Source organism: Wolffia australiana, chromosome 4 (genome assembly GCF_029677425.1).
Source record: "Wolffia australiana isolate 7733 chromosome 4, ASM2967742v1".
NCBI classification, from domain to species: domain Eukaryota; kingdom Viridiplantae; phylum Streptophyta; class Magnoliopsida; order Alismatales; family Araceae; genus Wolffia; species Wolffia australiana.
This window is the reverse complement of record NC_135838.1, coordinates 17,823,247-17,894,970: the sequence shown is the minus strand read 5'-3', so window position 1 is coordinate 17,894,970 and position 71,724 is coordinate 17,823,247. Positions and strand designations below refer to the sequence as shown.

Below are 71,724 nucleotides of genomic sequence, written 5' to 3'. Positions count from 1 at the left end.
TTGATAGTTTTGTGGTTGCATCTACTGAAAGGCAAAACCACACGCTTCCTGCATTTTTACAAAGAAAATTGCTAACAAATTAAGGGACTCAGAGACCCATTTGATCAATTGACATAGTGAAACTCTATTTATTTAGCTTGATGTACTATCATCAGAGAACTTCACCGTTTTGACTATCGTTTTAATCTGTTTTATTGGAAGACATATTTCATTGATGGGTTATAGTAACGATCAATGGATTACTGTCACTCTTTTTGTTCGGTCCCTTGATAATGTAATGAGCGTTGGTGATGGGTGCAGATAATTTGATTGAAGATCTTCCTCACACACTCTGCCTTCTTGGTCGTCTTAAGTCTCTTTCCTTGGACAATAACGGTTTAAACAAGGTGTGACTTATCATTCATAAATAAACATGCATTCGATTTTCTTGATTGCTCATCCTCACCTTTTTTTTCCAGGTTTCATAGGTTGGTCTTGAAAGTTCATGCGTTAATCATGTTTTTTTTTAATTTTTGACTGATGAGAATATTATACCTTATTGGTTTGCAGCTGCCTCCGATGCTGCTGAAGGAATGTCGAGCTTTACAGAAAATCTCTCTTTATGGGAATTCGATTTCAATGGCAGAGTTTCAGCAAGCATGTTCTTTATTAAAAACTTAAAGATCTTTTTTTCATGTTTGTGGTTTCGTCTCTTTTCTTATTCCATCTTGTCCTTTTTATCAGATGGAAGGATATCATGAATTTGAAACCCGAAGAAAGAATAGATTTGACAAGGTGATTGGGTCGAACGTGATGATCAATTGTCGAGGCCTGGACGAGGGTATCAGCTTTTAATAGTCTTCACTTTCCATCCGTCAATGTATCTGACGTTATGATGTGGCTTGTGTATTGTGTAGAAAATTAAATAAAATTTGTAATCCTTGATGTTAAGAAATAAATATGGTGTCTTTTATTGTCAATGAGGGGAATGCAATGACTATACTATTATTGCAAAATCTGCCGAAAGATTTCTTGTCACTTCTTTGTCTGTTTAGTCATAAATGTAAAATCTATACTGAATGAAAAAAAAAGTGGGCAGTAACTTCTTTTTTAAGAGATACCATGGGAAATTGTTTGGGTAGAGAGATTTTCCGGGACATAGAGGGAACCAAGCAGATTATGAAGATAGGAGAGGAGCAGAGAGAGAGAGACAGATTGATTCAGAGAGATTAGAAACTATTCACTGGCTTACCGAAATAAAATTTGCTATGACCTTTAGTTTCTCTTCATGGTTGGAGATAGAACCCTGAGTTATATGGAGGAAACATTTCCAAATATTGATGAATATGTAATAGAGATATTGGGATGGGGTATAGATCAGAAGGGGTAGGGATTGATAATGGGGGAGCTGGCAGTAGGTACGATGAGATGATAACTAGACGGCAAGGGATCATGAGGGGGGAGAGAGGGATATAACCAAAACCTTTCTAGTGATACTTCTTTCTATCCCTTCAAAGGGAAGGGTTACATCTATTAGAGTATTAATAACCTAATAACCAAATTACCAAAATTCCCCTGGAAGTCTTGAGTGTTGAAGATACCCTTGGGGTGTAGGATTGTATCAGTTGACCTAATACTTGAGACCATATTGGTGAACAGAACCCTTGACACCTTAGTTATTCAAACACATGGTCTTGTGGAATTTCAATTTTCAATCTGGAACATAAATATTCTTCTTTTCTCGAATACTCTTAAAAACCATTGTTCTGTAAATGAATTTGATGAAATATTAGGTTTTGTAGAATGATGAGAAGACTATACAATTATTTGTTTAAAACTAATTTAATAATAACCAAATATATTTGAAACTAACAAGGATCATATTTGCATACCTCAGAACAAATCCCAGAGAACCAGGCTGTCTTTACAGGCTCAGTCTGAGAGTTTTTCTTCTCTCTCTCTGTTCAACTAACAATTATCTATCTTCCTCTCTCTCTCTCCCTCTCTCTCTCCCTCTCCCTCCCTCCCTCCCTAGCCCTCTCCCTCTCTCTCACTCACTCTCTCTCTTCTAGTTTTTCCCTCTCTCCTTCATTTTTCATCTTTTCATCTCTCATTTCCCTATTTTTAACTCCTCATTTCTGTCTGGTCAGTTCCAAGTCCATTGTATCTTGATTTCGTGTTTTGGAAGAGGAGATAATGAAAATATGATATGATCCTTGTTGTATCTAAGACTTTTTTTATTTCAGCCCAATAGCGGCATTTAAGTCATTTAAATGATGTGTATTTTCTTTGAAATAGGGCCCCCTCCTTAGAGTAGAGTGGAAAAGGCAGTATAATCAAGTTGGTTTCTCTCAGTCTCCTCCATGCATTGTCCAAATTCTGTGCAGATCCTTGAGCGAATTCCATTCTGCCAGGGCCTCTCTTCCCCTCTTGCCGAAGTCCATCTCGGCATCCCTCCGTCCACCGACAATCATTTTGGTATCTTCTCCCTCCTACCTCATCCTCGCTTCGGCAGGAGCTCACAGGTTCTTATTAAGATCCCATCAATATCCTTCCAACGTAGATGCCCACATGGAATTTAGGATAATTTCATATGATATAGTTTTATGAAATTTTGGATGGTTTTTCTATCTGAAATTCAATCTATGACATATAATGTCAGTGTCCGTCATTATTTTATACTTTAAATTACATCTACGATAGAATATTCTAGGAGTGTTAAAGAGAGCATCCTTGTCCATTAGTAGCATAATGTCACCTATTACTAGTCGAGCTTCCACTAGGAGAGATGAAGACAATGATTTTTCAAAATGGCATTAGCGGGTAGGGGCATCCACCCGCCAAGAGGTGTATCAGCCCTTTATTGCACCTAGTTAAACTTTCCATCATATCTCCATGGAGATATTAAGCCAGTGTTGATAACAAGTATATGATAAACCTGAAATTTTGATTATAAATGTTGTTTTAAGGCTATGATGTATGCAACAATATTTATAAATTTTCATTCCTTAGTTCAGAGTATGTAAGGGTCAAATCCATTGGGAGCAGGTAATGAAAACCAAAATTATTTGTTCAAAAATATTTTCTTAGATTTTTATGTGTGTTTGTATTTTTTGATTTTTGATAACCTTTTTGGTTTTAATTTCAATAAAACAAACACATACTATTTAAAAATAATTAAAAATAGAATAAAATTATTATTTTGAATAATTTCTCCTAAATTAATTTATTTTAACAATTTTTTCTTGGAATATTTGGATATTTTTTTAGAGTGAAAAACAATTCTCCTGAATTCGGTTTGGTTTGAACCAATATGTTTGGGCATTTGGTTAGAACCTGAAGTTTTGATCCAAAAAATTGATTTGGACATTTGGTTCAGTTGAACCAATTGGTTTATTTGAATCAATCATTAAAGTAATTGGTTTGGTTTGAATCAGTTGGTTTAGTTTGACCGAATCAGATTGGCAGTTTTACTGAGTGCAACAGATCTGTTATGCCAATGACCGTGTTGGCTGCTGCCTATGGGCATCGGATGCAGTGACAGGGAACGAGTAGGGATTGTCCAACTGATATCCATCCGATATCCGGTATTGGGCAACCGATATCCGATATCCAAACAAAAAACCAGACTGTCTGATATCAGATATCGGATATCAGACGATATCCGTCCTTTAGGTGTAGACGGATATCGAAGATGGATATCGGATGGGTAAGGATGAGAAAGGTCTCAGATGTCGAATATCGGATATCAATACTTGGATATCGAAACAGATATCCGGATATCGATATCCGATATCCAGATATTTTTTTCCAGACCCCTATAATCCCATACGGATGAATTTTAAAATTTTGAAAAATATATATCTTGTCCAGTCATTTTTCATATCTGGCCCTGTTTTAAGTTGCGCGCACAAATGGATGCAGCCGATGAAATTATTGGAGAAATGCCCCTCCACCTCTATTCTCCGAATTTCCCTACGAAAACTATAGGAAAATCAATTTATTTGGATTTTTACTCCTGCAATGTGTAACCAAGAGTTGTTTTTAGGGGCATATTTCTAAGGAATAGTTAAAATTTTTTCAAAAACTTTAGAACTAATCTAAAAGCCTATTTTTATTATAATTTTATCATGTTTCTAGTGAAGAACTGAAGATCTCAACTTATCCACAAATAAATCTCCAAAAAAAACTAAGAAATTTATAGAAAAATCTTGAAACTTCTGTAATTAATCCCACAATGTGTTGACCTGGATTTAATTTTGAGAACATGAATTAAATTTTAATCATAGTAATTTGTGGCCCCAATGAATTCCATAAAATACATACAATAACAAAACAAATTAAATAGAACCCGCATTCAATTGGAATAATGATTTACATATAAATATTTGGCGACACACCTATTTTAAGCTCTTTAAATAGTTAAAAATGTGCTATTAGTTGAATTAAACACATTATGATAATAGAGATTGAGTATCTCATATCTTAATTTAAACTGAAACTAAGATGTAATTGTAGTGGTTGCAAGACTATTATTCACTAGCTGTAATATTCATAAAAATTGAATTCCATAAAATTCATTTATTAACAGGGAAAATTAAATAAAATCCTAATTCACTTGGAATAATGACTTACGCATAAATATTTGATGATGCACAAACTCTTTAAATGGATGGAAATGTGCTTTTTAGTTGACTTAAACACATTATGATTGATAAGCCTAAATCGATGTGTAAATACTTCGCTGTTGGGGCTTTTAGACTTATGCAATTAAATTTATAATAACCCTTAATCACTAAATACTGTGTATAGATCAAGCAAGGGGTCAAACCACAGGGAGGCACTAAGCAAGAATTTTTATCTGATTTTAAATAATTTAATTCAAGAATGAATTAATTTTGCACTTCATAGACTTTAATTATGTTTATAATTAATCAAAATTAAGTAGAAACTTAATTTTGATTTTAGTATTTTTGGTCAAGACACTCAAGATAGGATAATTTTAATTATAAGATCAGATTAATTCAGATTACTAATTCCCCAATTTTTAAGACAATTTTAATGTATTAAAATTGGGAATTATAATCAAGAACGGGATTTTGAAATTGGACTTCAAGATGGACGAATTTTTGGATGAAAATTTATTTTTAGTTTTTTAATATATTGAATTAAATTTCCAAATAATCAATTTCCAAATCTAGGGAGATAAAGTGGACAAATTAACCTAGAGAGAGAAAGTTGAAGAATTTGGGGAAAAAGTGATATTCGACCCTAATCTCAAAATCTAAATTTTCAGAATTTATCCAAATCTATGTAGAAGTAAAGATTAAAAATCAGATCTCGATTCAAAATCAAAATGCAATGCTAATTTTATTTCAAAACAACTTCAAGGGCATGTACATTTCAAGAAGAAGTTCAAAAATCGTTCAAGAAGTTTAAACGCCATGCCTTGGCATTTAGAATCGTTCAAGAAGAAGTTTAAAAATCAAATTAGAAACTTACAATTTTCAATGATGAACCAAGATCTGTCGACTTCCAAAGCAACTTCTGTGTCCTTCCTTGCCTTCTTCCCAACCTCTATTTAAAAATCCAACTATATGGATTATAGAGAGGGAAAAGATAAACATGCCCTTAAAATTTCAGCTCAATCGGACGGCTAGATCTCAAGATATCACAGATTTACTGGAATTTAATCATGGCCGTTGGATCATTTTATCTCTCTTAAAAAATGTCATTTTTCTATCGGCTGATTTTTTTTTTCTCATTTTCCCCATCCTCAGATTGCGTTCTGACATGTCTTTGTGAGCTTCACCAGTTTGCAATCATCGCGGCATGATTGCTGCGTTTGAATGGAGGAGAATGTGCCACGTCATCTTTTTTATAAAAAAAATCATAAAAGACAAAAACAACTTTTCATTAGAAGTTAGTACACGCGCTTTTCGACTGCCACGTGCATTTAATGCACGCGGCGAATCAATGTCGCGTGTGTTAAATACATGTGATTTTCTGTTCTTTATTTTCTCTAGTTTTTAAAACGCACGTGTGTCGGTTGCCGCGTTGGTGCCTTTTAAGACCATCATTTGCTGATTATGGCATCGCGCATTGCGATGCCATAATGAGCCAATAATGCTCTCTCTCTCTCACTCTCTTATTATTATTTTAAAAAATCGCATCCACTTATTCTCTCAATTTTGGGCGAATGATGTGGATGCCACGAAAATTTAAAGAAAAAATATTTTAAATACTAAATAAATCATTAAAAAATAATCTTACAATTCTAAAATTCATTTCCTGGCTGAATAATGGTCAGAAAATTATAAAAAAATATAGAAAAATTCCATAAAATTAGTAAAACCCTTATCAACTTTCAGCCAAGTATTTTGAGCACTGTAAAAATATTTATTCAATGCAAAGAGGTTAAATACCATGTAAAAATACTAAAAAATTATAAACAATAATAAAATCAAAGTGTAAGTGATTTATCTCCATTTATATATGATAACATGCAAATATGGCCATTAAAACATATAAATATAATGTAATATTCATCAATTAAACATGATAATTTGCAACTTATCAATGATATGTAGATTGCATATCTCATATCTTAATTTAAAGTGAAATTAAGATATATTTGTAGAGGTTGCAAGACTGTTATTCAATACCTGTAAAATTCATAAAAATATTTAATTACATCAAAGCCATACATTTATAGAAAAAATTAAATGAAACCCAATTTCACTTGGAATAATGAATTACGTATAAATAGTTGACGACACGCCTATTTTAAGCTCTTCAAATGTAAGAGAAGATAAGAAGAAAAAGTAAGAAGAGAAGAGAAGAAGAAAAAGTGAGAAGAGAATAGAAGAAGAGGAAGACGAGAAGAGAATAGAAGAAGAGGAAGACGAGAAGAGAAGAAGATAAAATAATGAGGAGTGGAAAGCAGAGAAAAAGGGGAGAAGAGGAGAAGAAAAAGAAATAGGAGAAGAAAAGTCAAATTGAAGATCTTAACAGTCAAATTTAACATTAAAAATAATATAATTTGATAAATTAAAACACAACATAAAACTTTTTCATAGATGTGTGTTACATGAATTTTATGAGTTATATAGTGTGTTACATGAGTTATAGAAATTTGCCAATTCCCAAATGCATTGAAAACAATAAATAAATAATCAACACAAAATTAAATATATAATGGATCAAAAGATCAAATTAAAAATAAAAATTTAAACTTACAAGACTAGAACGCAAAAGCTGAATCCCGCGAAGAATATAAATAAATTATCATTACAGATACTGTTATTTGAAATGGAATTCTTGAAAAACATGCAATCAGGATGGAAATTTCAACATTTTACTTAAAAAGAACTGAACCCACATGAATTACAACAAGGAATAATAAGTAGAAGATGAGAATTAGCGGAAGAAGAAGAAGAATAAGAAGAGAGAATTCCGTGAAGAAGGGAAGAACGGGAAGAATGGGAAGAAGATGAAGAGGGGGAAGAAGGGGAATATGGGAAAGAACGGGAAGAACACGAAGATGAAGAGGATGACGAAGGAGGAAGAGGAGAATTGACCACTGGTTACACTGATCCCCGATGCCGCCATCGCTGCCGTGCCGTTGCCCGCTGTCCGCCATATGCCGATGCAGCACTGTCCTCTGTCTGCCAAGGTGTCAAAATATTGAAAAATAAAATTATGCAATTAGGTTATAGATGTTGGATATCAAATTCGATATCGAACATTGATATCCAATATCATCATCCTCCCCCTATGATGGAGGCGGATGACAACATCAAGACGGATATAGATATCGGATAACGTTACTGTAGCAACCAGTATCCAATATCGATATTCGATATCCGGATATCAGAAAAATACGGATACCTGAAATGTTCATTTTGGTATCCGATACAGCATCCGTCCCGATACAGTAATCCGATACCGGTATTGGGACGGGCGATCCCTTGCGGCGAGTAGAGAGCGGCGGTGATGTGTGGTACTGATGATGAAAAACTTGGAATATTAAATGTGGGGGTTAATGTCACTGCTAGAAAATAATATTTATAGAACTTTAATTTTACTTAATTCACATCTAACGTAGAGCAAGGTAGTGTCATTAGGGATTGTTATTTAGATATAGAATTAATCAAAGAGTCAGACAAGTACAACAATATAAATTAATATAGTAATATCAGTGAAGGATTTTGATTATATTTATTACTTAGATGCTATATAAGGAAAATGTAGGAAGATATATGTTTAGATGGATAGGGATGGGGTAGAAAAATAGTTTGAGAGAAGAAGAATTGACACAAGAGAGAAAACAATTAAAAAGTCAATTACATGAACATATCACAATAAATGTTTGTAAAAATGCTTAAATGTGGGAAATAGTCTTTATTTTTATTTTTAAATGGGACTTGATTCTTTATATTTAATTAGAAGCTGAAAAATTTTATGATGAGAGGATTCCTAGATTACAAAATTAGGTAGCTTTTCTATTTTTCATTGAATGATGATAATAAATAGCAGAAAACAATTTTAAACAAAGATGAGCATCAAGTGCCTGAAGGCCAACTAATTCTTTCATGCAAATGTCTTTCTTTGATGAAATTTGTTTTTGTCTTATGATTGTTTAGGATCATATATTTGAGGTTATGAAATACATTGGCTTATCAGAATCCTTTGCTTGTTGGAGGGCTGCTGGCAACTTCAGACTTTCTTGCGGCAACGTCTTCCTCCAGGTTACCTCTGGTTTCTCTTTTCTACTACCATTCAATATCATGATTTCCTCAGGCCCATGATTGCTACTAATTTTGACTCAAATACTCAAAGAGTGATAAAAATAAAGAAGATGACCTTCCTCCATTCACAATTCAGAGTAGTTTTTTATTACAGTTAGAAAGATGGTTGAAAAATGATAAAGTTCAATTTTTATTGGGAAATAACTATGTAGGACTGTATAAAATCATTTTGGGATTACTTCACAGCCATTTCCAGCATATCCTCATGGCAGATTTAAGCCTTCCCATCACAAGAAATTTCTTGTTGGGAACAAAGGACGAATGCTAGTGGAAGAAATGGACAAGATTGCCTCTGGCCATACAATCCCTATTCTAGAGGGTTCAGCGGCTGCAATTAAATAGCAGACATGGACTGTAATATGTGAGAATGGTCTTCCTTTCAGATCAGCACTATTTAGTCAGTTTCTCCTTGCCAATTGTTGTTTTTGAATTCATCTTCTTCAATAGCCTCAATTGCTGATTTGTCACCAGTAAGAAGAAGAAGCCTTATTATAGAGGGAATCAATCTGGGTCATCCAATAATTTTAAAAGACTGACCACTATTAGATTGATTCTTTCAAAAGAGCTTACTTTGAGATGAGCTTCAGGCTGGATTTTCTTGAATCCCGCGTATTGTTTCTCTTCTTTACTTCAAGAAATGCAACATGGACCGTGATCAGTATCTCCTCTGCAAGCCCAGTCCCAACCTACATGTCGACTGAGCTTAGAAGAAGGGAAATCTCATATGGAAATTTCACAAACAAAAACAGAATGTACATGTCTAATCAAAATCCATCTGAATCAAAGCATCGTGCCATTCACCCACGTGCACACACAAATCCCTGTCATGATGTTTGTTACATTTGGTGTGTTTCCACTTGGTGACATGTGATGGTTTATAGGTGCCTTTTGACGCTATCAGTTATGGTTGCAGCTGTGGTTGAGGCTGCAGCTACTTAAAAAAAAATTCTTAGAATTTTTTTTACCAAGAAAAGGGTTAGGATATTTTTAAATAGAAAAGGGTTGGAAGATTTGGATTCGGTGCTTCATTCACACACGAATCATGCAACAATCAGAGAAAATGGAAAAAAATATATTATGTGATTCAATGCATGAAATTGAATTATTAATCAAATTTAAAGAAGTGATATTCTCTTAAAATCAAAAAATGTATGCACACAATTTAATGTCAGGTAACTTAGAGTGGCTGTAACTTGAGCTACATATTGAAGCTTTGGATACTGTTTATGATATTGGAAAGCTTGACATCTAGGTTGTCATCTGGTAATTCACTAAGCAGCCAAGAACAAGTTGAGATCCAGAAGTCCAAGATGGAGTAAAAAGTGAGGGGATAAGAGTTTAAATAGGAGTGCACTAACTCTCAATATTTTAGATTTGCTTCCAAAGTTTGGAGGGCTAGGATACTTAATACTCAGCCTTGTTCCACTTGCCTTCATTGGGATATTTGAAAATTATGGGTAAGTTCACATTCAAATTCTAAAATCTTTACATTCATATTCTTGATTAGTTCCGCCATTTTTGCCTTTATGACCTGTTTCTCAAAAAGGGAAATGGGCTTCAAGAAGAAACTTCCTGTGAATTGGGACTATCCTTGTGATCTAGGCCATGGATTGGGTTTCTTCTTCTGGTCCATGATCCGGCTTGAGCTTCTCTTTTCCTTCAATTTGGATCTAGAATTCACCATTTAATTCTCCTAATTCCTGTATTTCAAATAAAGCTCCAAGAATCATGAGAAAAATCCACCTGACTCCAAGGAGTAAAGTGGGTTTAGTCTATAAAAATTAAGATATAAATTATAATATCTCATTTAAACCTTAAATGGTGCACAAAGCAATTAAAAACTAAAAAATAAGTGGGAAAATAAAATAAAATGACATCTTTATTGACCTAATTTGATGTTATTAGTTCTCCACCTATTAGGGTCGTTAATATTAACCTAGATACAAGACCATTCAAATATAGTTGACTGACACAAAAGGTCCAGTGGAAAATGATGGTCCTTATGCATCATACTATATTATTCAAAACAATGTCTTCGGTGTCTTTGGGATGCGTGATCCAAGATTTCTCTCATCTATTAATCAACATGCTTTGATCTGGGAAACTTTGGGATGACATTGAATTTAAGAGTTTTGCTCATCCTTTTATATGTTTGCACACCTGCATTATATGAATTGTAGAATAGTAAGATATACCAAAATAACCAGGATGTGGCATATTAATTGGATATCCTTCTGGAAATTAGAAACTAGAGCTTACATCCCATAATTTTGTTTCTCAATTTTCCCAATTGGACATCAAAATAATGATACATTGTTGGACTGAGAAAAATGAGACTGTGGAGATAGTTAAAATGGTAAGTTTCCATGCAAGTTTCTCATGTAGTGTTGTATACGACATATCTATTTTACATTTATACATGGAAATAACATTTAAAATCTCTTCAATGTTATCGACGAGATGATATGAGGCCCTTGCATATATACTAACAGTACTGCTTATTCCTTTAATGGAATGCTTAGATACATTAATGAATTGTCTCACATGGGCAAAATCAAGCAACCTCTTTTTAACTGTGCTGTTGAATAAGGCCCTAGTGGATATTTAACTATTTATGTTAATGCCCCAAAATATAACTCGTGAATGTAAGGCCTAACAAGGATAAATATAAGAAGAGATTGGTGAAGCTATATCAACTTCGACCCTCAAAGTCTTTGGTAAAATGATGAAGCTTGGCCTCCTTTGAATCAACCCCAAAATTCTCCTATTATTCAGCCCCTAGTTGACCCTCAAAGCCTACTAGGATCCACTTACAGTCTATTTTTTGTTAATCCAAACACAAACATATATTTGTTGTTGTTGTGAGAGTAGTCAACTAAGGATGTATTAAATAAGGATGAAAAATACCAGTGATATGGGATCACCTTAGCTTTGACCTCGCATGGTTGTAAAGAAGTGATTCTCCTATAATCGGGCACCTGTAAAGATAAATGACCTTGTTGGTGAAATAAAAGTATTTCAATTATTGGATAAGAAAAGTCCACTTAGTCAGGTCAAAGGCCTCATCCATGTCGAGCTTGATGATGATTTGAGAAGGGTATACAGTTGTCTATGGATTAAGGTAGTTGGTGCACTAGCAAGATACTATTGTAGATCTACCTTCCATAGAAAATTTTCTTTTCTCAGGGTTTCAAGTTTTTTAAGGAAAATCCCAAGTCAATGAGTAATGATACTAGATTTAATCTTGCAGAACATGTTACAAAAACTTATGAATTATAACATCAAATAATTCATGATAATTATGTGTTAAAAATTATAATGTATCATCTTGAAATTATAAATCACTTGAATTGAATGGATATCATAATAATTCTATAATGAATGTCTGAAATATCTTATTTCAAGTGCTTATTGATACTATGCATTTCTAGTACTTTAATCTGATCATATTTGCATATTTATTTGCATTAAAGCACTTATATTTTCATGGTATCAAGCTCAAAATGATTAAATATATATTTAGAATGATGTTCTAATTTTTTTGCATTTTTTAAAATTTTGGAGATTTTTCGGACAATAGATTCTAAAAGAATATAATTTTTTGGGGCAGAATATGATTTTTCTGGAATTGTTTGACATTAAATTTGGAAAGATAATATTTTTTAAGTCTATATATATATTTATTTGTATTTTTTGGGCTTCTATTATATTTAATATGAATTTTAGATAATTTTCAAACCCTTTTATCTCTCGCCGCCACATGTTGCCTTTCGATTCGTCGAACGGCGACAAATCACAGCTAGCGCTGATGATTGGGGACAAGCAATCATTTGGCTGAGGAATCATGCCACCGCAATCAGTGAAGCCATGATTGCATTTATGACAATTTCAGGAATGACATGGAAAAATAAAAAATTATGACTTTTTATGGAATAAATGCGCTCTTGGGCCGAGGAACCAAAAGAAAAATTTATTCTCTCTCTCTCTTTCAAAATAAAAAAGGCCTTTAGGCAACTTCGCGCATTGGCATGGCACCACGTGTACATGTGGCGTTCGCGTGTACACATGGCGCGAACATGTGGGGTTTTTATTTGACCTACGTTGATGTGGCTCGCGCTGACGCGATGCCATGTCAGTTACAAATATAATGAGAGATATATTTAAATAATAGGCATGATTCTCTTTTTTCCTTTTATTCTTGCAGGTAAACGTGGTGACTCCAGAAAATTTGAGTGCGGAAGACGAAAGGGGCCAGAATTTGAACAATGTGACAGTTCGACAAAAAATGAAAAAGAGGAAGCGTTAGAAATGATGACGAGGAGAGAGAGAAAATACAGCGATGATATTTGACGATCTACAGCTCTGATTGAGCTGAACTTTTCAGAGCTTCTTCCTCTCTCCCTTCTCTTTCCATCCATACCCTCTGATTTATAAATAGAGACCTGGATCACTGTAAAATTCATCCTGAACTTGCTTCCTACTTGTGTGAGCTGGTTGAAAGATAGTAAGTTTTGAGATCCATCAAGTGTGTTCTTGGTGTTTTGGGTGTGCGGGGAGAAGCATTGGAGAAGAGGGGGAGCTTAACGGCACTCGCAAATTGCCGTGATCCTGGTGGAATGTATCTAAGGTAAGCATCTTTGCCTTATGTTGTTCCTTTTCCCGACACCATAGTTAGCATAATTCGGGTTTATCATCGTATTTTCACTATCCTTTCACTTCCTTATATCCCCATATCTCGTCTCTACCATTTCATCATTCACATACTCGATCATCATCATGTCCTTCATGTTATCTATCTCACCACCATATCGTTTCACTCCATTCTACCTTCACTTACTCTTTTCTTTAATAATTTAAGTTAAAATATAACTATTACATCTTTTTACTCGATGTCAGTAACTCACATATTCTATTCTCATCTTGATCTCTTCTCACGTTGATCATCACTATAATAAGAAATTAATTCCTTAATCAGCGTTCCCTGTGGAGGCGATCCATACTCATCACTACCTAAATATTCTTAAGTACGGTGAAATATATTTTTATTGAATAATCTCAATTAGAAAGGAAAAATTAAAACTGTAAATTTGAGATTCAAGTAGAGTATTTTAACATCATTTTGAGGTTTACTTCAGATTCACAACTCAGGATATTTAAAAGATGATACATGGGAGAAATTAATGTTGAGAGAAGCCGGAGTTTGATGAACCAGAAATTAGGGTTAAATTTGTTGTTTTAAAGGCTTATGGTTTATTCAAAGATATTTATAATTTTCCTTACGACACATGGCTAGGGAGATATGAATCCATGATCAGCACGCATTAAGAAGTCCATTTTAGCTTTCAAAACTGAATAAGTGAATTTTTTATATATATATTTATTTTTTGAATTAAGCCTAATTTGATAAAAAACTAATGAAAATTTATTCAGAATGATTATAAATAGTGAAAAAATATTTTGACATCATCTTGAGGTTTACTTGAGATGCACAACTCAGAATACATAATCTAGGAAAAATGACAAGATGTGGATCAAAAAATATATTTTTTGAAGTTCACACTAACCTCGGCATCATGTGTACAACATGTTAATTGGTGTTTTTTTCTTCAAGTGTCTTGATCTTAATGTCACTCCTTCAATCATTTGCTCGTGGAGTAAAAGAATGGACCCAAATGAGAATCTTAATAAGGACAAAATCCAAGGGTATGTTTTTACAAGGATGGGGAATTTATTTTTATATCCAAATGGTTGAGGGATATAGGAGAGGAAGATGGAACTGCAGTCCAAATTTGAGCCCAGAAAGTCTTTGATCCTTGGATATCATCATTTGAATTTGGAGCAATTTGAGAAATCCAATTTTCTCTCTCCTATTTGTGTGGTCTTAAATGTTTAAAATACATTTTTTGAATTTTCTGCACCACAAATAAGAGGAGAGAGAAAACTCCATAAAAATACCAAAAGATCTAAAAAATCAGAATATCATTCTAAAAATATAATAAATTGATAAAATTATTTTAATAAATATTTAATGAATTTTAAAATTACTTTACTCATGAAATTAATGTCGCAAAAAATTATGTGAAAATTTCATAAAATCAAGAAAATTCATAACTTTATCTTCTATTGTAACAAAATGCATGTATGATCATTTAAATGAAAACAAATACTCAAAATACTTGAAATTACTGCAAAAAATTGCATGATATTATGATTATAATGTTTTTCCAAACCCATTAGAGAATGCCATGTTAAGGATTTCAGCACATGGTCTTACATGCCTCCCTATTTTTAGGGATCACAGAGAATTATGAATAGGGAGTTAATTGAACTTTTCAAGGAGGTTGATAATCTGTATCTGAAGTAATTGTATACTTAAATTCCTAGAACCTATCCATGGGCTAGGGTCTCAGAAAATTTCTATTTCAACTCCCCAATCCCCCTTGTTTGTTTCACCTCTGAATCTGTTGCCAATTTCTTTTGGCAAAGTCAAAACATCATCAGAATATCATTTGGGCCCATTATTTATGCATTAAGACATGTTCAAACATGTCTAAATCTTGGAGAAGGATATCTGGAAGAGAAGCACCAAAGTTTATCAATGGACTACCGCTACATAAGTTTAAATCACAACCAATTCCCAGCATTCCTATAATAAAATATAATAAATATTTGTAGACCATTTTCAAACTAGTATTACCACAAATTAATTCCTAGGAAATCATGAACTCAAAAAATAGTATAACACCTAAAAAACATTTTAAAAACCTCTGAACTTTACTTTTTTAATACCTTCTTTGTTTGGATTCAACCCTTACTCATTATGCACTTTTTAAGAAAGTTAGTATAATTTTAGTTGCATAACTGAAACCCTTAAAACGCCATTGTATCCATAGTTTTTGTTTTATGAATAAGTGTAATGCCTCTAGAAGAGGCATGCGATAATATCAATTTTAGGGGTTTAATTCGTTGTTGGTAATTGAGATTATTCAATAAAAATATACTTACCCTTACAAAAGAATACTTAATTAGTTATGAGTGTGGATCATATCCACAGGGAATGATGATTAAGGAATTAATTTTTATGATAGTGGTGATGAACAAGAGGATAGATGAAGACAAGATTTGAGGATATGAGCTAGTTATATCGATTAAAAATACCTAAGTTATATGTTAATTTAACTTAAAGAAAAGAGTAAGTGAATGTGACGGACACAATGATGGACAATGATATGAACTAGGATAGTGGTTGGATGTGGAGTGGTACGATGGAGAGGATAGAGAGACGAGATAAGAGAGTGTAAATGAGTAAAATGTGAGTGAATATACAATGATAACACTAATTAAGCAAATTATGATGTCAGGAAAGAAACAACGTAAGGCGAAGATGCTTACCTTAAATCCTTATGTTCTGCTAGGATCATGGTAATTTACAAGTTTTGGTAAGCTCCCCTATTATCCAATGCTTCTCCCCACACACCCAAGACACCAAGAGCACACTTGATGGATATCAAAACTCACTATCTTTCAATCAGCCCACACAAGTAGGAAGCAAGTTCAAGATGAATTTCAGAAAGATCTAGGCCTATATATTTAGATCCGATGGTATTTGATAGAAAGAGGAGGGTAAGATGAAATTTCAGCTCAATCAGAGTTGTAGATCAAAAGTTATGGCCATTTCAAGTTGAGCCGATCCTAGCCCTGTTTTTCTTCTCTCTCCTCATCAGCGTCATCATTTTCTGTGCCCGTAGAAGTCAAAGGTGATCTATATTCCGTGCTTTTTGTATTATGTGCATCACTCTTCGTATTCTGTGCGACGCTCATTGTATTCCATGCCATGTGTACCTAGGAAAAAGAAAACGACAGAGAGAAGAAAAGACAAAACAAAAGAAAAAAGGGAAGGACTCGTAGCTAACGTGGCAGCGCATCAGCGTGTGCCACATCAGCGCTGAATTTTTTTTATTAAATCAGTGGCAGTCGCGTGCGCACCATGCGTACACGCGCGGGCCATGTGTACATGTGGCATAGTGTCGTGTGACCATGTCACCCGCCGCTATTTCATAGGGGAAAAAGAAAACAAAAGTAATAAAGCTCAATTTTGTCTTTTTCTCCCTCGCCTAGCGCTCAGTTATTGCAAAAAAATGACCTCTTTTTTATGATTCCTCCATGCCGCCTCTGCGTCAGAAAATTCAAAAAAAGTGATTCATTAGTTATAATTGCAATCATCGCTTTGCGATTCGCGAAGCAATGATTGCATGATGAAATGATTGGCTGATGCCAATAATTGACTCACTTAATGATTGGCTGTTGCCAATCATTGTAATCATTTCTAATTTGTCGTCGTTCGACTAATCGAACAGTGACACGTGGCGGCGCAAAATAAAGGGCTAAGAAAATATTTAAAAATCCATATTAATTAAAGTAAAATCCCAAAAATACATATAAATATATATATATTTACTCAGCAACTCATATCTTTCCAAATTTAGTCAAGAAATTCCAAAAAAATCATATTTTGTCTCAAAAATTATATTCTTTTAGAATCTATTGTTAGAAAAATCCCAAAAAATTCAGAAATTTCAGAAATTCATTGTAAAAATAGATTTAATCATTTTAAGCTTGATAACATGAAAATATAAGTAATTCAATATTGATAAACATGTAAATATGATCATATAAGGTACTAAAAATGCATGTCATCAACATGCTTAATCACCCTTGCTATGAGAGTAATTAGGGTGAATTTGGAATTTACTGGACTATAGAGGTGAATATTTCACCAACATTCTGAACTAATTCTATGTACATGACGTCTCAACAAGAAATGAAGAAGTGTGTTTCAAAATATCTCACCTAAGTGGTCTATTCCAACTAAAAGAATACATAACACCCTTTATCTCTTCTCTAGTAGGTTTGACTGTGAGGATGAGGTTGTGTGAATATGTTATAAGGCACAGGATGTAGGAAAGCTATCATCAAAATCTTGTTTGGCTCAGTTGTAAGGAGTGAAAATATATTTGACTCCTGCCTCTTGTAGATGAGAATCTATTTATATATGTGTAAGAGAGACATGCAATTATGATGCGATCAATGCATGATAGATGAGTCAAATAAGCAAGTATGTTGATCAGAATCTTAGATTTGCTAGATTTTCTTCTAAAGATAATATATGTATATATATATATATATATCTTATTTTTGCACAGCTTCCTCAAATTTCTCGGTCATCCTAACCTTCTACTATTAGGTACATGTGAAGGAGTTGAATATGTGATTGACCTTTGTAAGATGTCTTGATGTCTTAAATGGGATATTTTTAAAGGATTTACCCAAATATGAGCCAACTCCACTATTTTCAGGTGGAATTTGAATTCATCATTTGATAAATCAAGTTAACCATGGTAATGGCGCAAATAACTAGAAGATAGTTGCTTCTGACAAAGGTATAAAAGTCTTTGTATCGAATCCATGTGGTTTGAAACCTTAACGAAGGGCTATGGATCCTAGAGCTAAGCAGAAGATTAAAGAGGATTCGAGAGTGATCTAGCTAATGCGTGTAATGCTTAATTCCATGGTTTTAATGAGTGTAGAGAATTTCAGAGTGGGAGTGTTTTTTGTAAAACATTTATCCATGCATTGGTTCATACAATAATCTCCTTGTCATTAGTTGCACCACAATCACTCTTTCCATTTATTAGGCAGATCAAATAAGGCCTCATAATGAAGGAAATCATTAAATGCTTCCATCAGACTATCCTTAGGGACTTTTTGATATCCTCTAACACCTATTGAATTGAAATCTCCAAAGAGGAACCAAGAAGATTAACTATATGAACCCCTGAATCAGGTAAATAGTTTGATGTGTATGAATCCTATAGGATTGACCATTAGTGTAGGGACACTAAGGATTGACCATTAGTGTAGGGACACTAAGGATTGACCATTAGTGTAGGGACACTAAGGATTGATCTGTATGAACCCCTGAATCAGGTAAATTCATTTCATTGTCATATAAATAGGTCTCACATGGTCAAATTCTGAGCTAGGAAACAATGGTTGAATCTAGCGCGGGCCTGCCTCAATACTGTTGGGTTCTAGGGGCCTTAACTTGGATGAATAAATCTAAAACGATGCGCAGCGGAAGTCTCTTTGCGAATCGAGCTACATCAACAAAAACATTGAAACGGCGTACCTTGCACGAATCTCATTCGTGATTTCTTCGATCCCGGAGCGAGACGAGTCGAGCTGCTCAAGTGTGCAGCCTCTAGATGTATCCACGCGGTCCTCAGCACGTCGGATCTCCTACTTCTCGTTGACGAGCCCCGTTCTTTCTCCGTCGGCATCGTTACATCGTCCTGATCACATCAGGGATGGAGAGGGGGTGTGGGGAGAGTGGAGAAGAAGGGGAAAGGCCCCTGAACAATTCTGGCCTGGGTGAATTTCGTTCAGGGCCTTCCCCTATTTATACTAAGCGGATATTTTTCATAAAAACCCCCAAAACTTAAGTATATCTTCCAACGTCCAAAAGACCATTTGCGTGTGACCCTCTAGGCCCATGTATCAGTCTAGTTAACGACTCCAGTGGCCCAATAACCTTTATTGGCCTTCCAAATTAATTAACTATATCATCATATAGATTTATTAACTTCGGATCGATTTAACCCAATCGATAGGTCGAGACTCCGACACGTGGGGTGCCAAGCTACACCTCGTGTCCTAGAAGATACAAAGGAGTGTGTATGGACTCACTCATGGAACCTGTTCATCATCGGTTACCGTGTATGTATAATCCCTCATCCACTTGACGCTCCTTGGACGACTTAGGGTATGGTCAACTGTCAAACCCTAATCGATCATCCGAGTTAGTACTGATGCATTCGGAAATCATCGGAGAACTCTTCTCCGATATTTCACTGCCTTGGCCAAGGACTTCGTTGCATCGTCTTCCTTGAGCTGTTACCTCTTATACCGAGGGTGGACGATCCCATCTTGACCACTCAATCGCCTTCGTGTACTTCTTGATGCACCCGAACTAAGATCGTTTAGAATCCCATGATTAGAGACTCATTGGCCATAGCCAAAGTACAACCATCCGTCCACAAGACGTCTTTGGTGTCTCAGGTCTAAGGACCACTTACACAACCGTGACGTGAATCAACCTGATTGACAGTTCGGTATAATACCATTCAGGGATTCGTACGGATCAATTCAGTGAACTCTTTCCACTAAAGAGCACCCACTATCTATCCTTAGTGTCGCCACACTAATGGCTACGGGACCGGCCATACTCATCATATGAGTGAGGCTAGATAGTGCTATTCTATCCGGATACTTTGATGTCCTTCTCGCGTATCCTTTGAATAGGAATGTTTAGAACACATGCTTAAAGACTAGTGATCTCCGTATTACGATCTCATCATAATTCACTAAGTCCGATCATGTATTCATGGACTTCATTATGAGCATCACACGTGCACCATAATGAATATGTTCTATTAATGAATATGGAACGAGATGCGGAATGTGTGATTGGCTTGTCGGCCACATATATTTCCATCAAATACTTGGAGTAGAACACTGAGCAGCCTTGATCTGTTTTAGTGGAAGCCTTTGGAATAGCTTAAGTACACATAGAAGGGGTTAGGAGAGAAGGTGGGGACGCATCTTGGTAGGGGAATAAGATCATTGCATTAATATCATAAAGAGATTACATTGTAGTTATGGACAATACATGGGTGAAGACGAGGCAAGATATTGAAGTAACAAGATGAGGCGTCGTTCACATTAGTAGTGTCGTTCTTGCACCTTGAGGCCCCTTGCTCCACGTGCGGTCGTCGGCCCCACCACTACCCACATGCCCTCGGGTCAGGCGCTGCGCGCCCGTGGGTCTGGCACTTGGCCATCCACCACCCATCCCAGCCTTGACACTCCACACCTCTCCTGCACTCGCACTGGCACCTATCGCACACGGTCTGTTTGAACGACGCCATGCTCGGTGCCTCATGCTAGGCGCTAAACACATAGTGCTACCGGGGGGGGCGCCAAGCATCACCGCCATCTCGACGCTCTCTATTGGCGAATGCCTTAGTCTCCTGGCAGAATGTCTTCCGCCTCGCGCCCTGCACACGTGATGCACATGGGTCACGCGTGCAGCCACATGGCTCACCCACACAGTGTTGTGTGCATTGCCCTTGTGCATCCCATACGCGCGCATGGTGCTTGGCGCCAGTGTGGACACACTCTCTGCAGCCCGCATACCCAGCACGCACGAGCCTCCATTGGTCCGCCGCGTTTGAGGGCCGACGAGCACGCGCACCATAAGGGCGTTGGCCTTAAAGATCAGGGTCGGGTGTCATCACCCGTAGTGCATATTGTAGCGCCGGACTTGAGGACTCAGTCTCCAAATTGCGAGTCCAGCACACTGACATGTCTCCATAGTTACCATGCATGCCTCGGTGCAGGAGTGCCGCATACTTTGGGGCCTTACAATTGGCCTTAGACATAAAACACCAAAGATGTCTTACAGATATATAGGTTTTGACTAAGGCTTGTGACTCCCTAATCATGGGATTCAAATCATGTTTTTACTTTAGCTATCACTATAGATATCTGTGGTGATAATATTTTAGTGTTTGCTTGTGAGTCTCGACAAAATATTATCAACATAAGATCTCATTCTCAAACATAACACAATACTCAATCTAAGATGCGAGTGAGGTAATATAGTGGAAGTTTTCAGATTTAGAAGACATTCCATGGTGCAAAAAATCATTCACAATAGAAAACATGCATTATACAATTGATGGCCAATAGAGCACATGATAATCACAAATAATATGCTTATATTCATAGTAATTTGATTTATTTTATGTGTTGTCACCATAATCATCATAAATTCATGTTATTTATGCTTGACATGATTTATTACATTGTTATAATTAAGTTCATTTTTCTATATTTTATGGCATTTTTGGGTATCTATGGAATTTTGGACGTTAAATTCTTAAAGAAAATAGTTTTGTCGTAAAATATAAATTCAAATTTATTTAATTATTCTAACTTTTTTTTACTTTTCACACTCTTGGAGTTGTGTACCATGCTGGAAATCCAGGAACAAGTCAAGGGAGATAGAAAAATGGAGGAAAGAGAAATTCAGAGGTGTGAGAATTCTCAAAATTCAAACGATGATACTTATTAGTCTGGAAGAAGTTCTGGGGTGAAAGTTTGAGGGCAGTTCATTATTTAGGCCTCTTTCCATTTTCCATCTTCGATATATAAATAGAGTCCCACTTCCACATGTAAACAGGCACCCTTGACATTTTTTTATTAATTATAAGTACCTGAGTGATTAGTCGTTCAAATCATGTTTGGTCAGTTCTTGCACTCGAAGAGTGATGGATTGCAGGAATGATAAGATGTGAGGAAAGGGCATCTCTTGGCTCGTTGGGCACAAGACAATGAGATTAGTGTGATGTTAGTCCTTTTTTAAACTCATGTCTTAGTCTATTTTCCTAGGTTATAGTCATAGATAGCCTAGGTATTCACCATCACACACGCTACCTCAGACTCCACCACTCATAGGTGCATCTTTGCCAACATCTCTGCCCCAATGGAAAATTTATAATCATCAACACTCAGCACAAATTCCTCGCTCATTGGCACGTGTCCGTCATCATCTTCATCACACTATGCCTCCTAAATTTTAATTAGTATTTTTATTGATAAATTTCTATAATTCCCCAAATCATTCTATAATTAGGATTAGTATTTTCTGACTCTCCTAAAATTATTTTGAATTAATTTTCACTAGTTTCCTTTTAGTAAAATTAAATTTCAAAAATAAAATTAAAAATTAAAGTTAACATTCACTTATACAAAACATGCTTTAAATGGATTCGACCCTTACTCGCTCTATGCTTGTAAGGAACATTACAAATATTTTTGTAAAAACCAGAAGCCTTAAACAATGTATTTGACCCTGATTTATGAATCATCGAGACACAAACAAGTGACATGAATATGCGAACAGACTTGGAGTTCTTCATGAAATATGGACAATGCCAAGGACGAAGGCATGGGAAGTACAACAGTTGGATAGATACTTAAGAGAACAACATTTTCCAAATGGGCAATAAATGTGAATGAAAATGTAGATTTTTTTCGTTCCAAACCTCTCTTAGATTACACAAGAGGTGCTTGAAGGATTTTTTTTGTATTTATCACAATATTGTCAACTTCAAGTGCTCACAGAGTAATAAAGAGAGCATTAAGTCACTCATGAGCATAAAGAGCTTCATGAGTATAGAGTATGTAGTGCTGCATAATGGAGGTGAGCCTTCGGAGTCCAATAGGGGTAAATTACTATTTCAAAAGTCATTTTGATTTTTAATTGGTTGTGTTATCGAATATCTCTTGATTTATCCTCTCTCTTAAATTTCACTTTTAACGTGTTCATCGGCTTCTTCTATTATTTTCTGTTAATGATATATTCTTCTTCGTCTTACCTTCTATCTTTTGTCCTATTTTCTGCTACCTGTCTTTTTATTCAATTTTTGTATTTCCATTAAGACTTCAATTAGGGTTTGGCACATCCAGGAACAAGATGAACGGAATGTGACTAGATAGAGGATGATACATGACATGATAGGTTCTGACATGTAGCCTTTTGTGTATCCCATCCCATCACAGATCCCTTCACTTTAATAAAAATCTGTCAAATTCCAACACACATCACATCCTATCATATCTCGTAATCTGAATGGCATCACGGTTCATCACGTGAGGGCATATTAGTCATTTTTGTCTTTAGTTGTAATTTGGGTCCTTTAATGTAGGTATTTTGATAAGAAACTTTGGCCTTTCCTCTCTCTCTCTACCCCGGTCTGAATCCCGCTCTCTCTCCTCTATTTCCCTCAAAATTTTTGTCTCTCTCTCATAGTCTTGCTCCCTTTCAAACTATCTCTTTCATTCCCTCTCTCTTGATTTCCTTGTTGGATATGGTTCTCTCTCTCTCCCTGTATTTATTAAGCTCTACATATCATTCTCTCTATCTCTTTCTATCTCTACACATCTTTCTCTATGTTTGTCTCTGTATGTGTATGTGCTAAACAGTGACCGCGAGTCTGCAACTCTGTCAAACTGCCACTATGAGGTAAAAACCTAGTTTTGATGTTACCCACTATCGCCAATAAATTCCTTCTCTCTATATATATATATATCCATTCCACTATCACCAGAGCTGCCCGTTCTCCTATAGCCACCCTTGCCAAAATTTTGAGTGTTTCCATTTCCGCTAGAGCCATAGGAGCTGAGGAGGGGTGTACCTGTAATCACTTCTATAAGAATAATCTGCAATTATGTTATGAACTGACGTAATATATAATCCATTATCAATTTGATGTCATGGCAGGCGATGTTAAAAATTGCTTGCGTATTTTTACTGTCATTGTAGATTAATTTTCCCAAATCAAATTAAATTCATAATTATAGAAAAACTCACTTGAATGTAAATTAGGAGCGAGGTCTTCTCGAGAGGTACTGGCCTTTAGAGGTTAATTTAATGGTATAGTCATAGTTAGGGAGAACTAGGATAATATGTAAAAAATACAGATCATAGTGGTATAGAGAAGTAGTAAAATAGAGAGTTGAGATAAGGATAAGATAAGATCATTATATCACTTCTTATGATTAGTATTTTTTGTTGGAATTCAAAAAAGTAAACAAGTAAGATTATGAAATAGATTTGTTTTTTTCAAATAAAGGATGATAATAAGATCTACCATATAGAATTGGAAGAAATATCACTCTTTCTATGATTTACACTCAATTCACTAATATGAAACTAGAGAAACGCAACTAGATCTACCATATAGTTTTGTAAGATCACCTGGATCACTTTGATTCAAGTGGGCAGAGGTTGGGGGCACCGACCATCGCTCCCTGACTTCAGTATGCACCTCTGCCACTTTCCTATGTGCTGGAGAAAATCTAGGGAGATATGGACCTTCTTTGGCACCTTCTTGAATCTACCGAAACTCTCTGGAGTTTCCACCTTCTCCAATTTGGCCAGAGGAGCTTTGGATGGGTTTATTGTCACCACCCTTGATCTAGGTCAAAAGATATGCGATTAGGGGGCCATGAAGCCCCTTTAAAGGATTAGAATGAACTCCCATCTCCATTGATGGAGTAGGATGGCCTTGGGAGTGCTCCCTGGTTGTCAGATTTCCACTGACGGTGCCCTCCTGGTAAAAAATCGCCGTTCAGTCGGAGGAGATTAACGACTAGTGGTGGTCGTAGATGAAATTGCTCAGGCCATTATATATCTTCTGATAAGGGTTGAACGACTGTGATTAAATCACAGCCATGGAACCCTTAAAATTCAGTGCACCCTCAAAGCCACGTCAACAACCCCTGCAGTAGGCACTTTACCCGCCTTGTCATCAATCTTGCTCCCGATTCACCATTCGTGTGGCCCAAGAATCCTTTTCAGTTGTCGTACCCAATCAAAACCCTACAAAAAAAGAAAGGGTTAAATATAGCACATACCATCCAATTTCATAAAATAATGCATCCATATTCCCCTTTAATTTTGCATCCCCTTTAAATCTTGATCTAATCCAATTTTCTTCTGTAATTTGTCTTCAATTTTAGCATAGCTTTGGGTATTAATGGCAGTTATGAATTTTTTGAAGGAAGATTAAAATTCTATAAGTTCATATTAACTCCTAAAAATTGAAAAATAGTATATCAAAATTTATCTGCATCCTTCTTATTTTTAAGATATTAAATTAAAAACCAAATTTAGATTATTTTGAAAAACTGTCTCCTCGTGAGTAGACCATTTTTTATCCTATATTTATAATCGGTCTTAAAAAGTGTAATTTATAAATATTACTGGATAGATATTAAAAAAGGAAAGCAAGATTATGTTACATTAATCACTTACCAATTTAGGCCTATCATTCTCCCATCATGGGCATCACCTCCATATCTCTGACCCCAACCCCACTCATCACCAACCCTTCCACCATCTCACATCATCACTTGTGTCTAGTATTTTAGTTCATATGTTTCAGGGATGAAGTAAGTTTTAGAATAAATAAATAAATAAAAATAATGTTTTATGAAGCACTAGAGACAGCTAAGCCAGGTCCATATCAGTGCTCAAGCCAGCCATAGGCAAGCGAGCACATGGCACTCAAGCCCGCACACAGCTTAAGAGCAGTTGACACCCAAGTAGCAGCGTCGAGAAAGAGCAGTAGACGAGTTCAATCCCAGAGCAGGCACAGATATAGAGCCCACATATGAGGCTCTACATAGAGACAACGCACACATGCATTCAGGGGAGATAGTAATTTCAGTCAATTACCATATTCGGGTGGGATTTATATAGAAAATAAGATTTCCATATTTTAAATATGGTATTGTCAGCAGTACCCTCTTTCACCTTTGAATCGGGTCAGGCCATAGGATGTAAAGGTAATTAAATTGTGGAGAAACGAAATCCTAAATCTGAGTGAAAACATGGAAAGCAACGTAGAGGAAGAAAGTGGAGAAAATCTGGGGAGATTTATGCCAAAGTGGTATTCGGAGACGATCTAGAAATCTAAGATATGGAAAGACATAAGAGACACCCTATGGATAGAGATACAATACTTTTATGGATTTCCTTGGTCTTTAATCCAATCTATTGTTCTTAAACCTTAAATTTGATTCTACAAGTTGGTGTTCTTCTTGAATAACTAGGGTTGTGGTAATCTTATTGTTTTTTTCTACCCTCCTGGTCTTTTAATAAATTCAAACCACGGATGGATAGATGATCAAATGATGAGCCTGTCCTCAAATTTTTAGCTTGATTACACAGTCAGATCTCCATATATCATGTTTTTAATAAGGAGGAATGCGTATTGTTGGCCTTGGTTATCTCTCCTCCATACATGCGCCAGCTGCATTGAAACTCCCAATCTAATTCATCAGGGGCTTTTTACTTGTTTTCTTGGCCACAAATTTTTGGCTTGATTAGATTGTCAGATCTCCAGATATCATGGTTTTAATTTGGAGCAATGTGTATTTTTGGTCTTGGTTATCTCTCCTCCATGCATGCGCCAACTGTATTGAAACCCCCAATCTAATTCATCATGGGATTTTTACTTTTTTTTTTTACTTTTTACTTGTCTGGTTCCACATGTCCTGGACCCTAAAAAAGATTCACAAGGAATAACAAAATCATTCAGAAATCAATGCAATTATTTAACAACGGATACAATCATGAATCATGATAAACCATGTGATTCACTCAATTTAATAATTTCCTCATCTTAGCCACGCATGTTCCACCATGTGCATACCTGTCGCAAACTATGGACCTAAAAATGTCAATTTTTTTATTCAACTATGTATATACGCTTGTCAGCCTCATTCATTACAAAAAATCTAATATATTTTTTACTCATATACGTAAGCATGCACTTAAATCCATTTCATTCAAAGAAAAGCAGAGTATCACCACTTACTCAATCTTTACATATTAAATTATATCAAAATAATCATACAATTATGGCATCAGAAATAGTGATGCCATAAAGATTCATTATCTAAAGGTTTGTGCACCAATCAGTGGCCCAGAATTTGTGAAACAGAGGGTAGCACATGTGTCAAAGCCATTAAATGCTGTAAAAATTTATTAAATGCATAAATTACATATAAATTGCATTACTTATTAATGAACTAAATATCATAAAATTTTAGGGAAATATGGATAAATTTCAAATTCGAAGAATGTCTTTATTCAATAAAATTCTATAAATCAAAAAAATTCTGTGATTTTTTTCAATGAATGAAAAATCACAAAAATCTGAAAAATACCCAAATATGTGGAAAGTTCATAATATATCTATGTAATATGCTTATTTTTTATGTTAATTTGAATGATATGAGGGTTGGGAACCTAAGATGCCATTAGGGTCAAGGTGTCACTAACTGTTGAGGGGAGCCAGAGATATAGTGGGGGTGTGAATCCTGGGTGAAGGGGGGGTCTGAGATGGAGTGGCAGCATTGATGATGGGTGCAAGGTCGGAGATAGGGTGGGGGTGTTAGTGATCAGTGAGGGGGGATAGAGATTGAGTGGGGATTTCACTAATGGGTGCAATATCAGAACTGGGGTGGGGTTGTAAGTGATGGATATGGGGATCATATATTTGAGTTATTTGTATAGATTTAATAATTGATTATAAAAATAATTTATATATGAAACTCTGAATCCATGCTTGTATGAACATTTTAATGCTTTTGCATGTCTGTTATGTAGCCTAATATGGCTCTCACTTGTGATTGATAATCTCAATTTTAGGGGTTTAATTCGTCATTGGTAATTGAGATTATTCAGTAAATATATATTTAACCGTACTTAAGAATACTTAATTAGTAATGAGTACGGGTCATCTCCATAGGTAACAATGATTAAAGAAATAATTTCTTATGGTGGTGATGATCAACAAGAGAATAGATGAAGGCGAGAGTAGAGGATATGAGCTAGTGATATCGAGTAATAGGATGTAAGTTATATGTTAATTTAACAACGAATAAGTAAACATGAAGAGTACGATGATGGTTGAGTGTGTGAATGATGGTAGTGGCTGAATGTAGAATGGTATGATGGAGATGATATAGAGACGAGATGAGAGAATGAAAATGAGTAAAATGTGAGTGGAAATACGATGAAAAACACTAATTAAGCAAATTATGATGTTGGGAAAGAAACAACGTAAGGCGAAGACACTTACCTTAAATCCTTATGTTCTGCTAGGATCACGAAAATTTACGAGTGCTGGTAAGTTCCCCCTCTCAAATGCTTCTCCCCACACACCCAGGACACCAAGAACACACTTGATAGATATCAAAACTCACTATCTTTCAATCTTCCCACACAAGTATGAAGAAAGTTCAAGATGAATTTCACAATGATACAGGACTTTATTTATAGATCACAGGTATGGATGGAAGCAGGAGGAGAAGATGAAGCAATGCTGAAATTTTCAGCTCAATCGGAGTTGTAGATCAAAAGTTATGGCCATTTGAAGTTAGGCCAATCCTAGCCCTTGATTTTCTCTCTCCTCATCATCCGCTTCCTCGTTTTCCATTTTTGGTTAAACTGTCGCATCGTTAACAGCTTTCTATGTCTCCTCAACTTCTGCATTTGACTTCTTGACTTTTGCTCCACGTGTACCTGAAAAAAGGAAAAAAAAGAAATAAAGGGGCGAAGTAATAAAAATGGGAAAGAACATTCTTTCTCGAGGCTGACGTGGTGGCACATTAGCGCACCACATCACCTTTCTTCTTCATCTTACTTTTTTTTCTTTTGTTTTAAACAAGTATCTACATATGCGCCACGTCACCCTGTGCAAAAAATAATAAAAATATGTGTTAGTCATTGTGCAATCATTACTTTGTGATTCACGAAGCGATGATTGCTTGGTTAGTGATTAAATGGCGCTAATCATCATCAGGCACTCTGATTCGTCAACTTTTGACAAACCAAACGGCGACACATGGCGGCACAAATAAACGGGTTAAAAATTACTTTAGAAAATCATATTAAATAAATAAATCCCCAAAAATAGATATAAATATATATTTCGACTTAGAAAAATCATATCTTTCCAAATTTAATGTCTAAAAACTCCAAAAAAATCATATTCTGTCTCAAAATTTATATTCTATTAGAATCTATTGTTAAAAAATTCATAAAAATAAATACAAAATTATAAAATTCAGGAATTCATTCTAAAAATAGATTTCATCGTTATAAGCTTGATAACATTCAAATATGAGTGATCTAATGCGAATAGACATGTAACTATGGTGAAATTAATGTACTAAATATACATGTTATAAGTGATGACTCTTATGCTTTGTCAGTCCAATAGCATCACCTGATGATGTTGAAGAAATCCCTCCCCATTCTTCTTATACATTGTATACATGAAGTATAGTATAGGCGCTAATACTACTGCATTTCACTAGATTGGAACAAGGACATTAAAAAGCAAAAAGTTGAGCCCTAGATGATTTGATTGACAAGGTATAAAGACAAATATACAAATGTCTTGTGGTGACATTTCCAATTATACCATCATCAATAATAAGGGGTTCAATATTTTATGTAAGGACAGTGTTGAGATGAGTATCAACCCCACAAAACTGTAGAGGGTTATGAAAGGGTATATTTTTTCACACAGGTGCCCAATGTGTCCTTGACAATGGCTGCATGGATTACCAATAATATGTGTGGCTTCACATCACAGTGTATTGGGAACTATATTAGTGTTGGCTGGTTTTATGTCCTTGATCTGGATGAAAACATAAAATGGTTAATGTGTTGGAAGATTTGAAATGGAATGAAACACTATCTAAAAAATGATGAAATGAATTTCCTAGGCATGAATTGAATATGAGGTTTCTAATATCCTTGACTGAGATGTGTCGAGCTGCTCAAGTGTGAAGACTATAGGCATATCCAAATCTCCTCCTCCACCTTTACGAGCTCTATCAATGATCCATTATCATCATTACGTTATCCGTATCACATTGGGAATAAAGAGGAGCAAAGAGGAGAAGAGAGAAGAAGTTGAAGAGCACGAACATTATGGACATGGTGAACTTCATTGACAACCTTTCATTATTTATATTAAGCAGATATTGTCCATAACAAAACCACAAACTTTAAGTATATCTTTTGACGTCCAAAATATCATTTATGTGTGACCCTACAAGCACATATATCTCTCTAGGTAATGAAGCTAATGACCCAAAAAACTTTATTGGCCCTCTAAAATATTAACTATATCATCAACATATAAATTAATGGTTACTCAATACAACCCAATTGATTGGTTGAGTCTCTAGCCTATGGGGTGCCATCCTGACCTTGTGCTCTAGAATATACAAAGGAGTGTGTATTGACTCACTCATGGAACCTGTGTGTCATCAATTACCATGTACTATTAGTCCCTCGTCCACTTGATGCTCCAATGATGACTTAGGTATAGTCAACTGTCAAAACCTAATTGGTCATTTGAGTTAGAACTAATGCATTCAGAAATCTCTGATAGTGTGGTGGCCGAGGGCAGCGGCCAGATGGTGGCCGACGGATGGCGGCGATCGGTTTGGAAAGGCCGGCAGGCGATGGCCGGCTGAACGCAGCCGGCTGGGACACGCGAAGCAGCGGCGGTGGTGGCCGGGTGGAGGCATCCGGCTGGCGGCGGCCGGTTGGGAACGGCTAGCTAGCGGCGGCCGCCTGACACGGCTTTGTGGCTGCCGGGTGGGGCCGCGGGCTAGGCCGAGGGGTCGCGGCACGGCCGCGTGCGGTCACTGGCTGGGCCGCGGACTGGGCTGCGGCAGGGCAGCGGGCTGGAGAACTAGATAACTTGGAAAAAAAACCTAGATAACTTGAGGGTATCGCCATCGATTCTCCCCATCTTGGAAACGCGACTCCATCGAGTTTGTGGAAGATGGAATACCTTTAGCTGGCTCGAAGAGGTCAATGTGGAGTAATGGCCTCTTGCGGTAGTATCTGCATTTGTAGCTGTCTAAGGCTACACTCGGCAACACGTCAACGGCGGCATCAGGATGAGGCGGCGGCGTCTCTCGCGGCGGTCTCAACCATGCGACGGGTTGCATTCCATGGGAGCTTGCCCTTGGGCGATGTTAGCAGCGACGACTATGGCAAGTGGCTCATCTCCATCGGCAGCGGACTCGAATGGTGACGAGCATCATCATCCTAGATTTAGTTAAAATTTCATGTTTTAGTTAGTGTTTCCGTTGTTTCTCATGGGGCCTATATATATGACCCCTAGGTTAAGAAAAAGAGAAGTCTTTTTTTTTTAGACACAAATTTTTGGAACAAGAGAGAGTCAGAGAAAGCACGTGAAGAAGGCGGCCCGGCGCCGGCCTCTCCTCGCCCGCCATCGCCAGGCGCACTAGACTGAACTGCGCCGCCGCGCTGCCGCCGCCGCCGCTGCCGCGCTGCCGCGCGCCTGGGATCGCCGCCGGCGCACCTAAGGCCGCCGCTGCCATGTGCCCCCTGAGGCCGCCGCCACGCGCGCACCCTGAAGCCAGCGCCGCGCGCGTCCCTAAGGCCGCCGCTACCATGCACCCCCTAGACCGCCGCCGCGCGCGCACCCTGAGGCTGCCGTCGCGCGCCCCTCTGAGGCTGCCGCCGCGCACCCTGAAGTCACCGTCGCGAATCTATCCCGTCCGAACCGCGCGCCCCGCTGCCCCCACGCCCACCGCCTTGGCCGCGAGCCCCTGAAGCCGCCGCCGCCGCATCTACCCCGTTCGAGCCACGCGCCCCACTGCCGCCAAGCCAGCCGCCACGGCCGCGAGCCTTGAAGCCGCTGCCGCCGCATCCACCCTGTCCGAGCCACGCGCCCCGCTGTCGCCTAGCCCCCCGCCGCGGCTGTCAGAGCCATCGGCCAGCCGCAACCCAACCGGCGGCCGCGCCGTGCACGGTCATGGCCCAGCCGTCTGCCGGCCGAGGCCGCCTCGTTCGGTCTGGCCCAGCCGGTCTAGATGGGCCAAGGTGGCCCGCCCGTCTGGTCTAGTGGGCCACCTCGCCCATTGGGCCGGCGCCAACTAGCTAGGTCCAAAGTGGCCCAGCCCGCCGGCCTAGCTCCCATGCCCCGAGGTGTCTCAACACGCGCCTCGAGGTGTCACAACTGCAAGTCTGCAACACGAAGCGCTGCGAGCTCTAGCCGCCATGCACGCACCCCGATGTGCCGCATCAGCCCTAGCCGCCCTTGCACGCGCCCCCCGAGGTGCCATGTCAGCATTGGCCGTCCACAACAAGCCTTGTGACTGAACACTGTATGACTGAGGTCAAGAATTTACAAGAATTCAAAGCTGGGGACACCCAACACAAAATCATCAAGCTTCACCTCAGTCATCCTGCCTCTATCCTTTCCGATTACTATTGTTCATGTTTTCCAAGTATAATAAGAAATTTATATTATGTGATCACGAAAATATCATAATTTTATCATTGTGTCATGCATAATATGTATTCATCTGGTGTTCTTAGACTCTACTTAACAGTTTGCGATCTTACGTAAGCATATACTGATGAGTTATATGCTTACACAGTGGGGACATATATTTTCAGGGCACCTAGAAACCCAATAGGAAAATATAAAAATGATTATATATTTCACGTATTTTTCTAATTCACACTTGATATTAAACTGAAATACCTTTGTATAAAGATGAATGATATTATTGAATTCATATTTCATGATTCTTTTGTTTAAACTCTTTACAACTGTCTTAAAAGGGTTATGGAGCACGAATCTTAATCAAGATGACCCAGTTCCTCTAGTACGCAAATTTGTATCCAAAAACTTTTCCGTCATTTCATCTTTTAAATAATGCTTTGTGTAATAACTTGCATACCCTCCATTCATTTTCCTAACCTCTGGGTTCATACATGTTTGATTCCAGATATAGGGCCAACCTAATATGCACGTTTAGGCTCAATAACTATTATAAACAATAGTGCGCACGAGCAAAGAGCCTTTCACTTTTTTATCATATTCTCACTCGAATTAGTTGTTTAATATCCATATAATATTATTTCAATCATATTTATAAAATTCATGGTTTTGAAAATATTTCAGTGATGAATAGGAAAGATCTGACTAAAAATTCATGAAAACATATTAGCATACTAGCTCTTCTTGAATCGCCAGTTTGACATTAGATTAGCATAAAACCCCTATCTTAAACCAAATTAATAATTTCATTGCTTTAAATGTATAGTTCTGAATTTTCTATTATGTTAGAATTATCATGTGAAACTTAAAAATATAGATTATACTTATGTTACCATAATATGATAACGACATAATATGATTATAAAGTGATATCATACCCTTGAATATTTTATTTTTTTTCAAAATGAATTAATTTGATACTGTGTTCTGAACTTATAATTTAAGCCAATGTATTAAACAATCAGATCATTCCATTTTATCACCTTTAATAACATTATTGTGCATAGATGCCTTGCTTAAAATATGTACATATTTATGTGTTATATTCGTATATCGGATGCTTTATTGACAAATAAAACATAAGAGAGCACTGACAAATAAAACATTAAAGTGTCTCTGAGAATGTTTATTAATGGTTATCCAAGTGAGCAATATTTAATCAGGACGCTGTCTTGGAATCCAAATCAACTATTAATGTCTGCAATACTTAAGAAATTTTGTATCAAAGGTAGAAATAAAATATCTAGGGCATCATGTTTCAATTTTTTTTGCCGGATGTTATTTTTCAATTCTCTTCGGTTTTTATGTCACAATAATTTCTCAATATTTTTTCTTAAATTAAGAATAACCTTCGACTATCATAGTTCCTGATGTAGTCCTTTATAGGGGGTTACTTGTCAACCTGGCCTTCTTGTCTCATAAGCTAGTATACTCTATAACCTTATATTCACAACACATAAGCTGATGGTTTTTCTCAAACAGATGGAGGTGCATATATATGCACGAGGCTGTTTTTTAGTATATTCAGGCTATAATCATACACAATGGAACATTTTTTTAGGTCTCTATGTGGTCGCACTTTTCATGAAAATTAAGCTAACCACAATGAAGAAAAGAAAATCCAACCAACTTATTGTACATGCCTTAGCTATTATGGTCTCTACCTCAGGGAATCAATGAGAGATACATTTGAATATATTATAAAAATCTATATCATATAATAATGTAGGGATAGACAGTTCCGCATTTTAAGAGTATAGAGTAAAACAAGAGAACACCACTGAGACCAAAATTGATACATAACTGATATTTCGTGTGTGTGATTATTAAAGCTTATATATTTGCTTTGAATATCGATGGCGTTGAAATTCTCGTTAACCTTTGAATTTTTTGGAATAACAGTCAGTTTGACTGATTTATGTGTATTGAACCTTATCAAGTTAATTTACATGATGATTTATAAAAATATTTTGAAGAGCATTATTTATCAGTTAAAAAAATTTGTTGATAACAATTATACTGGAAATTTTTTAAAAAATTTGAAGTATGAAGCTTTTGTGTACATAAATTTTATAAATTATACACGAACAATGAAGACAAACATGGGTCAAAATAGGCCAAAATATGAAGGATTTAAGATTAAAATAAATATCTTAATTTAAATAAGTTATGTTTTGACTTGTCATACACTATTATTAAGAGTGAGATAACATAATATGTATTAAGAAGGATAAATTGATTTGAATGCATTATTTGGCATCAAGTTTAAAATCTATGAAATCTGTGATTACTCATAGGTTGAATCCACAATGCTTGGCTAAAATGTAATGTTATGAAACTCCAGTTCTTCAGCTGATTAGCTTCTATTTCTCTTGTTCCCATGAAAAAGTCAAAGTAATATCATCCAGATTTACTAAAATTTTAGTGTTCCAGGTAAAAAGAAAGATTATGTGAGCCCAAAAATATGGGCTTATGCATTTCTATACCGAACTGAATTTTCGAGAGTAATCATACACCTCTAGTAAAAATGAAATAAAAAATATGGGATCAATCATTAGATTCTTATATCAGTTAATTTCATTCTGTATTATCTGATGTAGGATTCTTCCCCTGTAAGCACCCTGAAACAAAAAAAATCTAGTTTCTAGACCTTATCTATTATTTGTATTTACCTGATATGCCTTTAATGAATCAGTAATTTTGGTGATTTTATTGCTTGATTTATCGCACACCCAATTGATTCCCTAGCTTTTTTATTACTTGAATTATTTTTTGTGCCAACTACTTTGAAATGTTAGGAGCATTGAATTTTAATATGTTCAAATGTTTCTTTAGAAAAACCTACTAATATCTTTTTTGATGAGTTCCATGATGAGCTTCAAAATTTAGCAAAATTTTATTTAATAGTGCGGCCTACCAAAACTAATCCAATAAGATTTTCAATATTTTGGAAAACTAAATAATTAGGATTTAAATGTAATTTTATTCGCCAAATAAATCAAGTGTGATGTAAACATATATAATGGATACACTAGATACGTATATATATTATTTAAATAATTTTCAGTTCCAAACTAATTTTTCTTTTCTTAGTGTTTTGAAAATATATTCATCAGCTAACCATTTCTAAGAAAACTTATTTCAAATATTGCACATCTCTCTTCGTAATTAGAGTAACCATAATGTGATTATTGTGTATTCAGAATGAATTAAGTTCTCTTTTCTGCTTACTTTTACAAAGACAGAGGTACTATATTGTTACTTCCATATTCATTTTTTTTTATTTTTGATGATATGTGAAAATATATCACTCACTGAATCCTAATGTTAAGGTGAAATTTTTAGTTCAGTTCATGTATTATGGAAGGTATGGATTCATAGTTGATAAGTTTTTCTTCAGTGTGGATCCATTTTGTTTCATAGACTTAAATTCCTATTTGTATGTTTTAATCAATGCTCGTGAATGTGTGGTGCATAAATTTGATGATAAAGATAGCCAATATCACATTGAAATTTTGAGGTAAATCATAAGCCATTTTTTGCTTTAAAAAACCCATATATTAACGAGAGATCACGGCCAGTTTGTAAAGAATATAGCTTGAACATACAAACCAACTACTTTGTGCTTAGAGGTGTTCCTCCATCTGTTCAATAAAAACTATCAACTTCTGGGTTACGGATGTATGGTTGTTAAAATACACTACAGTTATTTCTCAAAATTACTCTCATATGGGGTTGATTTTGGTTCAGTAACCTTGATTTATCCCTGCAAATGGTATCCCTATCGTTTTCAAATCTTCATATCTATTGGTTTCATCATGCAAATAAAATTAGTCATTGAATGCATGTGTGAGTTGCTTGGTTTGAACCATACATAGTCAGTTATCTTCATGTGCATAGTCCCAATATGAATAAACATGAATGTTCCAATGTCAAGCCCATTGACTAAAGGTTGAAATGGGATACAAAAGCATTTAACAATGAATTTTGGGATTTTTGTTTTGCAAGCATTTTATAGAATTTTATAGGACTTATATTCAAGAAGAAAGCAAACAAAATGAATTCAAATATTCATATTTGATATATTTGAAATAGAAAAGCATAATATTTTATACGATATGGATTTTGAGGGAAGTTTTAGAATTGATATAAAAATACAAGTATTTAAAATGATAAATAATCTTCAAAAAATGAGTTAGTGAGTGTTTATTCAATTAAATACAACTGTTTTTGCAGACTTATAGAGGATAAATGCTATTTCTAACATTTATAAAAATCTATAGCATCTAACATCATCCCATTTGATGCATGATTAAATAAGTTACAAGGAGGACAACAATATGACTTAGGAACCATCCCATCACTAAACTTGGCCTCAATGTCATCAGTGAGAGATATTCTCTTTGCCCGTTCACTCCTGCGCCTAATGGGAAATTTAGAGTCAAGTCATTTATAAAATACATCAACATTTAGAGTCAAGTCATTTCACACAATATTGAATAAGTTAAAAAGAAAAAATTACAACGTTGAGAAATTTGGGAGAAAACAGAAGATTCAACTCGTGGGATAATTTACAAGAGATTCATTCAATAATTAATCAAGAAATCAGTTACTGAACGTTAAGGTTCGGTTGAGTACATGGATAGTTTATTCTTAAGTTTTAGTGCAGTATCTTGAGAGGTACAAGAAAGAGGAGGAAACATACAAATGCTAGACTATGAGTGTTTAAAAGATGAATCTTGGTTTCCACACATCATTACTATCAGTGACTTTGATCCTAAGAATGATCAAATCTGCATCAACATAGAAGATGAAATAGGGATACTAAGATGGGCAGAAGAGAGTCAGGAGGAAGAAGGTATACTAAAGCATCTTGTGATACTTGATTGAATATTTGAAATATTTTGCTTTGAGATATATTCGATGATTATTTACTTTGAAATAATGACACTAAGATGAGGAGAAGAGAATCAGGAGCCATGAAGGCACACTAAACCTTGTGATACTTAATTAAATACTTCAAAATTTTCCTTTGAGATTTATTCAATGATTATTTCTTATGGAGTGATTTTTCTACATATCTGTTTGTGTTTGGATTAACAAAAAATAGAGACTCTAAGTGGACCTTAGTAGGCTTAGGGGGTCAACTAGTTAATGGCTTTAGGGGCTGAATAATTGGAGAATTTGGGGGTTGAGTCAAAGGAGGCCAAGCTTCATCATTTTACAGAAGACTTTGGGGGGTCAATGTTGATAGAGCTTCACCAAACTCTTTTTATCGGTATCCTTGCTATGACTTGCATCCAAGTGTTATATTTTGGGGCATTCACATAAGCTTGGTCAGTACTCATCATCATCTAGGGCTAAATACCATACTCCTGATCAACATTAAGGACTAGCCTAAATTTTCTAACAAAATAACTTACTTTACCCTACCATCTATATCATTTTACAGATAGGTAAAATGTATTTGAGATAGTTAACTAGATTAGAGTGAATACCTGCACTATTTTAAAGTAATAGTGATGTTTCTTCATTGGAACTGTTGCTGCAACATACTCTAGATTCATGACTGAACAAAAATATATCCCCTAACATGCTAAAAACTTTGCCTTATTAAGTAGAAAAGATGAACAAGTAACTATTAGTTAAACATAAGTACATCATTGCAAAAAACGATAATTATTTACGGCGGATGAATTTGCTAATTTTAAAGGATGATAAATATTTAATTGATATTTTTCTCATGGCTCCATATTTATCAGCATATCTGATACTGTGTTAGCCAGCCAAACACAAGAAAAAGTGCTAACATCAACAAACAAATCACATGGATGCAGTCTAGGCACATCATGGTAGAGAGCTATATTAGAAGAACCATAATCATATGTCTATCCTTGCTAGCAGCTACTGTGTCATACTTGGGGTAACCTGATCATGGTAGAGAGCTATATTATTAGAACCATAATCATTTGTCTATCCTTGCTAGCAGCTACTGTGTCATACTTGGGGTAACCTGATCATGGTAGAGAGCTATATTATTAGAACCATAATCATTTGTCTATCCTTGCAAGCATCTACTGTCTCATACTTGGGGGGAACCTGATCATGGTAGAGAGCTATATTAGTAGAACCATAATCATTTGTCTATCCTTGCAAGCATCTACTGTCTCATACTTGGGGGGAACCTGATCATGGTAGAGAGCTATATTAGAAGAACCGTAATCATATGCAACAAGCTACTGTCATACATGGGGGGAACCTTATCTCATTGACAAACAAAAAAATCCGTGATCTCACACTTCAATGTGGAATTCTAGTGTCATGACATGGCATATCAACATAAAAGCTCTTATTTTGATAATCAACCTGTGATTCATATTGTGTCCAATCTAATGAGGTGCCACCTCATAAAAGAAAAGTTAAAGGCCAGCATCATGAACTTTTATAAATGTCAATTGACCTTAAGTAAGTTAAATTTAAATTCAAGAAACTTATATACAATGGTGTATATTAATTTTAAGCTACAACTTTCGGTTTTATAAAGATACAAGGTATTAGATTTTGCTTTTCGGATCTCAGTATGAGCACGACGACCTTCTCCACTGCTACACAGTCCTCTACTTCCTTCAGAAAGATGGAGCTGGCCGAGCGGCGCTCCGAGTTCCATCGGTGTCAGAGTTCGGCGTTTTTTGCAGCATGAACCCGTCTCATTTGGTGGGGAGTTTGATCTCACATGAGAACTTCCGGCCAATACTTCTCCTCAGTTTCGAGGTCCTTATCTGAGCACTTTCGACCGAAGCACAGAAAACCCTCCGTGGGTATTGCACGGAGGAGGGTGCCAGTTGAAAATGCAGCGATCACGGAATCAATTGGCAAACATTTTTGTTGCGGACGTCTTAAAGAATCAATACATTGGCTGGTACTTTGTCATTGGCGAGGGGAATTTTCTGGGTTTGATTTTCTGTGCTCTGTTATCAAGTTTATCGCAGGAAATGGGAATCGGATTCAAGCTAGACAACTGCATGCTTATCTCACCGTTGTCGGCGTCGGCAATGATACCTTCCTCTCCAACCATTTGATTAGTATGTATGGGAAGTGCGGCTCCTTAGACGACGCTTACTCGGTTTTTTCCATAATTCATAATAAGAATGTACATTCTTGGAATGCATTGGTGTCCTGTTACTGTAGAGCTGGGTTTGTATCTACAGCTCGTCGGCTGTTTGATCAAATGCCTGAAAGGGATTCCGTGTCTTGGAATGTGATGATATCTGGGTACGATCGCCATGGGCCTTGCGAAGAGGCGCTGAGAATTTTCCAAAGTATGAGGCTTTCGGGTGCAGTGACAGACCACTTTGGTGTATCAAGTGCGTTGAGTGCTTGCTGTAATCTTCGGTTTTCTATAAATGGTAAACTTCTCCACGGTTTTTCAGTGAAAGTTGGACTGTCTCTGAACCTTCACGTCGGCAGTGCTCTTGTTGAGTTGTATTCTAAATGCTTTTTTCTCTGTGAGGCCCGCCGGGTTTTTGACACATTGAAGATCAGAGAGCCCTTCACTTGGAATTCCATGCTTTCAGGGTATGTTCATTGTTCCCGGATAGACCAGGCGCTTCAATTCTTCAATCAGATGCCTTTCAGGGATGTTGTTTCTTGGACTATGATCATCGAAGGTTGTTCTTATCATAATCGGAATGGAGAGTCCGTTGATTTATTCTGGAAAATGAGAGAATCTGGCTTACAAGCTGATCAGGTAGCTTTTGTTTGTGCACTTAATGCCTGTATTGAGTTATTGAATCTGGAAGAAGGGTCCAAAGTACATTGTCTGGCAATTAAGTGCGGATATGAAACAGATGCTACCGTGGGCAGCGTCCTTGTATCCCTTTACGCCAAGTGTGGAAATTTCAGTAATGCAATCAGAGTTACAGAATTAATGCCGGTGGTTGATGATTTCTCCTGGAGTGTTTTGATTGCGGAATATGCAAAACATAGTCATATAGAGAGAGCCAGGTCTTTATTTGAAATTACTACGGAGAAGAGCATTGCGTTGTGGAACGCTCTCATCGCAGGTTATTCAGATCTTGGAATGTTTGAAGAGGGAGCCCTGGCTTTCAAGGAAATGTGTTTGTACGGGTGGAAGCCCGATGCTTACACTTATGGGAGCCTCCTCACTGCTTCCAACGCATGTGGTCTTAGATATGGCGAGCAACTTCATTGCAATATAACAAGAACTGGACTCTGCTCTTCTTTTTTTGTGTGCGGGGCCCTTATTGACATGTACTTTTTCTTCAATCAGGACAAAGCTGCTGAAGAAATCTTTCGGAAAATCATGGAACCTAATGTTGTTCTGTGGAATGTTATGATACTGGGATATGACCAAAACTACATGAATTGTGAGGCTATGAATACTTTTTTAGCGATGAGACGTTCTGGTTCAAAGCCAGATAACATTACCCTCTCATGTGTTCTCGATGTATGTTCATCTACATCTGCTCAAGCATGGGGAATTCAGGTTCATGCACTTTCCCACAAAACTGGCTTTGAACGTGATGTTATTGTCGGAAGCGCAATAGTAGACATGTATGCAAAATGTGGACAGTTATGGTCGGCCACACTCTCATTTTCAGATATAATTCAACCCAATGTCTTCTCATGGACAGCATTACTTGGTGGGTATGTGAAGTGCGGACTCTGGGATAAAGCAAGAGCTTTGTTTGGGCAGATGCCTGAGAAGAATATTGTTTCTTGGAATGTTATGCTGTCAGGATATGTTCAACAGAACTGTTCATGGGATGCCCTTGATCTGTATTCTCTGATGAGTAGATTGGGGATATGGCCGAATCATGTCTCCTTCATAAACATACTGTCTGCCTGTAGCAAGTTATTATTGAAAGACCAAGGCAGGCAGGTACACGCCCAGATAATCAAAACAGGTTATCATATTCATGCTTATGTTGGCGCTGTAATAGCAAGCATGTATGAGAGTTTTGAGCTGGGTGCAATCAACAAGGAGGCAGGCTAAGTCTGGTAACCCTTCTTTTGCAAACCAAAATGGCCAATATATATAGTAAAGGTCATAAGATTATGGAATGTCTCTTTTCAACTTTTATTTTAGCCCATTATATCTTGAGTTCTTCCTATTCATGTAAATGCCTAAAGGTTCATTCCTGATTAAATCATGTATTTTAAATTATGTTTTGTTATATTACTCTACTATATGATGGGTTCACATAATTTAATATTTTCTTTTCCACATACTCACAAAGCTCTTGTAGATTTTTGTCTGTTTATTTCAAGATGTGCTCTGACCACTGGTTGACCTATGGTACTGCATTGATTATATCATGTGCATCGTTTTCTTTTATATCTGCATTTAGTCACTGTATGATGCTAGTAAAATATTATTTATTTTCTCTAAAACTCAAGGCCATACTGTCGGATGTAAGAATGACCACGTCCGCTGCTGCTGTTAGATGAGAGATACAACCCTATACGTCATTTTGGCATTGAAGCCCGTTAGTAGCATTGTCGTCATTTCACGTTCACATATGTTTTCATTTCAATGGGGCAGGCCTCCTTCAGGAGGAAGCCAATAATGAAAAGGTAAGCTCTAATTGCAGCTCCATTCTTGTCTCTCCTCTCTTCAGTAATGCAATCCCTTTGCCCCTGTGATTCCCTGCCCCTGCATTTGTCTCTACTGCACCGCATCTTCCAATGGCTCACCCCTGGTTGATTCCTGCATCCTCCATTTGACCTCTCTTTTTCTTCCTTCCCTGACATATCATTGGTTGTGCAGCCACTCCAATCCATTGCCACCTCCACTCTGATCCAACGCCACCTCCGTCACCATTGCCACTGGAGCATCATCCAAGTCCACCATGACCAACGCTGGTCTTGCATCAGCCACAACATAAGATTTCTCCAATGCTTGCTTCCCTTGTCACTACCACACGTCCCTGCTATAACACCAACCACCACTGCCGTAATCATCACCGCTGTCACACCCCTGTGGAACTTCCAACTGCTGAAAATTTATGCTTCAGCTGCTCTAGTTTCTGCTACCACAACCCAAGAGTACTGCCAGCCATCCTCAGTACCTTTTATTCCTTCCCCCCACTTCACTGAAGCCAAAACCCTGCAGTGCCACCAATAACCACCTCTGTCTCCCACCTCACGCCAACCTCATCATCTCCATAGCACCCTACACTGCCACCAGCCACATTCTGCCCGCTCAGTGTAGCAACCCCTGAGTGCTGCGATACACTGTCACTGCCTTCTGCCTCCGCCGGTGACAGCTCTCATGCTGCTGCCCTCTGCATTGGAGAAATCCATTGCTGCTGCTGCAGCTCCACCTATGTGCCAACTCGTGCTACTGTGGTTGTGAACCCGCAAAGGGACACAGACATTGCTGACCCCATGTTTCATGACCATCTGGTTCTGAATAGGGTCATCATTCTGACTGGGTCAGCCCAATAGTCTGGCCTGGCAGAAGAGCCCAGGCCAACCCCACCTGAGCATCTGACCAGGTTGGCCCATAGTGACGGTCCATCTAAATTCAGATTAGCGTGTCCAGGCCATGGACCAGTATTGCAGACCTGCCACAGTCCAGCCATGGACAGTCCAAGGAAGAGCCCTGATCCAGCTTGAGACCAGCCCGTAGAGGAGCCACAATCCAACCCATGGACCAAGCGTCCAAACCATCTGTGGTCCAGCCATTGCAAGTCCAGGAAAGAGTCGTGATCTGGCCACATACCAGCCTGTGGAGGAGCCTCCACGCAAGCTCGCTGACCACCGTTGGATCATTGTTTATTAGATCTTGTGCAATGGACTAAATATCATGCCAAATATGTTAGTAATCTCATAGATTTTTAATTCCTGACATAACATTATTAACAGTCCCGCATTATCATCTATGCATCTATTCTTATTTTTGTCTAAGTTCGTGTTCTTTTGTTATTTTTTTTATAGTAGATCAAGCTTTTAGATGGCTTCGCAGTACTGTTACACCTCATGATGACTCTCATTAAACTTCTTCAAAGTTGAATACTAGCTTCTGTGTCATCTGGACAAAGCTAGATATTGTACTCAGGCTCATCAGGAGAGAATAAATTTATTAGATCTTGTGCAATGGACTAAATATCATGCCAAATATGTTAGTAATCTCATAGATTTTTAATTCCTGACATAACATTATTAACAGTCCCGCATTATCATCTATGCATCTATTCTTATTTTTGTCTAAGTTCGTGTTCTTTTGTTATTTTTTTTATAGTAGATCAAGCTTTTAGATGGCTTCGCAGTACTGTTACACCTCATGATGACTCTCATTAAACTTCTTCAAAGTTGAATACTAGCTTCTGTGTCATCTGGACAAAGCTAGATATTGTACTCAGGCTCATCAGGAGAGAATAAATTTACTGATAATCATCTCCAATTGTTCGAGTATAATTTTACCAAGCTTATTGAGCTATGAATCTGTCTGTATTGGCATCGTAATTTATCATGTAAACGACTCTAATCATCATTTTTTATTTTTTTTCAGTAGAATACCAGATCATATGTATATTTCTACTGGACTCTGACGCTGTATTTGTAGTTTGTTGCCAACAGATGACTCAATGCCTCGGCCACTTTTTTGATTCCTTTGGGATTCATTTGACTCGACAAACAAAATGACTTTGTTGGATGCTGGGATACTGATACCAGACCAGATCCATCTCTATCAAGAAGTACCAGTTATGGGCTCAGCCCACAAGTCCATTGGCATATAATGCGTGAGCATCTCAAGAAGAAATACTTATTGGCAGCTCGAAAGTAAGCTTCAAATCCCTCTCTTACTTTGTCAAGTGAGTAACTCCTTATTTGTCTCTGTGTCTTGACCCTCTCATCTGTCTCTTTATCGTCTTCATATTATGAACATATAGTCTCTTTTCATTGACTTTACCTTGGCATTTGTTGTAGGTCACATTGCCTCCATCATTTTGGTAACAGAATATGGATCCTTGCGGCAGCCCCTAGGTTTTCTTGGATCACTTCTGATGTGATCCACTAACCCAAGCTGACTGGCTGGCATCCCAGGCCAAGAAGGGAGAAGAACTGCTCTCATATTGACCTCCCAAGGGCTTGTAGAAGAATGAAGAAAATAAAACAGGCAAATGCCACACATGCCAACCAAGGAGCACATGACAGTAAATTAAGCGCGAAGTCCAAGGCGGGAAGCCTGCATAAATGGGGGAACCGTCCTCATTCACAAACAGATTTGACATTTCTTGGAGTGGTTGCTGCGGCGGCGGCAACTGGGCTGGAGTGTGGGACATCCCCCGGATTCAGAGGGAGCATTGGCCGATGCGGCATTGCTTCCAAATCTCTATCTCTTCTCTTCTGACCTGTTTACTATTTGACCCCTACTTGTTCTCATTCTAATTTGATCGTTGAGAATAACATTGTCGCAGATTCTACAAAATATATATATTTGTTGAATTTTGAAATATGACTTGTGAGGAAATTGAAATGGTGTTCAGATGCATTATTATTTTGGATCATCTTGAGTTAACTTTATTCAGAAGTTAATTCATCTGACTTTTAGAGAAATATTATTTTTTCTTCAGGAACTTTCATTTATGGTTACCTGGAAGTTCGTTTAACCTGACACTATTAAATATATATTTTGACGGAATTTTTGAGAGATATCTTACAGCGTCCTACACGATAAACATAAAATTAATTTTTATTTTTTTCTTTAAATGAGGTTTTTATTTCTTTAACCTATGTTTTTTAAGTGTTAAATGGCAATAATATATATCGTATCATCGATTTGTGAATATTTTCAATCCAGAGTGTATTTCAAGACTATTCATTGAATGGACATTGTTGGAAACTCTAATTCATGAAATTGAGAGAGTTGAAGTGTAGAGAGATAGAGAGAGAGATGAGACGAAGTTGGTGGCAGGGCGGTGGGAGGAACCCGCCGCCCTGGAAGTCAAAGAAGATAGACGGGGAAACACTCAAGTGGGTCAAGAATGTTCCCTCCCTTTGATTTCCTATTCTCTCTCTCTCTCTCTCTCTTTCTCTCTCTTCAAAAGGGCCTATCTAAGCCATACAAGACTTCAAAATCCTGAAAAAAACTCAATGAAGTCTAGGCCTGTATTTCTGAGCTATAGAAAAATGGGCAAAGTTTTTTCTAAGCCTGTATTTTCTGTAGAAAGGGACATAAATCAGAAAATTTTGGGGAAAAAGGTTTAGGAACGAAAATTTTAGCGATGAGGCTGGTAACATGCTGAATTCTGCATAAAATTCTGCATAACATGCCAAAAATGCCTATATTGGCATTTATGTATCTTTCAAGCATCATTTATTCATTATAAAATGTGATCACACTCAAAATACAGAATTATATATCGAGTATTCCCAAAATTTTCTTATTCTCAATAATATTTTTCTTCATTTTCAATTTTGTAAATATTTTTACGATTTTCTGTGGGTATTTCTATGCATTTAATGATTTCCCAGGATTTGAATCCATCTGGCTGCGTGTTCCTATTTCTTTCATCACGCAGTGCATTCAATGATTGGCGCATGAATTTTATCAGTGTCATTCAATGTTTGAAGACAGAGCATTGGATGGCACCAGCTGGTCGATTTGATGGCAAAAAATGAAGGTGCCTTTACATTTACCACTTATAATGACATAAGTACATTTTCTAATCATCGATAAGTTTAAGTAATTCTCATTTTCTGCAGAGAAAATCGTGGACCAATCATGAAGCCTAGAATGAGAAGACGATAGGGTCTTGACTTATTCAAAGAACATGAAGTGCATGGAAAAAAGAGGCGAAAAGTGGTCATGATTGCCGCACGACAAGAGACCTCTTGGGGCACGATTAGCCTCAGATTTTAGGGAAAAATAGAGAAAAGGGTCATTTCGATTGAAGTTTAACGGTCGGTGGAATCCTGTGACAATGGAAAGTTTTCTTTTTTCATCAACACGTTGATTCTTGAAGAGAGTTGATGTTTTATTTTGTCTAAGAGTAGGGATGCGCTCAGAGTGCCGATTTTTTTACACAGGTGTTCAGTGAACAATTACCAGCATTCAGCTTTAAAGAGAGAAGTTTCTGACCATGTCGTACTCCACTTTATATTAAATCAAGTAGATACAGAGTAGATTAAGTTAAACTTGGGGCCACTAAACCACATACATCCGCAACCAGTGTTTGCTTCTTCATTTTCTCTTGTCCAATTGTGAATGCCCCGACTCTTGTGATTTCTCTTTCCAAGTGTCGAAAAGTCAAAACCTTTTTGCATTCCTCTTTTCTCTTCACCCATTGCATCCAAACACTATCTCTCTGTTTGTTATCACCTTACTAGTAATAATACACAATCACTCTATTTGTTATTCCCTTACTAGTAATAATAAAATTATTTAGGGCGAAGAATTATAATTTCCATAAGATATGTGCCTACACATAAAGTGTACAAAACATCCATTCTAAGTGAGGATTTGCATTTATCTCGGGCTCACTCTTCTAGAGGCAAGGTTCCTGTCTTTAGGCTGCTTTTCTCTCACGTTCATCTTTTTCCTAAAATCGTTCCCTTTCGTCAGCTATTAACCTTTTTCCAATTATCCTCAATGTCTAATTAGGCGCAACTCAAAATAAAACATTTTGTGAATCAGATACTTCTTTAAAAATCAATTCTTGGAACTGGAGAAAATATCTCTTTTCACCACGAGAAAATATCTTTAAAATACAGAGAATGCTAAAGCACAAAATCCACAACTGATGGCCGAGGAGAATGATGAAAAAAATCATTTGGATATCAGAAATTTCTAATGGGCTTCAGGACAGAATTCATAAGACTTTGTCAATAGCTATCAAAGAAAAAATATAGCCAACGAGAAATCAAACAAAAAATCAGCAGACCATGTCCCAAATATATTCCTTGGCAGGTCCTAAGGTAAATACGTTCAGAAACTATTGCAAGTGGAAAATTGCTGGGACTTGCACCGTAAGCCACAAGAATTGGAAAAAAATAATTGACGAGTGCTCAAAATAGTGAAAGTATTTCTGATCAGACATTCACACCTGGGACATGACATTCAACCCACCTCAATTTCCATAGTTTGGAAAGTTTTTTTTTTGAATGTCATTTATTTGAATGACGCACCTTCCCAGATCAAGCTCCCCCATGCCTCTTCAGAAGCTGCCTCATATTTTCAGGCCATCATTTTCATCACCCACTTTTTTGGAAAATTTCTTGACGATTGACTTGGGAACTGCAGGATATCTGTTTTGTTACATTATAATTAGTGTAAAAAAACCTAAAAGGCAGTGCCTGTTAATGATAGTATATTCATTGAAACAGTATGAACTCTAAAACACGCAATTCATGTTCCATTCATGATCATTGAAAAAACTTGGTCCACACTAAAATATCTCATACTAATTAATTGATAAACCCCTGCTGCTAAGCTATAATAAAGCTCAAGATTGCTCATTCTTGGACTCCTGGAGTAAACTTTTTTTTCTCTATTTTTGTAAGGGACACTTGTCCCTCTCAAAGTTCTTGTGATTTTGTTTCCAAAACTATCTCAACATGTGGATATATCTACATTTGTATATCATGCTGGTTAGATGGAGGGAGAACAACACTTCTGTATATTTGGTGGTCTTCCTCCTCTGCAGCCATTAAAAATTTTCAGTTACTTAGAGCAGAATGCTGTATTTATATTATTTTCGGTATTTAAATTCAGGAAAATAGATCTTCTAATGGTAAGAGGAAATCATTGCGGGATTATTTCCCGTGGGTGTTCTTCCAGAAGTGGCACACTGTATCTAAAGCCATCCGAGCATTGTAGATTTCATCTTCATCTTACCGTTCATTCCAGATCGAACGGCTAGATTGCGGCCGAATTATTCCACGGATCCGACCATAGATTCTCCTGGCGCGTGATTAGCCGCCACGTAGATTGCGATGCGCCGCGGAGAATTTATGACTAATCTGCACCGCCAGGCTGTCTCATTCAATCTCAACCGTCCGATCGATGATTTCTTGGACCCGAGGTTTCCGATAACGATGGGGATGTGGCCGCTTTGCGGGGGATTTTTTATGAAAGACAAATATAACCTTAATTAGAGTCGCCGTTGGCTCCTAAATAACGTGCTTATATCGGAGGGTTATAAGGTCATTTCAGGATTGGCTTAGTGGGACCCGCCTGAGTTACATCTACGGATCACGGGCGGTCTGATTTTTTAAAAAATTATTGATCTCGATTATTGGGGAAAAATAAAAAAAGCGGACCCTATCTATTTTTTCCCCATTTTCGGTTCGATTTCCCCCTTTCTCAGAATTCCCCCCTTTCAGATCACGATCCAGATCATCTTTCGGATTCGTTCTTGTGTTAATTCGAGTCGATTCGTTGACCCTTTGCCTTGTAGACCGACAATCATTGGAAATCGGGATTTGTAATTCGGTTCTCTTGTTCAATCTACAACCTCGATTAGGGTTTCCAAGGCCGAAATCGATCCCGTCGATCTCCCTCCCTGTCGTAGATCTTTTGTTCCGCCTTACATCTTTATCGATTTGGGGGTGTTTCCCTTTAATCTGAGTCAGCAATTTTTCCAATTGGGTCTAGGGTTAGGGTTCGCGAATTTCGTCGTCGTTTAGATCTGAAACCATCGTTGGTCAGCGAAATTTCCCAATCGTTCATCATCTCGTTCCCGTAGGAGAAATCCCTCTCTCTGTGTCTCTTGATTGACGATCCCGTCTGTGATCTAGGGTTTCATCCCTCGACCACCTAATTTGGGGAATTTAGAAATTTGGGTCCATTATTTTTTGAATATTTATATATTTTTCCCCATTGGCAGAGTGTCTTAATTTACGATTCTTGGAACCACAAGACCTCTCCCAGCGAGCCTGAGAGGTATATGATCATTAGGGGATAGCGTATTTATTTTCAATTTTTTTAAATTTTTATATCTTTCCTCGTGTCGTGTTTGAACTTAAAGGCTTTTACTTTCCTTTGAAAATTTCCCTTAAACTTTGAACTACTCACTCCGTATCTTGGATTGGTTTCCTGCTGTCTTTCCTCCATTTGCTTGGCTAAGTTGTGCAGGCCATAAGTCTCACGTGTCGTTTAAATTCTACTGACTAGCAATGCCGTAGTACTTCACTGCAGGATCCTTATGTTAGTTGCTATTAGTAACGTACTTTATGAAGATGTTCCAATTGTCAATTTCTTACATTCCATTCTGGTGATTGATCAAAGAATAGATGTGACTCGTTGAAAATGAATGTTTTCTTGATGAGCAATACGACAGGACACATCTGGTTAAGGCCCTTATACTTATTAACTGATTATTTTGTATCATCTGATAGTTTTTCGACTCGATTGGATCATCTGAGTGTATTACGTGTTGCATAGTTTTTCAAATGCCGTGCTGATTCCGCATTAGTTAGACGTTCATCTTAATCTTGGGCTAGTTTCCTGGAGTTAATTGCACTAGGAATGTTTCCCTACTTCACGTGGATTTGGTTTTCGCCTATACTTATTTAGCTACTCTACATATCCTTGAAAATGACGAAAGTTATTACCACGAAGCTTTGTTTTGAATCCGATTATTGTTATTAAGACGTCTTCCCGGTTTCCATGACCATTTGAGAATTTGTTATTCTCAATGTATTTGGGTGAATGCTCAAGTTTTTCTCTATTTGCCTGGTATGATCAATATTGACATTTGTTTGATGTTTTAGTAAATTTAGGCTATATTACTGGAGTTTTTTATTTCCCTTTTAATTTAGTTATCCAAACGTGCTAAAATCCTCCAATTTCTCTTTACGTTAAAATCTTGAAATGATGCAGCACTGAAAACTGTTTTGTCATCAAACTGATCTACATCCAAAATATTAGTTTCTCTCTGTGAGGGAATTTGTTTTCTTCCGTAGACAGATAATAATTTTCAGATCAGTGTTCATCCTGAATTGTTATTTTTTCTCATCCAATTCGTTTCTTTGCAGATACCAAACATGGTTTTCAATTACGAAAACTCCTTTGTGGGCGATCTGTTTTATCAAGTGAATATTAGCAGTCAGCAGGCTTCATACGTGGAAACGCCCGCATTCCAGGTCCTCCCGGAGAAGCAGCTGAACATCTCAGGTTACACTTCAAATGTTTTTCTGTTCAGATGACACTGCTGGAGGGTTTGAAGTTATAACTTGTTCCAATTAACTCATTTGCTATTGAAAAAAAGCAGACGAGGAAGTCAAGGTTTTCGCGTCGTCTCTCGGCAATGATAACCCTCACTGTGAAGCCGTCACAGAATTATCCGTTGCTGCACAGAACTGCCGTTACGAAAGCCTTCATGGAAGTCATGACCACGTGAGATTCGAACATATCTTTGATTTGGGTTATGAGAAGCGTTCTCATCCCGGAGACGATCTCCAAGAGAACCCAACAAAGAGAGCAAAAAACAGTGACCTTGTAAATCAGATTCAGGCCACCTCATTTGAGCAGTCGCCCATTATAAATGCCCATGCAGAACCGCTCCCATCAGGTAATAAACTTTCCCCACCGACCCATCTCTCTACCAAGTCCAATGTCGTTCTTCGATGGTGTTGAATGAAACCTGTTATTGGGCTTTCAGAGGGTGCCCTCCGAGATGGTTCTTCCTACGAAGAACCCTCCGGTGACGTCTCAGGCAGCACCTCCAATCTTTCCTGGGTCTCCTGCAACACCAGCGAAGAAGTTTGCCACTCATCTCCCCAGATCAACGCCGAGTACGTCTCCAATCTGGACTACTACCCCAGAAAACACGTCGTTCTGGGCCCAAATCACCAAGCAGCCATTCCAGAATGGAGGCCCAGGCCCACTAAGAAGCCCAAAGATGAAGAAATCCGAGAACAGAGGCTGATGGGCACCCTCATCACGCCCGCGTCTTCCTCATTGCCAGATCCCATAGCCTGCGGCTGCGGCGACGGAGGCTCAATCGGCTGCGTTAGGCAGCATGTAATGGAAGCAAGAGAGGGAATCAAGAGGATTATTGGGCCGGCCCAGTTCGTCGATCTGGGCTTTCCCGATATGGGCGAGGCCGTGGCTTTGAGATGGGCCGAAGAAGAGCGGCAGGTATTCCACGAAGTCGTCGCCGAGAATCCCGCCTCGGCGGGGAAGAATTTCTGGGCTCAGCTCCGTAAATTCTTGCCTTGCAAGACCAGCAAGGAGCTGGTCAGCTACTACTACAACGTGTTCATCCTCCGGAAGCGGGCAGAGCAGAACAGATCAGACCCGTCGAACATCGACAGCGACAACGACGAGTGGCAGAGCACCGAGGAAGAAGAGGAAGAAGGAAGTGAGTACGTCTCTGACGAGGAAGACGACTACGACTCGGCGGTCAAGGCGGGGGAATTCCTGCTGAGGGATGACTCTTGCACTTCATTTGAAGGGCAGGGACACGTGGCGGGACGAGAGCAGCGGAGCCGGGGGGTGGCAATCAACGCAGTGGTGGATAGTGGGTTCCTAATGAGCCCGGAAGGGAATCCATGGGAGCTGGGCCTCTTCTCCGGGCTGGAGAAGACCGTTGACTTCTTGCCGACGTGTCACGTGATCGAGGAGGTCTTCGGAGAAGGGTCATGGGCCGGAAGCGGATCGGACGGCGGGGAGGGCATCATCTGATACAAACACATTACGAAAGCGAAGTAAGAGGGAGGTCCTCCCTCCCCCTCTCCCCTCGCGCCTTGTTGTATATTCAAAGAAAGAGAAATCCTTTTTCCCCGGGGGAGGTCGATTATTGTTAATCGTTATAAGTCCAGTGTTTTCAATCTGGGCGAGTGACACTTCCCCCACCTGCGCGTTGTAATGATATTAACGGGGTTGCCAACTGTCAGAAAGAAGTGATTGGTTTCTTTATTATTGATCTGATCAAGGGATGATGAAAATTCATGGGTGGCGGGGGTGGGGGGGAGCTAAAGAAGAAAGCCCAGTGGGCCCATTACTGAAGAGAGCCCATTATTGACAGCGCGTAGACAGGGAATGAACGAACGAGAAAAAACAAACCGGGACTGACCCGCGCTCTACTGAGGCAGGGGGGCCGGCTCGATGTTCCATATGTCCTTGGCGTACTCGTGGATGGTCCGGTCGCTGCTGAACTTGTACGAGCCGGCCGTGTTCAGAATGGACATCCGCGTCCATCTCTGCCGGAGGAAAGAGAGAGAGATACATCATGAGCATGGTCAGAGAAGGGATAGAGAGAGAGAGAGAGAGAGATGACTCGCCTTCTGGTCGCGGTAGGCCTCGTCGACTTGGGCCTGGGATTCGATGTAGCTGGGGAAGTCCTTGCCCACGAGAAAGTAGTCGGCGCGACCGAACCCCTCGTTCCCTTCCAACGAGCCGATCAGGTCGCTGTAGTTGTAGCTCCCGAACACCCCGCTTCTTACGTACTGCTTCACCTCCTCGAACCTCGGGTCCGGCACGAACTGCCCATTCACCATGCCAGGATATTAAGATGGAGATGGAGATAGAGATAAGATAGATTTAAATACTGAGATGGAGACATAGAAAGAGACACATGTACGAGTAGCGTAGAGGTAGAGGTAAAAATAGAGAAATTTAGCGGTGACGAGGGATAGATACGGACATAAGAATTGTAGAAGTTAAACTCCACGCCCGGTTTAGAGGCATCATAGAGATGGCGATGGAGATAGAGTAGTGATTGAGATTGAGAGATGGAGATGAAGATAGACCCAGAGATTTCCTTTTTGTTTGAAGAAACGGATAGAGCCAGAGAAGGAGATTGAGATGGAGCTAAGATGGAGATATGATACACAGAGAGAGAGATAACGATTGAGATAGCACGACGGAAATGAAGAGAGAGAGAGAGAGAGAGAGAGATGGAAATGAAGGAGGCAGAGAGATGGACATGAAGAAAGACAGAGATGGACATGAAGAGAAAAAGGGAGGGATGGAAATGAAGAGAGGCAGAGAGATGGACATCAAGAGTAAGACATAGAGATGGACATGAAGAAAAAGAGAGAGAGAGATGGAAATGAAGAGAGGCAGAGAGATGGACATGAAGAGAAAGACACAGAGATGGACGTGAGGAGAAAGAGAGAGAGAGAGATGGAAATGAAGAGAGGCCGAGAGATGGACATGAAGAGAAAGACATATAGATGGACATAAAGAGAAAGACATATAGATGGACATGAAGAGAAAGACATAGAGATGGACATGAAGAGAAAGACATAGAGATGGACATGAACAGAAATAGAGAGAGAGAGAGAGAGAGAGATGGAAATGAAGAGAAAGACATAGAAATGGACATGAAGAGAAAGAGAGAGAGAGAGAGAGATGGAAATGAAGAGAGAGAAAAAGAGAGATATATTTACCTTTCCTTGGGCCCTCTCTTTCCTGAGACCGGCGATCTCCTCGGCGCGGGCGCCGAAGAGGAAGAAGTTCTCTTCGCCAACCTCCTCCCTGATCTCCACGTTGGCCCCGTCGAGGGTGCCGATCAGGACACATCCGTTCATGGAGAATTTCATGTTACTGGTCCCGCTGGCCTCCATCCCAGCAGTGCTGATCGCCAAAAGAAAACCCCGAAAAAAGTTTCAATCACGGAAAAAACCAAGGGTACAAAAACAATTTCGATTCGTCCGGAGGGCTGGTGAAGAAATCTCTATCTCCCCTTCCCCCACTCATTTACCTGATGTGCTGAGAGAGCTCGCTGGCGGGGATGAGCAGCTCGGCTACGCTGACGTTATAGTCAGGAACAAACACCACCTGCCAACCCAAGCGTAATTAAATACGCGTAATCATACGATTAAGTCGTTAAGACAGTGTCAACTGACCTTGAGGAGGTCTCCGATCTCGGGGTCCTTGTTAACGGTGGCAGCCACGTCGGTGATGAACTTGACGATTCTCTTCGCCTGGACGTACGTGGCGAAGGCCTTGCCCCCGAAAATGCACACTCGAGGCGCAAACTTCGCTCTTCTTTCCTCCGCCGACATCTCCTTCATCTTCTTGTAGCGGTACACGATTCCCAGGATGTTCAGCAGCTGCCTCTTGTACTCGTGGATGCGCTTAACCTGAGCCGACAACCCGTTTCAGTTTTTACTTAATTATGATTATCGTAAGGGTGATTTGATTTACCTGTACGTCGAACATGGCATCAGGGCTGGCATCGTACCCAGTCTTCTCCTTGATCAAGGAGACGACCTTCAACTTGTTCTTCAGCTTCGCCTCTCTCCATTCTCGGTGGAGGTCTTCGTTGTCCGCAAACTGCAAGCAGAAGATGGAAAAAAAAAAAAGACGCGTCAGAATTATGTATTTTTCAAGGTGGAGGGTTGAGGCTTGTCACCTTTCTAAGTTCTCCCAGTTTTTGGGTGTTGAGGATCCAGTCGTCGGAGCCGAGCCATTTTGTAATGATCTCGCTCAGGTCAGGGTTGCAGAAGCGCAGCCACCGCCTTGGGGTCACGCCGTTGGTCTTGTTTTGGAATTTCTCAGGCCACAGCTATCGACACGATAAAGACGAGAGTTTAGCCGGATCAGTACCGCAAACAATTTATTGAAATAAGAGTTGGAACAATTCTCTCACCTTATAAAAGTTGTTGAAGACCTCCTCCTTGACGATCTCGCTGTGGATTGCCGCGACGCCGTTGACCGCGCGACCGCCCACGACGCAGAGGTTTGCCATGCGAACCATTTTCGGGAGAGTTGACTTTTGTTCCCTCTTTCTTTCTTGTTCTTCGTCGCTCGATGATTCCTCTTCTGAAGAGGATTCTTTCTCTTCTGAGTCGGATTTCCCACCTGGGACATCAGCGACCAACATTTTCTTCTTGGACTTGGATTTCTTCGCTTTGGCGAGCAGCTCTGCGACGGCTGGAGAGAATTCGAGGTTCTCAAGAATCCGCATTTCCTTCAGCTTCTGCTGCAGCAAATCTAGATCCTCGGTTCCATACTTGGAAATAATGGTCTGTATAAACTGTTTGGCCAAGAAGAACTCGAGTTAGAATGGTCAACGGATAGAATTGCAGTGGCCAAGTTTTACCTCTTCATCAATGCTCTCTATGATTTCAACGTGACGAGGGAGGAGCTTCTGCATCAGATCGAGACTCCATTTCTCAAGAGCCTCGGGAAGAACAGTGTGGTTTGTGTAAGCCACGGTTCTGGGACAGAGATAAAGATAAGAGTACTGATTAAGATAAGAACTTTAGTTTGAGTTGAGACGTACTTCTTCGTGATATTCCAGGCGTCTTGCCAGCTCAGCCCTTTGACGTCTATCAGTATCCTCATCAGCTCCGGAATGCATAAAGTTGGGTGGGTGTCGTTCATCTGCACGGCCACTTTACTCGGGAATTCTTCCCAATTCACAGAACTTCCCGACCTCCTCTCGAAACGTGCAACAATGTCTTGCAGAGAAGCAGAGCACAAAGTGTATTGCTGCTTCAGACGAAGAACCTTTCCTTCAGTGGAGTCATCTCCAGGGTAAAGGATGAGGCAAATCTGCGAAAGAAAATAAAGTATATGATCAGCGAGTACACAGGCGATGAGGAAAATATGTAAATCAAGAACATAGTCTTAACGAAAACATATCATTTCGTAACGTAGTGAATCCGAAAAGGAACAAGATGCTTAAAAAAGAACGGTTCTTTCGTTCCAGCGATAGCCCCAGGGTTAACAACTTAAAAATCTTAACAAACTTTTCAGAAGGACGATTCGTGGCGTGACTACAGATGTGCAAACATTCCAAAGGGAAGACATGCTTCTCATCATTTTAGAGTTTTTTTAAGAATTTCAATAAAAGTTGCCAGATTGCGCATAGATGGGAATGTTATTCATAGAGAGTCATTTTCAACGATTATTCTGATCTCAAGCATCATGATCCTCGCAAACCTTTTTGGCATTTGCGTGGGCTTCGTTTGCTTTTGCATGATTTCCAGCGTTGAAGGATTGCAAATCAAAGTCTTCAGCTGAAACTTTTGTCGACCAGAGTCGAAGGTTAATAGTAGTTTTGGTTTTGTACCCGGGAATCGGAACGTCATACGCAACGGCTTTAACGTTCTCCCCTCCAATCCAGTGCTTTTGACCGTCAGAGCCAGCAACTACCTTTCCGTAAAATTTGATGGGGTAGGAGACATCGTGTCTTGCAATTTCCCATGGATTTCCCGTCTGCAGTTAAAAAAAAACAATAAATGCCATAGGCCCATCATTCAAGAGCCGACCAAATTCAAAGCTTTGCTATCTTAAGGGCCCAAAAGTTTCATAAATTCTAAAACCCGCAAAGAAACTAAAGCCAAAATGAATAAATCAATGTATCCTATGATACATTAGATAAAAGAAATGTCTCACCTCTAGCCAACTTTCTGCCACCTCCTCTTGGCCATCTTTGGTAATTCGCTGCTGGAATAATCCGTACTTGTATCGGAGGCCGTAACCCCATGCAGGATAGTTTAAAGTAGCAAGAGAATCCAAGAAACAAGATGCAAGACGCCCCAAACCACCGTTTCCAAGAGCAGCATCTGGTTCCTATTTTGTAAGATAGAGGACAATAGTCAGCGCCCTATGGTCGACGAACGTCACAATGCAGAAGAATACCGTTTCTGGTTTTGGTTTTAAGTTAAATTTGAGGTTTCCAAAACCACTGGAGGAAAGGAAAGGCCTACATGCTTTAACAGATCCTCAAGATTATGACCAAGTTTCTTCAAGGCTTCTGCATATGCACCAGTCAGCTCTAAATTACCCACCGCATTTGATAGCGCTCTACCCTGTTCATAGAGAAAAGATCAGGCTACATCTCCATAAGACAAAATATTATCCTAAAACACCAAATAAAATATGTTTAAATGGATAAATTAAGCGACCTGTAGAAATTCCATGGAGAGGTAGTATGCCTGTTTCACGTTCGCTTTCTCATAATAATCATAGGTCGCGTTCCAATTTACAATAAGTGCATCGCGGACGCTTTCTGCTGTAGCAACGTATGCCTTGGGAATTCCAAACCCTTCTGGAGAAAATGATGGCGTGAATTCCGCATGGTACTTGATGCTTGAAGCTATAGCAGCCGGATCGTGCACTGGAGAACTAAGGGGAAAGGCGATCCCTGCATCAAGAATCTGCTCTTGAGGAATTTTGTGGAATCAAGGAAATGAATGCCATAGATGATAGGATAACAAACATATACGGGAAATAAGAAGATGATCAAAATGGAACTTGCAGAGAAATAAGCGGTGAATTAGCTATGGTCTAACTTCTTTATGAATTCACATTGTTGCGCAAGGCAGGGGAAATCCATCAAACGATGGAGACAAAGAGAAAGAACGCCGAATTGACAGACGAATTTATGCTCCGTAATGCGCAAGCTCTAACAGTCAATAACCAGGGAGAATGCGAGGGATCAAGATTGAAGGAAAGACCGTCACCTTGAGACGATCCTAGCTGCCGCAACGGCATTGCCTCAAGTCAACAAATAGATCAAATAATTCAGCAAAATTTAAAAAAACAAACTACGATGCTAATTGTTCTCGAGAATTGAGAACGCTAAAACACGTAAAGAATCAAACGGATCACGCAATCAAAACGCAAAATCAACCTTCATCCGGAGAGGACGAATCCTTAGTCTCCCGCTCGCTGGCGACATTCTTTACAGACAGCGACCTCGTAGATCGCCTTCGACTGCCAGCAATCCCGCCGAGAGGTAGAGATCTATCGGATCCACCAAATTTGAAGGCGCCAACAGATCTAAAGACTGGAACTGACACGGACACCGATCGCGTCGAGGCAGACGCGAGATGAGACGAAGGCGCCGCCATGCACGCCGCGATTGCAGAGCTCGTCGAGAGGAGGAAGGAGATCCGACGAGCGAGCGAGAAAGAAACAGAGGGAGAGAGTGAAGTGAGAGAACACGATCTCCCTCCTGCAAGTCCTATCTCATATGTCTTCTCATATATCTTCTCTTCCCGCAATTTCGTCTCTTAGTTTAGAAAATTTAGAATCTCAGATATTTCTGATGTGCGGCAAATCACCGCTCGGTAATCTCACCGCTTCCAGTCACCGGGCCCGACCAGCGAATCTCCCGTTCATTCCACTAATTCAACGGTGGAAAGTGCATGACCAGGAGAGTGACCACACCCCGGTCACCTCATTGGGATATTTCTGAGCCGGCGTCAAAGCGGGCCCCACATTGCACTTTGACACGTGAGACCATCAGCCACAAGACACCGACAAATCGCTCGCTATCTCTCCTCCTGCTGACGTGTCCGCTTCCCGGCCGTCGCCCGCACGTGCCTCTGGCCCCGCTTTTGTCGGGCCTCAAAAAAGTAAACACCCCAGCCCATTATCAAAATCCGGCCCGATAGCCATGTTGATCGGACATCTGGTGATGAGCGGCTCAGATTTGACTTGACTTGCTGCGGTACTCTACGCCGCAGGGTTGATTAGACGGAACCGCTTGTGATGCATCTGTACCGTTCATCCTCTGCTCGATCGATGTTGTGCTAAATGAACGGAAAAGATGAGAGGAGCCGTTTAAGAATATCGGGTGGAGTTGGACCGTTCGGTTGGTTGACCTTTTCAACACGATCGGCAACGGAAATCCGAAGGTATAAATGAAAAATGGGGCCAGACGAAGGGGGGAAGGATCTTCCTCTTATCCATCGTCAACCTTGGCTTCCGCGTAGTATTCCAAAGACTAATTGACGAGATCTCCGCGGACAAGCAATTGTTCTTCGCTTTGCCTCTGCGATCTCCGTCCCCTTCTCTTCCCGCGCCTTCAAATTCCCCCTGTTGGAGGGCTAGGGCTTCTCCATCCGTCCGAAATTCGTTGCCTCGTGCCTTCCGACTGTGGATTGATCAGGTGATTGATTCTCTCCTATGCTTGAATTCCTTTATCGGGTTTCTTCTCTCCGTCGATTAGCTTCAGCTTGAGAAAACGATAGGCCAGGTGGTTGGATGATGGTTTCATAATTTTTATAATCTCTGGAGCCTGTTGTTTCCTCTCGATTTGCTTCCGCGTATGCGCTACTTTTCAATCGGTTGCTTCTTTCGGCCGAAACATCTCATCGTGCTCTGTCGACGATACGTACGGCATAAGTCCGGTGTTCTAGAGATAGCCGTCCGCTCTTCCTATTTGTGATTATGTATGTCATGATCCTTTCCCATCGACGCTCCAGAGCCGGATTTAGTGGAGCCTTCTTGTTTATCCTTCTTTAATATCGATGGCCGCGGCATACTTGCTCTCCGTTCCTAAGCTTTTGAACTATCTGCTGAATCTGCAAGAATATAATTTAATATACAAAATATATAACTCCCCTGAAGATTCGATTCCCTCCCCGAGAATTTTCTCATTCTTAGCCCGAATTTCGGTCGGAATTGTGTACTACACTCCTCCATCGTCATCCAAATATTACGGATCAAGCTGGTTCTTTCGTTCATTTTCGATAGACGTTTCGGTCGAACTGAGAACAGAAATTTTAATTTTCGCAGGATCATCGCCTCGCAGGTCATCCGCTTGTTTGCTTTCACTTTAGCCAATCAAACAAGATGTCTAAATTCGGATCCAAGGCAACAATCCCAAGTTCCAAACCCACCACGCGAAAGCCAACAGCCGCTAGATTTTCTAAATCAAACCCGTTTGATTCGGATTCAGATTCCGAGCAAAATATCAAGCCCGTAAAGAATCATGCGCCAGAGAAAATCAATCACAGGGCCCAGCTGCTTGATCACAGCGGAGAAGCTAGAGACGTATCGTCATCCTCTCACGCGGCTTCTGCATCCTCGGCGTTAAGAAACCGATACAAGAACGATTTCCGCGATGAAGGAGGATTCGACAACCAAAGCGTGCAGGAACTTGAAAGTTACGCCGCTTACAAGGCCGAGGAGACAACGCAGAAACTCAACGGCTGCGTCAGGATTGCCGAAGATATCAAAGACGACGCCTCGCGTACCCTCGTTCTACTACACCAACAAGGGGAGCAGATAACGAGGACCCACGCGAATGCTGCTGACATAGATCATGACCTTAGCAGAGTACGACTTTTTTCTTTTTGTTTTCTTTTTTTATCTTTAATCGCGTTTTTTTCTTTTAAATGATGATTATCGTAAGAAAGATTTGCTCGCAAGTTGGTCAGCAGCTGAAAGTATATTCTTGCGCTGGTTTTTCAGAGTGAGAAGCTTTTGGGCAGTCTGGGGGGCATGTTCTCCAAGACCTGGAAGCCCAAGAAGACGCGTCAAATCAAGGGGCCTGCGCTCATTAGAGGTAAGTTTTTTTAATACTATTTGGGGTGAAAAAAAGCATATCATTGATGTAAATTAAAACCTTCAGATGATTCCTTCAAGAGAAAAGCAAGCCATTTGGAACAGAGGGAAAGGCTGGGGCTGACTTCTAATTCAAAAGAACGAGCAAATCCCCGCCATGCCACCGAGACTAGCTCTACTCTTCAGAAAGTTGAGGTCAGCCGCTATTCTAACCAAGAAAATTGCAAAATTTCTACCGAAATCTTCTGATTATTCCCCCGTTGACTTTTTATTTCATTGCAAACCAGTTGGAGAAAGCCAAACAAGACGACGCCCTCGATGACTTGAGCAACGTGCTGGGTCAACTAAAAACAATGGCCCTGGACATGGGTTCCGAGGTCGAAAGGTCAGCCTCTTCTGATTTTCTTATCCTCTGGGTCAAAGCGTTGACTTTCATCCCCTCTTCTTCGGTTGACTTATGGGTTAAAGGATTGACTTTGTCAACTTATTTTTCTCGGTTTTGGTCGTTGACTGCAGGCATAACGCGGCGCTGGATAATCTGGGCGAAGACGTGGACGAGCTGAACTACAGAGTCAAAGGCGCGAACGCCCGCGGGAGACGCCTGCTTGGAAAGTAGGCCGAGAAAATGGAGAGATAAATAAAAAGTTTGTAACCGCGGTGTTCTCACCGGGAGGTGACTGTACCCTTCACCAAGGGCTGCGATCTGTTCTCGCGCCCGATGGATTAGACTAAAGATTAATCTCACCGCCAATTGCTTTCCACGTAGTCTATTTTCTCTTCATCTTCCTCGCCCGATCGTCTGAGGGTTGAGAGCAGTCGAGCTTGAAATCCGGCGTTAATGGAGTGCAGCTGTCGCGGCGATCAGATCTACCGGCGGCCGCCGGGCGGAGGCGGCTACTGCGTCTGCGCTTGCTCCAATGCCGTTCCTAGCGCGGGAAACGATCCTCTGCTCCTGGCTCTTGCCGCTCGTCTCCTCCAATCCCCGCCGCCTCGCCATTACCAGTTCTTCGCGGAAGAAATCCATGGTTTTCAATCTCCGTCGTTGCAGTCGGCACGGCAGAAGAGCGATTTTCATCACCGTCAGGAATTGCCGCAGCAGCAGACGCAGAGCCTCATTCGATCGCTTCTTCGTCGGATCGCCGCTCTTGAGGCGATGATTTCTTCTACGCCTGCTGCAGATCCGTCGCTCGAGGTTCCGCGGTCGACTGTAGGTAGTAGGAAAGTTTCCCCCCGCCGAAGGCCTCCGCCGCGTCGCGCGCTGCTGCGCGATCTGGCTGCGCGCACAATCCAGGCCGCTTTCCGGCGATATCTCGTTCGACGCTCGCGATCGCTTCGTGATCTGAAGCTTCTCGCGTCTGTTAGATCGCGTCTGGCCGTGCTTCGATTGTCCGTGTCTGAAGAGGCGCGGATTAGCCCCAAGCTTCTGCATATTGAAGCGGCGGACCTGCTCCGCCGTCTCGATTCCATCCAGGTAATTCGTTGATCCTCGGGTTTTGGAGTTTCAGAGTGATTCATTGGAATTTATTCTTTCAGAGCGCCGACGCGATGATTCTGGAATTGAAGGCTCCGATCGGGCGAGAACTGGAGGAATTGTTAGTATTTTCAGAATCGTTATTGCTGCAGAAGGCGGTGGAAGAGATAGACATCGATCGGAGAACATCCGGTAGAGGAAGAGAAAGAGAAAGGGTGGAAGATCTGCATGATCTTTTGGAAACCCCGCATGGAGAAGCTGAAGAATCTGATGATGGGAGCCCTAATTATGATCGGGATGCGATCGGATCTCTAGCTTCCTCCGTTCCCCTGCAATCGATCATCGAAGAAGAGAGAAGAAGAATCTTAGAAGAGGGCTCACCCTTTGGTAGATATGGTGATATTGGAGATGAGAGCCTCCTCAGGAAGCAGATGAAGGCGAGAATCTCCCATGGAAAGCCTTCGTTGGGCAGGCCTAGTTCGCCTGGTTTGTCGGCGCCATTGCCTCTGCAGATGGAGCCACGTAGAGGTGACATGAAGAAGACTGGCCTTGTCATTAGCTAATGGAGCTTTATCATTGCCATCCTTCAGAAGTTGACGGGTTTGTTTCACTTCCCCAACTTCCTCTTGCCCCGTTCTTGTTCTTCCAATGGCGGTGAATGACTTCTTCTTGGGTGTTGTTACCCGGAAGATCATCTTTGTTTCAAGATCTATGATCTTAAGAATTTCTTATGATCGTTCTCATTTAGTTTTCTGATCCGCAGCCATATTTCTGTACGGTTCGTTATGAAATTATCCTTCAGGACGCTAGTGTCTTGCTTGTCTATAATTTTATAGTATCTCCGAACTCCTTTTTGACCCCTCAACAATTCCTAGGCCATAAATTAAAGGTTTTTTAATCATTAGATTTGATAGTGAATTTCATTAACATCTGTGGGCTAGGAGAATTGAATTGCATAATAGAGAACGATGGGGGACGCTAATAGAATCAATGAAATATCGTATTGCTTAGAACTGACGTAGTAATTTAACCTGGTTCAACAACTTCCCAGTGAAATGTTCGTTGTTTGTACTCCGTCACATTGGTTCATAGCATTTATCTTAATCCGTCACATTGGATAATCTACTTTGCCGTCAGCGTGTCGGTGTTGGCAATTTATCTTAATTCCAACCCTTACTTTACCCTTACGGATCATATCAGATGATAGGATCGGTACTCTAGATAACCTAATCATTTTTCTTTGAGTCAGATTTCTTGGATATATTTGGGATGGTGTCTGAAGTATTTAAAAGGGCCATTGAAAGACTCATTACATCAGAAATGCCCTGCGAGGGAAGGATCCCAAGTATATTACGTCTGAACTCAAAAGATTTCCCTATCATCCTTCTTAACCGAAACTCAGGTTCACTACTGTCTTGAAACTTTCGTGGGGTTTGTACTAAAGCATCCCGAGGTTGTTTCATTGGTCATGGAGAACTTTGAAAAGTTGTGAGACCTAATTCTCTGGGGTGTTTATCTTTATACATTATAGTATTTTTACCTCGTTTATCTACTCTCTTATATCATCTGTAAATTTCTTAATTTCGAATCCGATTTACCATCTATGTGATAAGATCCTCCCGAGATGTTGTGAGTAATTCCTGAGGATATTTAAATTCCAATATCAAGGTATTTCTCCTAATGAAGGATAACAGATGAAATTTGTGTGATAATTTGTGTGATAATTCAAAGTACCATGAAGACCTGCAATCTCTTTGAGAAATAATTGTGTGATAATTGGTGCCATAAAAGAGTGTTCGATTGGAATAAATTGTGTACTTGATCAATCTTTCCACCACTACCATGACAAAATTATTGCCAAGTGATGAGGGAAGTCCCTTTATAAAATCCATTGAAGGGTCTCCCCAAATATTATCTGGAATGGGGAGAGGTTGAAGTAATCCCGCTGGACCTAATGTTGACATCTTGTGTTGTTGCCAAACTGGAGAATGAAAGATGAATTTATTGATATCTTTCTTATGCCTTGCCAATAATTTTTGATGCAATACATTTGCAAGTTTCAGACCACCAATTTTGGAGTTATGAAATGAGTGTGGACCCTTTTGGGATAAATTTGTGGCCCTTGTACACTAATAGATTCTGATGAATGGAGTAGTGAGGGGATTTCTGTTGGCCCAACTTGATAGTTGATAAACTGATGATCAAGTCAATGTGTAGTTGATAAACTGTTACGCAATATTGCAGATTCTGGCATTAACCTGGATAGAGAATCAGCAACAATGTTGTTCTTCCCTACTTTAAATTTAATCTCAAATCAAAATCCTAATAGTTTCACGACCTCTTTGTGGTATTGTGCAGCAAAGGTCTGCTGATCGTTCAAAAACCTGATAACTGAATTGATCAATAAGAATGAATTTTTTTGAAAGATTAAATAATGTTTCCTCTTGAGAACGGCTAATAGAAAGACCATCAATTCTCTGCCGTATGACAATTTGTGCTCTGATTTAGTCAAAAAGCCTTACTAAGGTAATCAATAGGGTGTGAGTCTTGTAACAGCACATCTCCTACACCATAGTTGGAGGCATCAGTTTCCACTGTAAAAGGTTGAAAGAAATCAGGGAGTTTTAAACTTGGAGTTGTCACCGGTGCTTGTTTCATAGTTTCTAATGAAAAGTTGGCTTCCTTATTCCATACGAATATATATATTTTTTCCTTAGAAGTCTTTTCAGCAGTTGAGCCTTAACGGGGTAATGCGGGACGAAGTGCCTGTAATAGTTCGTCAGCCCTAGGAAACCCCTTATCTGTTTGGTTGAGGATGGGATGAGCCAATTGACGATAGCTTTTGTTTTATCATAATCTGTGGCCACTCCCTTATGTGATATTCAATGACCCAAATGATCTGTTCTGCTTACTGCAAATTGGAAGTTTTTGGTTGATTTAAAAGTGGTGTTGAGAGAGTAATCTTATGGATACATCTTAGTGTTTTTCGTGCTTTTCCAGAGATTGGCTGTAAATGAGTATGTTGTCAAAAGGATTATGAACTTTCTGAGATAGGGGCTGAATATAGAATTAATAATTACCTAGAATGTAGTGGGGTATTTCTGAGAACAAAAGGCATGGCCAGAAAATCAAAATGCCCATGATGAGTCTTGAAGCCGTCTTACAGATATCGTCCTCAATCATATGAATCTGATAGCGACCAGATTTCAGATTAAACTAGTAAATATCATGGATACAAGAAACTCTTCAATTACATGATTAGGATATCTGTTAGGAACAATTGCAATGGATACACATCTTCCACTTGCCATCTGTTTTCTTGACTAACAGTGACGGACTGGAAAATGGGCTTGTGGTGTTGAATGATCTGGGAATCTAGGAGTTCTTGCACTAAGCTTTCTAATTCATTCTTGTCAGAATAAGAGTAATGTTATAGTCTGCAAGTTATCGGCTTGGTACCACGTAAGAGTTGTATTTTTTGATCTAATATTCTTTTGGGCATTAAGCTAAGAAGAGAGTCAAAAACTGTGGGGTATAATTTGAGAAACCTATCAGCAAAAGATAAGAGTGTAAGGTGGAATAAGAGTAATGTTATGGTCTCGAGGAGTCACATGCCCTATGGATGTTGTGAAATTATCGCTTGTGATTGAGGACCTCAGCGTTGGGATTTGGATCATAATTAGATTGAAGAAGCCCAATTGTCCTTGCCATAGTATCGTCACGACAAACATGTTATAATTTCTGAGAAATCACACCAATGATTTAGCCAGTAGACCCCCAAAATGATATCAAGATCATCCATAAAATAGTTGCCAGAAGTCCTCAATACAGCTCAATCCTTGCAAGTGAATGGGATGTCCATGTATCTACCCGTCGATGATTGCAGAGTGCCATCTGTCATGAGTACATAAAACCTACTTCCTTCAGAGATGGATACAAATAAAATGGTAATTCCATGGGATTGTATAAATTTGTGTGTGTCACCCCCATCAATTAAATTTTAACTGGAAACCCCGACATACTTTCCAATGTTTGAGTAAATCACATGTTTGAGATCTATGCATTAAGTGAGATGAAACTTGTGCGTCAACATGGACCCATAAGCGATTGGTTCTTCATCTGTTTGCATCATGTTGGCTTCTTCTTTCAGGCGTTCTTCTTCAGCCTTTCTCTCAAAAAACTATCATCAAGTTAAGATCCTTCATGCATCGGTGTCCTGGGTCAAATTTTTATTACAATGATAACATAAACATTATATTTTATTTGTTGAAATTCAAATTCTGCAACGCATAGTGTGATGTAATGCAAATTGATCCTAGATGACTTGTCTTGGATTGAAGCACCAAGGGATCATGTTCTCTTAGCCCAATTGGTTGGAATTGGCTATCTCAGGGGGCTTAAACATGATATTTGCATTTAGGTGAAACCGATAGCAATCAAGAAAAATGAGGTTCCCTCAAGAAGGTTTTGTTTGAAATAAAATGGTGTGCCCTCAGCTGGCGGTGTGGCATCGAGAATCATTTTGCTGTAGCCCTTAACCAGGAGACCTCAAGGATTGCTTCACTTTTTTCCCTTTGCCACACGGCCTCAAGAATCACTAATTTACTTAATTACACACGGCCACACTTCGCTGATTTACTTCTCTATATTCCATCGGACGACGATGTAACCTCAGATGGATTTAATTACAAATAAGCAGAGGTGCCCTCGGCCTATCAGCTTTGAGGATAGCTTCACTTATTTTCCTTGGCCATCGGCGTAGGCTTGACTATTGGTTTGCAAATCTGGCCAATAATTTGGATTTCAGAATTTCATAGTATATTCAAGGAACATGGTCTTTCCTTGTGATGGTGACCGACCGATAGGATCCATATCCAAATGATTAGCTCAAAACTGTTTTCACATTTGACAATTTCCTGATCCTCCCAGATTTCATGTAGCAATTTAATGATTTAAACTCCCCGATTTAGATAATTTCTTCCTGTATGTGTGCACTTATAATATATATATTGCCTCCCAAAGGAGGTAGATATATTTTACGTTTGTAGGTGTACATATCAACAACCTTTATGAGGCTGTACATGTCTTCCTTTCTGCTCATACATGCCTGTTTATAAACAATCGATAAACATGCAACCATGTTTATTTTAATTATCTAATATTAAACTAAGGAATGAGTGTTTCGCTTCAGTGCTTATTTCGATGTTTATTATTGACATAAATTGCCACCTTGTTGTAGTTCTCATTTCATTGTGTATACTTAAGTAGATAAAATCAGAATTTTTACTGCATATAATATGAATGAATAAAATAATAATCTAATATATTAAGTGCACTTATTAACATTATTAATTAAACCATAACGCATCCAGCCCGTGCATGTGATACTTGCATTCCTGTTGTTGATATTGAGTCATGTGCACATGTGTGTGTGATGCACTTATGTATGTATACATACAAGAGCTGACGTGTTATAGTTATGCTCTTATTATTTATAGCTATGATTATTTAAGGAGTTGAATCACCAAATGTCACATACTTTGCAAGTTGCTCACCGTATGTCACGTACTTTCGAAATATCACGGTATGTCATGAGTTTTTGAAAAATATCACAGTATGTCACGAGGTTTGGCCGCCGGTGACGTGGACGATGACATAGGTGCCACGGGTGAAGCCGAGACTTGTCATCGGCCACGTCATCGTCCATGTCACCGGAATCGAAACAGGGGCTCCGATTCTGGCGTTTTTCGCGATTTTGGCTGGATCTTGGCGATTTGGGTGGATCTTGGCCATTCAGAAGTTTTCCGGACGATTTGGGTGGATCTCTGAGGTAAGATTTCGCTGATTTTTGTTTTTTTTTTCTTGGATTTCTTTCTCCGATTGATCGCTGAGAAATGAAGAATCGGGGATGTTAAATCCCCGATTTTTCATCGAGAATCTGAGAATGGGGATTTCGATCACGATTTTTTCGATCGAAACCCTTTTATCCGAGGTTTTTTTCCAGATATTTTCTTTGGTGAGCACTGTGAACGGAAGAAAAAGAAGATTGCGATCAAAAGATTCTTATGAGGATTTTGATCGGAAGATTTTGATCGGGAGAAGAAGAAGAAGAAGAAGAAGAAGAAGAAGAAGAAGAGGAAGAGGAAGAAGAAGAAGAAGAAGAAGAGGAAGAGGGAAGAAGGAGAAGAAGAAGAAGAAGAAGAAGAAGAATAGGAAGAGGGAAGAAGAAGGAGAAGAAGAAGAAGAGGAAGAGGGAAGAAGAAGGAGAAGAAGAAGAAGAGGAAGAGGGAAGAAGAAGGAGAAGAAGAAGAAGAGGAAGAGGGAAGAAGAAGAAGAAGAAGAAGAAGAGGAAGAGGGAAGAAGGAGAAGAAGAAGAAGAGGAAGAGGGAAGAAGGAGAAGAAGAAGAAGAGGAAGAGGGACGAAGAAAGAGAAGAAGAAGAAGAGGAAGAGGGACGAAGAAAGAGAAGAAGAAGAAGAGGAAGAGGGAAGAAGAAGAAGAAGAAGAAGAAGAAGAAGAGGAAGAGGGAAGAAGGAGAAGAAGAAGAAGAGGGAGAGGGAAGAAGGAGAAGAAAACAAAAATCGGCGAAATCTTACCTCAGAGATCCACCCAAATCGTCCGGAAAACTTCTGAATGGCCAGGATCCACCCAAATCGTCCGGAAAACTTCTGAATGGCCAGGATCCACCCAAATCGCCAAGATCCAGCCAAAATCGCGAAAAACGCCAGAATCGGAGCCCCTGTTTCGCTTTCGGTGACGTGGACGATGACGTGGCCGATGACAAGTCTCGGCTTCACCCGTGGCACCTATGTCATCGTCCACGTCACCGGCGGCCAAACCTCGTGACATACCGTGATATTTTTCAAAAACTCATGACATACCGTGATATTTCGAAAGTACGTGACATACGGTGAGCAACTTGCAAAGTACGTGACATTTGGTGATTCAACCCCTTTATTTAATTACATTCTACACTATGAAAGCTCAATTTTATCTAGCTTAGTATACACAACGAAATGAGAACTACATCGAGATGCTCACTTCTAATTATGATACATCAAAATGAGTGCTTCAAAAAATGTTCATTTCTCAGTTTATGAATATATAATAACTACAATAAACACAGCCAAAGTTATTAATTATTTATAAAAACATGTAGGAAGATATCTACGACCTTGGCAAGGTTGTTGATATCTACACAAACACACATGAGATATGTTATGTGATGTAGTAAATATATAATTCAAACTCAACTTTTAATTATATAGATGTTTATTTGTATAAGTAGTTTAGTTATAATTTTACACTTATTATTACTCCTTTAAGTTATATACAAATAACCCATTGCCTTCACTTCTTCAAATATGTTTTTTAAACTACAGGTCCATCTAATTATTATTTACCTTATATCTTTTGACATTATAAAAGACCATTTGTGTGTTGCCCTCTAGGTCCATATACTAGTGTAGTAAAATTTATAAATATATGACCATAATAATTAATTAATCAATCATGAATCAATTCACCTCAATCAATAGACTGACTTTTCAGCCTATGGATTAACAAGCTACACTTTGTGTTCTAGATGATACAAAAGGGGATAATAACTTCCTCGAAGAATTTAAAAAACATGTATTATCGTGTGTGTATAGTCACTCATTCGCTGCATGCTCCATGATGATTTAGGTTATGGTTAATTGTGAAATCCTAATCAGTTATCTGAGCTAGTACTGATACATCGAGTTAGTTCTTTGAAATTCTACTACCTTGTCATGGACTTCATTTTATTATCTTTCTTGATTTTTATCCTCTTATACCAATGGTGGACAATCCCATATCAACAATTCAATCAACTTCGTGAACTTCTTTCTACACCTGAGCTAAGGCGATTAAGAATTCCATGAATAGGAACTTGTATTGCAGGTCATATTCATAGTGCAAATGTCCATCCACTGATTATATTTAATGTCTCAAGTCTAATAACCAGTTATAAAACCATGATGTGAATTAACGTGGTCAAAATTTTGTTAGAATATCATTCAGGGATTCATATGTATAAATTTAATGAACTCTTCCCATTAATGAGAACACATTATCTATCCTTTGCGTCTCCACATTAATCTCAACAAAATCAGTCATACTCATCATATGAATGAGACTAGGTATTACTATTATATCATGATATTTCAATTTCCTCGATGAATATTATTTGAACATGAATATTGATAAACCTTATATTAAGCTAGTGATCTATGTATTCTGATATCATTATAATTCACTTAGCCATTGCATGTGTTCATTGATTTTTGTTAAAATAATGACAGGCACAATAACATGAATAAATATTATATCAATGAACACTGAATGAGATACATAATGGGTGATTGCATATCAGCCACATATATGTTTCCATGAAGCTCTTGCTTGGAGAAAAGCCCACCGTTCTTAGAGAACAAGCCCGATGTTTCATAGAGATGGTAATATTTTCGTCTATGGATGTTATATTTTTTCAGTTAATAGAAGTCTTACACTATGGTATCTCATTTAAGGTTATTATCTTTGTCGAATGAAGTATCTTAAAAAGTTCATTAACCTCTAATGAGACATTCACTCGTTCACTTGTGCAAATAGCACAATTGGTATCACACCACAATGAAGCATAGGACACATTAGGCCTCATGCATATAATTATTTATATGCCAGATAAATTATGCATAATGAAGATTAAGTGCATTATGCCAGATAAATTATGCCAGATAAATTAAGTGCATTTTGCATGATGAATTTGTTGGCATGTGACAATGTGTATGATGAATTTGTTGTCACAACACGATGTACCTCTCTTTGAGTTATCCTTCCCCAAACCCTTTAGTTATTGGTTTCTATATATATGGAATTAGAGAATAAGGATGACTTTATTAACCTATATATATTCCCAAAATGAAGGTTTGTCCTCCCAAATCTCTGTATGGCTAAGATATCTGAAAATTAGTCATTTATTAAAGATAATGTTCCTACATCATTAACGATAAGTAGATTGTCCTCTACTTGAAAGGATTATATGAGTAATTGTGCTCCCACTTGTTTTCATGTATACACAAATGGCTCCTTTTCATTCTCAACGAAGACATAATGTTTGATCACTTTATAAATATCCAATAGTTTTATTCCCTTTGGTATAGATGCCAGATAAATT

At 38.8% G+C, this 71,724-nt stretch overlaps 6 protein-coding genes across 10 annotated transcripts in view; 5 read left to right on the top strand and 1 right to left on the bottom strand.

The window, feature by feature from the left end:
- The window catches only part of LOC144702173 (Leucine-rich repeat (LRR) family protein), a 7,888-nt gene extending 6,929 nt beyond the window's left edge, over positions 1-959 (top strand). Inside the window, exons 8-10 of the mRNA XM_078574101.1 lie at positions 301-386; positions 550-636; positions 724-959. Coding sequence (XP_078430227.1) covers positions 301-386; positions 550-636; positions 724-834 — 284 coding nt within the window. The 3' untranslated portion in view covers positions 835-959. The remainder of the gene's footprint in view (positions 1-300; positions 387-549; positions 637-723) is intronic.
- Positions 960-39,412: 38,453 nt separating this feature from the next.
- LOC144702172 (pentatricopeptide repeat-containing protein At2g13600-like) lies at positions 39,413-45,334 on the top strand. Of its 5 annotated transcripts, XM_078574098.1 has the most exons (4): positions 39,413-41,851; positions 43,793-44,328; positions 44,421-44,638; positions 44,786-45,334. In XM_078574098.1, exon 1 carries the CDS (start codon positions 39,564-39,566, stop codon positions 41,844-41,846), a length of 2,283 nt encoding a protein of 760 aa, XP_078430224.1. In that variant the 5' UTR covers positions 39,413-39,563; the 3' UTR covers positions 41,847-41,851; positions 43,793-44,328; positions 44,421-44,638; positions 44,786-45,334. The 5 variants fall into 5 exon arrangements, with proteins under 5 accessions (XP_078430224.1, XP_078430226.1, XP_078430222.1 ...); XM_078574100.1 differs by lacking the exon at positions 43,793-44,328 and having other exon boundaries at positions 44,435-44,638; XM_078574096.1 differs by lacking the exon at positions 43,793-44,328.
- Positions 45,335-49,101: 3,767 nt separating this feature from the next.
- LOC144702169 (uncharacterized) lies at positions 49,102-52,724 on the top strand. The gene is made up of 4 exons (XM_078574092.1): positions 49,102-49,742; positions 50,837-50,975; positions 51,073-51,372; positions 51,463-52,724. Exons 2-4 carry the CDS (start codon positions 50,846-50,848, stop codon positions 52,485-52,487), a joined length of 1,455 nt encoding a protein of 484 aa, XP_078430218.1. The 5' UTR covers positions 49,102-49,742; positions 50,837-50,845; the 3' UTR covers positions 52,488-52,724.
- A 54-nt stretch (positions 52,725-52,778) lies between these two features.
- On the bottom strand, positions 52,779-58,738 carry LOC144702168 (Glycosyl transferase, family 35). The gene is made up of 15 exons (XM_078574091.1): positions 58,396-58,738; positions 57,668-57,906; positions 57,470-57,571; positions 57,156-57,332; positions 56,700-56,975; positions 56,038-56,309; positions 55,855-55,972; positions 55,402-55,788; positions 55,165-55,317; positions 54,957-55,085; positions 54,656-54,892; positions 54,511-54,587; positions 54,197-54,383; positions 53,087-53,287; positions 52,779-53,005 (listed from the first exon to the last, which is right to left on the bottom strand). The coding sequence occupies exons 1-15, from the start codon at positions 58,613-58,615 to the stop codon at positions 52,886-52,888; spliced, it is 2,895 nt and encodes a 964-aa protein (XP_078430217.1). The 5' UTR covers positions 58,616-58,738; the 3' UTR covers positions 52,779-52,885.
- A 641-nt stretch (positions 58,739-59,379) lies between these two features.
- On the top strand, positions 59,380-61,817 carry SNAP29 (synaptosomal-associated protein SNAP25-like 29). The gene is made up of 6 exons (XM_078574095.1): positions 59,380-59,658; positions 60,288-60,830; positions 60,966-61,059; positions 61,126-61,253; positions 61,346-61,443; positions 61,575-61,817. Exons 2-6 carry the CDS (start codon positions 60,345-60,347, stop codon positions 61,672-61,674), a joined length of 906 nt encoding a protein of 301 aa, XP_078430221.1. The 5' UTR covers positions 59,380-59,658; positions 60,288-60,344; the 3' UTR covers positions 61,675-61,817.
- A 76-nt stretch (positions 61,818-61,893) lies between these two features.
- LOC144702170 (calmodulin-binding protein-like protein) lies at positions 61,894-63,260 on the top strand. Its single transcript, XM_078574093.1, has 2 exons — positions 61,894-62,529; positions 62,592-63,260. The coding sequence occupies exons 1-2, from the start codon at positions 61,897-61,899 to the stop codon at positions 63,090-63,092; spliced, it is 1,134 nt and encodes a 377-aa protein (XP_078430219.1). The 5' UTR covers positions 61,894-61,896; the 3' UTR covers positions 63,093-63,260.
- Positions 63,261-71,724: the final 8,464 nt, after the last annotated feature.

Coding starts and splice junctions, on each gene's coding strand:
- LOC144702172 (XM_078574100.1), top strand. CDS start 39,564: ATGAGAACTTCCGGCCAATACTTCTCCTCAGTTTCGAGGTCCTTATCT.
- LOC144702168 (XM_078574091.1), bottom strand. CDS start 58,615: ATGGCGGCGCCTTCGTCTCATCTCGCGTCTGCCTCGACGCGATCGGTG. Junction 56,976..57,155: donor TGGCAGAAAGTTGGCTAGAG/GTGAGACATTTC, acceptor TTTTAACTGCAG/ACGGGAAATCCATGGGAAAT. Junction 54,588..54,655: donor AGATCGGAGACCTCCTCAAG/GTCAGTTGACAC, acceptor TTGGGTTGGCAG/GTGGTGTTTGTTCCTGACTA.
- LOC144702169 (XM_078574092.1), top strand. CDS start 50,846: ATGGTTTTCAATTACGAAAACTCCTTTGTGGGCGATCTGTTTTATCAA. Junction 50,976..51,072: donor GAAGCAGCTGAACATCTCAG/GTTACACTTCAA, acceptor GAAAAAAAGCAG/ACGAGGAAGTCAAGGTTTTC. Junction 51,373..51,462: donor TGCAGAACCGCTCCCATCAG/GTAATAAACTTT, acceptor TTGGGCTTTCAG/AGGGTGCCCTCCGAGATGGT.
- LOC144702170 (XM_078574093.1), top strand. CDS start 61,897: ATGGAGTGCAGCTGTCGCGGCGATCAGATCTACCGGCGGCCGCCGGGC. Junction 62,530..62,591: donor GCCGTCTCGATTCCATCCAG/GTAATTCGTTGA, acceptor TTATTCTTTCAG/AGCGCCGACGCGATGATTCT.
- SNAP29 (XM_078574095.1), top strand. CDS start 60,345: ATGTCTAAATTCGGATCCAAGGCAACAATCCCAAGTTCCAAACCCACC. Junction 61,254..61,345: donor CTACTCTTCAGAAAGTTGAG/GTCAGCCGCTAT, acceptor ATTGCAAACCAG/TTGGAGAAAGCCAAACAAGA. Junction 61,444..61,574: donor ATGGGTTCCGAGGTCGAAAG/GTCAGCCTCTTC, acceptor CGTTGACTGCAG/GCATAACGCGGCGCTGGATA.